Genomic DNA, 72,089 nt, shown 5'->3' with positions numbered 1-72,089 from the left:
GTTTCACCCTTAAGGCCCCAACTCCAGGGCCTGTGGACCATCAGCTCACAATTCTCCCCTTGTGCACATCATTGTGTAGACACATCTCTCACATCTTCAGACCCCACAGTTGCACTTCCCCAGCTTTGCCACCTTCCTGCTCCACACAACAGACATCTCCCTGGACTCACCCATGTACTTGGCAAACGGCATCCAGAAGAGTGCTTGAAAATTACTAACATGATTTAGTACAACCCCAATCCTCTGATGCATCCCACAGCCAGGTAAATTCTCAATGCTGCTTTGATGATTGATGTTGCCTGTGATCTTTGTTTCAAAATTAACCACCCAGAGCCACATGTGAATTTCAGATATCCATGACCCTCTTCCACTTCCATGCTGCACTTGCTGTCCATTCAGCCACCACAACCTTCTGCTCTCCACCCAAACTTCATTAAAAGCCCAGTCCCACATGCCCGGCACAGTGACTCTCCCAAGCCCATATTCGCCCCAGACCTTATTCACTAGCAAGAATGAAACATCCTACAACCCATTAAAGCTCACCACCAAATCCTGGTGAATTCATACAGTACTGAATTAGCAGGAGCCCTGCCTCAGTGTCATCTTGTCTCAATTACTCCTATGCCTCCTGGACATAGGAGCAGCTATCTCCAGTCCATTCATCCCATGGAAGCCTTGGCTACTTGCTAGATCAACCCACACCATTTCCACTATCACCCCTCTCCCTAATCTTTTTGTGAGGTCCAGCAACCCCAATAGTGTCAAGGAAGAAAACTACTCCTTAGTATGCAACCTAGTCCTTCTGACTCTCCAATAGCGTTGTCACTAAAACCTGCATTCCCTTCCTAAACAACATCCACAACCCCACCCTGGTCTACATAATAGCCACCACTTTTGGAAGTCTCCCTCCTGAAAGCCTTCTCCAGATTTCCAGACCTGTGTGTCCAACTGCCCACTCCACTAACTGTTCTCTGAAACTTTTCAGAGTCTTAACAAGACCAAAAAAAACTTCTGATGTTCCCAAGGAAAATTAACCTACCACCAACTTTTCCATCCCAGTTTGTTGGAGCTTCCATCCTTTCAGCTGATAGGATGAAAAACTCTAGGGTCATCTCTGGCTCCTCGTTTTTCTCCCTCACCTACACCATCCAAAGTCTACTCAGCTCTTTCATTAAAAATGGACCTGGAATCTAACCTTTTCTCCCACCTCCATGGTCATAACTCTGGTCCATCAACACTCATCTGGATTATAGCAGTAACCTCCTCCTGAATTCCCTGCCACCTGCCTTAACCCCATAATCTCTTCTCCACCGTGTAGCCAGGTGGAGCCTTTTAAACCTAAATAAGACCAACTCCTTTCTCTTATACAAATCTCCCATTATCTCCGTAATAGATGCCAAGATTCTCAGGCAGCCACATTACAGGCCTGATTCGTGATTCCCTGCTCTTTGTTCTTAACAGAAAGAATGGAGACCTACTGTACCCTGTTCCCAACTCAGTCACACTGAGCATTTGCTCATGCTGCTATATGTTCCTGAGATAACTCCCACACCATATGTTTACACTGGTTGCCAGAAATAGGAACACCACTATGTTACTGATTGGCCTGCATTGGGGTACTGCCAGGGTCCCCACAGGCAAGAGACAGGAAATCAGCACGGGAAGTGCCTCAAGACACCAAATTTCAGACACTATACCGCTGATGTCAGGACTGGTGAGGGCCTGGGACATGCTCTCTTTCCTTGTGTAAATTCCCTAAGTTCTTTTTTAACCTCCAGAATATGTGAGAAGAGGAAGGAACCATGGCTGGGTTCCATGTGCACAGGACTCCCCCGTATCCCCACCCAGCCCTGGAACCAGGTGACTTCGGATTAATTTACTAACCTCTGTGTTTCAGTCTTCAGAGCTGCCTATTACCAGATCTCTGACCCTGGACAAGGACTCTACTTATCTGTGCCTCACTATTCTCATCACGCACATTCCCGACTGTTCCCTCTCTGAGCAGCTTTTTGGTAAACTTTTAAAACCCTAATATAGGGGCTTCCCTGGCAGTCCCGTGGTTAAGATTCTGTGCTTCCACTGCAGGGGACTTGGTTTCTATCCCTGGTTGGGGAACTAAGATACCACATGCCGAGTGGTGCGGTCAAAAAATAAATAAATACATAAAACCCTAATACAGACTGTGTCCCTCTTCCATTCACAACTCTCCATGGCTCCCAGGTCCCTCTGTTTGCCAATCCAGGCGTGACTCTCCCTCACACTCATTGTCCCCTAAAAACAAAGGCTGGACCCCAAGTTTTCAGAAGCCTCCCGGCTCAGTCTTACCTCAAAGCCTTTACACATGCCGGTACCTCCGCCTGTAACCCTCTCCCACGCGCCATCACACTGTCTGTGAGAAATAGGGACCCCCATCTTCCTGGACACCGCGGCCTGGGCTGCGGGCACGTGAGCAGGCGCCCCGCACTCGGGTCTTCCTTGTCTGGTGGGGTGAGGGCGGTGAGGGCCCGCAGGACGAGCGTTTACCTGAGGCGGGTCCCTCAGCGCCGCTGCCGCCATCGGACTCTGTGGGCAGAGCGGGGCCGGGAGCAGCAGTCCCTACCTCTACTCAGAGATCTACAGCCTCTGACACGGTAAACAAGTCCGAGGGAAACAAAAGTGGCCTCAACCAGGAAGTAGCCGGTAGTCCAGCCCTGACACGCTTCCTAAGACCGGAAATGCCCCTGTCCTGGTCTTTCATTGGAGCAACACTGCTCTACTTCTGGTGCAGTGTGTTCTGGGCAATGTAGTTCCCATAACTCCACAGGCCTGCGGGAAGGGGCACTCCTCATCCGCCCCGGCGGACCAAAGCCCTAGGCACCTCGAGGGACGCTGGGAAAAGGCGTCCAGGCTTCAAGAGTGAAGGGAGGGGCTTCCTTTCCTCTTAAAGGGGCCGAAGGCGGACTGCAGGGGAGTGTTGTCTGCAGTTCTTCAGCACTGTAAAGTATTTAGAGATGTAGGTGGGGAAACTTTCCTCTACCCAGTTTTTACCTTTTCAGCTCAAGCTCTGTAACAAAAGGCAATAACAAGAGAAAAACAAACAGGAGTTTATTGACATGTTTATACATACATGAGAGAGACAGGGTTGAGTAACTCAAATAATTGAGTTAGACACAGGGAGATGTGAGGGCTGACATCTGCAGGCAGAAAGAACCGCGGCCTTAGAAAGGGCCGCAAGTTTGGAGAAGGTGCTCCACTGTTACCGCTAATATAAGTAATGTTTGTAAAACTCTTACCTAATAAATAATTTAGGACATTAAAAAAAGAAAAAGAAGTGGCTTAGAATTCAATCTTATATAACACCTTCGACAAAGAACAATACATTTGAGGTGTAACAAAGAAAGGAAAAAGTACTTGAGTCGCTAGGGATGCCAAATAATGTGGGAAAGTAACGTTGGGTAAGAGCTAATCTTAAAAAAAAGAGACAACAGGCCCCAAATGGAGTCACTTGTGCTAAACGCATGTCAGCATAGCAAGACTTAATATCGAACCTAACTGCAGTTTTAGCTTCTCCTAAGAATGTAATCTTAACCAGTCAGTCTGAATTTCCTGGCCAGCAGTAGTGAGGTAATCTGCCGGCTAGACGCTTTTTATCTCCCAAAGGAGAGTGTCCTTCGTGAAATAATCTGTTGACCTTAAAAATAAAACAGTTAGGGGCTTCCCTCGTGGTGCAATGGTTAAGAATCTGCCTGCCAGTGCAGGGGACACGGGTTCAAGCCTTGCTCTGGGAAGACCCCACATGCCACGGAGCAACTAAGCCTGTGCACCACAACTACTGAGCCTGCTCTCTAGAGCCCGTGAGCCACAACTACTGAGCCAACGTGCCACAGCTACTGAAGCCCAGGTGCCTAGAGTCCGTGCTCTGCAACAAGAGAAGCCACCACAATGAGAAGTCCGTGCACCACAGTGAAGAGTAGCCCCTGCTCACCGCAACTAGAGAAAGCCAGCACACAGCAGCAAAGACCCAACGCAGCCAAAAATAAATTAATTAATTTTAAAAAAAATAATAAAATAAAAGTTATTTTACCAGCAGAAATGGGTTTATTCAGATAGCAGAGAATTATAAATCGGAACAAGCAAGCAATGGCAAAAACCATAGGTAAGTCCAACAAAGGAGAGGGATGTTATTTTACAGAAAAAGGGAGGAAATCAGGAGGCATTATTTTGAAAGAAAGTCTATTGGAGAAAAGAGAGTTTAGGGTAATGAGTGTTTCTCATTAGTGGATTTGCTGGGGTACTAGGTTTCTTGTAGTAGATGCGATGTACATCTTTTCCTGTTGGGGCCTGTAACTGATGATTCTTTCCTGTTGATGATTCTTCTGTTGGAGTTTATAATTGACAATTCTTCCTGTAGTTGATGTTCAGTGGTACTTCTTGAGAGCTCCCCTTCTGGCCGCTTGACCACATATTAGTGAGGTTTCCCTTTATCAATATTCACAAATTCGTTCTTTATGACCTCCTTGTCTCACCCCCCTCTCTGCCCTTAAAAACCTTTCCTTTTCTGTAGCCCTTTGGAACTCCTTTCTAATCGCTAGATGGGATGGTCCCTGATACATGAATCATTCAACAGAGCCAATTAGATCTTCAAATTTAATCAGATGAATTTTGTTTTTTGCCACTAGTTAGCAAAGTTTGTTATGTAAATTCCTCTTGTGTTGTCTCCAGGCTAATAAGGGTCTAAAGTTGTCTCTCGTGATTAATTTTTGTCCTTTGTAAATTTATGTCCTGCTCTTAGGCAAATAGGAGGAGAACACAGTGCCTTTCTTGCATTAACTGCTTCTTAATTTCCTTTAGTTCAAAATAAATATGCCAAAAAGGCATATTTTTGGGTAAAATGAAAAGGAGGTCATGTTTCAGGGATGGAGTCATATTTTCACAAAGAAACTAAATAAATGATCAATAGGAATGGGCAAAAGACCTAAATAGACATTTCTCCAAAGGGGGGAAAAAATTAGGCTGGCCAAAAAATTCGTTCGGTATTTTCTGTAAGATGGCTCTGATTGTGCTTAGTTGTCTTTAACTTCATTCGAAACAATTTTGTTAGATTGTATAATGAGAGCTGTCGTATCAGAGTGCATTTAAAGAAAAAAACATCAAAATTGGTGAATTGTTTTGCAGCCATTTTAATATTGAAGATGGAAGAAAAAAGCAACATTTTCGGCATATTATGTTTTATTATTTCAAGAAAGGTAAAAATGCAAATGAAACACAAAAAGGAAAGATGTGTGCAGTGTATGGAGAAAGTACTGTGACTGATCAAATGTGTCAAAAGTGGTTTGCAAAGTTTCGTGCTGGAGATTTCTCGCTGGATGATGTTCCATGATCAGGTAGAACACTTAAACGTGATAGCGATTAAACTGAGATATCAAGAACAATCAACATTATACCATGCAGGAGATAGCTGACATACTCGAAATATCCAAATCAAGTGCTGAAAGTCATTTGCACCAGCTTGGTTATGTTAATCGCTTTGATGTTTGGGTTCCACATAAATTAAGTGAAAAAAACCTTCTTGACCATATTTCCTCACATGATTCTGTACTGAAATGTAATGAAAACATTCTGTTTTTAAAACAAATTGTGATGGTCAATGAAAAGTGGATACTGTATAATAATGTGGAATGGAAGAGATCATGGGGCAAGCAAAATGAACCACCACCAACCAAAGAAGGTGACGTGTATATGGTGGGATTGGAAGGCAGTTCTCTATTATGAGCACTTTTCAGAAAACCAAATGATTATTTCCAACAAGTACTGCTCTCAATTAGACCAACTGAAAGCAGCACTCGACGAAAGCGTACGGAATTAGTCAACAGAAAACACATAATCTTCCATCAGGATAACACAAGACCACATGTTTCTTTGATGACCAGGCAGAAACTGTTATAGCCTGGCTGGGAAGTTCTGATTCATCTGCCATATTCAACAGACATTGAATCTTTGGATTTCCATTTATTTCAGGCTTTACAAAATTCTATTAATGGAAAAAAATTCAGTTCCCTGAAGACTGTAGAAGGCACCTGGAACAGTTCTTTGCTCAGAAAGATAAAAAGTTTTGAGAAGGTGGAATTATGAAGTTGCCTGAAAAATGGCAGAAGGTAGTGGAACAAAAGGGTGAATACACTGTTCAATAAAGTTCTTGGTGAACATGAAAAAGTCCTTTATTTTTACTTAAAAACCAAAGGAATTCTTGGCCAACCCAATACACATGGCCAATAGACAAATGAAAAGATGCACAACATCCTTAGCTATGAGAGAAATACAAATCAAAACTACAATAAGGTACCACCTCACACCAGTCAGAATGACCATCATTAAAATGTCTACAAATAATAAATGCTGGAAAGGGTGTAGAGAAATGGGAACCCTCCTACACTGTTGGTGGGAATGTAAGTTGGTGCAGCCACAATGGAAAACAGTATGGTGATTCCTCAAAAGACTAAATATAGAACTACTATATGATCCTGCAATCCCACTCCTGGGGCATACATCCGGAGAAAACTATAGTTCAAAAAGATACATGCACCCCTGGGCTTCCCTGGTGACACAGTGATTGAGAGTCTGCCTGCCAATGCAGGGGACACAGGTTCATGCCCCGGTCCAGGAAGATCCCACGTGCTGAGGAGCAGCTAGGCCTGTGAGCCATGGCTGCTGAGCTTGCGCCTCCGGAGCCTGTGCTCTGCAACAGGAGAGGCCACAACAGTGAGAGGCCCGCGTACCACAAAAAAAAAAAAAAAAGATACATGCACCCCTATGTTCACAGAAGCATTATTCACAATAGTCAAGACATGGAAACAATCTAAATGTCCATCAACAGATGAATGGATAAAGAAGATGTGGCATGTATATACAATGGAATACTACTCAGCCATAAAAAAGAATGAAATAATGCCATTTGCAGCAACATGGATGGACCCAGAGATTATCATACTAAGTAAATCAGAAAAAGAAAGGCAAATACCATATGTTGTCACTTATATGTGGAATCTAAAATATGACACAACTGGACTTCCCTGGTGGTGCAGTGGTTGAGAGTCCACCTGCTGATGCAGGGGACACAGGTTCATGCCCCGGTCCGGGAGGATCCCACATGCCGCAGAGCGGCTTGGTCTGTGAGCCATGGCCACTGAGCCTGCGCATCCGGATCCTGTGCTCCGCAACGGGAGAGACCACAACAGTGAGAGGCCCGCATACAGCAAAAAAATAAAAAATAAAAAATAAAAATAAAATAAAATAAAATGTGACACAACTGAACCTATCTACGAAAGAGAAAAAGACTACCAGACATAGAGAACAGACTTGTAACTGCCAAGGGAGAGGGGGGATGGGGGAAGGAAGGAGTGTGAGTGCGGGATTATCAGATGCAAAAAATTATATATAGAGTGGATAAATCACAAGGTCCTACTGTATAGCACAGGGAACTATATCCAATATCCTGTAATAAACCATAATGGAAAAGAATATGAAAAAGAATGTATATATATGTATAACTGAATCACTGTCTTGAATAGCAGAAATTAACACAACACTGTAAATCAACTATACTTCAATTTAAAATAAATAAATAAATGGACTTTCCTTGTGGTGCAGTAGTTAAGACTCCGTGCTCTCAATGCAGAAGGAAAGGGGTTCGATCCCTGGTCAAGGAACTAAGATCCCACATCAATCAATCAATCAATCAATCAAGAAAATGTAAAATGGTCCTAAGGATTCTGAAGTAAAGCAAAAATAAAACAGAGGAGACTAGAGAGTTTGGGGCAATTCCCCCTCCCCTGCCCCCACACCTCACGGCTTGCAGGATCTTAGTTCCCCGACTAGGGGTTGAACCTGGGCCCTTGGCAGTGAGAGTACGGAGCCTTAACCACTGGACCACCAGGGAATTCCCTGGGGCAACTTTAGAAGAGGCAGCCTGGGAAGGCCTCTCAGAGGAGGGAATACAGAATGAGTCTAGAGTGAAGTGAGGAAGGAAGCCATGTGGATGACAAATGAATAAAATATTCAAGTCCTGACAGTGATATGGCTACAATGAGAGAAACACAGGGCTTCCTGGGCATTTACATCCAAAGGGACATTTCTACATACTATCATCACTGAACAATTTAATTGATTCACTTTCCAAATATAAGTAATTGTCTTAAACAGGAAAATAGATTATTACAATCCAGTTCCTCTTGCTGTTAAACACATGGCAACTACAAAGGTAAATCTAGTGATGTTCTCAGTTCCCGGCCTGTCCTGCAACCTTCTCTGATCTAGCAGAGCAGTGGTCATTCTCAAAATTCTTATCTTGCCCATCTTTGCCCACAACCTCAACCCTTCCTCTGCCCAGACCCTTAGCTGTGTAGAGGTTAGGTGTCCCACCCACCAGCAGACGGCAGCCTCCAAACAAGTCAGGGCCTGACAACCAACTAGTCTATGGGCCAGTCATGCCCATAAGACTGCCCACAATATTCTATTTCTTTTTTTAAAAAATATTTCTTTATTTATTTGGCTGCATAGGGTCTTAGTTGTGGCACGCAGGATCTTCGTTGCAGCGTGCGGGATATTTAGTTGAGTCGTGCGAACACTTAGTTGCGTCATGCATGCGGGATCTAGTTCCCTGACCAGGGATCCTGGGCTCCCTGCACTGGGAGCTCGGAGTCTTAACCACTGAACCACCAGGGAAATCCCTCTATTTCTTTCTTAAACTGACTACCAGTATTTCATCGACATTATCTAATTGCTTTTTACATGCCAGTAGAATGCCTGTTACATGCCTGTAGCAAAAAATATAATGCAAGGGACTTCCCTGGTGGAACTATGGTTAAGAATCTGCCTGCCAATGCAGGGGACACGGGTTTGAGCCGTGGTCCAGGAAGATCCCACACGCAGCGGAGCAACTAAGCCCTTGTGCCACAACTACTGAGCCTGCGCTACTGAAGCCCATGCGTTACAACTGCTGAAGGCCCCATGTCCAGAGCCTGTGCATCACAACGAGAAGCCATCACGATGAGAAGCCTGCACACTGCAACGACGAATAGTCCCTGCTTGCCGCAGCTAGAGAAAGCCCACTTGCAGCAACAAAGACCCAATGCAGCCAAAAATAAATTAATTAATAAATTTAAAATATATATATATATACATACAATGCAAGAGGCTTCAAATTTTAAAAAGAGTTTATTTGGAGTCTTAAGACTTGCAATTCAGGAGACACAGATACAAGTAACCCCTAAAGAGTGTTCAGGGAAGAAAAAGAGTCAGGGGCTTATAAAGCAGAAAGCCCTGAGGTTTTTAAAGTTGCCTGGTTGAGAATTGTAATTGACTCTCACTCAGAAAATATTTGTCCTTAAGGAATCCCGAGTTATTTTAGAGTTAGAGTCAGATAAATAGCTTGAGTTTCTGACAGGTGTTCTCTATGACTTCATCAGGTCAAAAGGTCAGAGTCCATCCAGGTGAGACATGCATAACTCACACTCCCTAAACATACTACCCCCAAATGCAGCACTTTGACATATTAAATATCTTAATAAGAAACAGACATATATGTATAATTGAGACAGGAAGACAAGAGCATGGCCATCTTGGAAAATGACTGGGGGATGGCCTTGAGCAAACAGGCCCAACACCTGAAGACTTCGGGTTTTTTTGTTTATTTTGCGGGGTGGGGGGGGGTGCTTCACCACGCCGCCTTCGGAACCTGGGCCCCCTGAAGTGGAAGTGTGGAGTCTTAACCACTGGACTGCCAAGGAATTCCCCAAGGCTCTGGTCTTTGAGTCAATAACCAGAGACCCATAGGACTAAAAGAGTAGCTCTATCTCTGTTCCACTGATGTATGTACATAGTTTCCAAAGGACAAAAGCGGGGCTGTAAATCCGCCACGTAAGATATAAAGGCCTGACACACATTCCTAAGTTGTTTTTGCAGGAAGCAGACCCGCCCCCGCCCCCCACTCAGGCACTCAGGATACTGGCCCTGGGTAGTTAAGGTGCAGATTAAGGGAATGATTTCAGTGGGCCCAGACTCCTGCTTATTCCCATATATAGAAAAGCACTAAATTCCTTAACTTGAGATATCTGCTTTTCTTTATCTTTTAAATTTATTTTTGGCTGTGTTGGGTCTTCACTGCTGCATGAGGACTTTCTCTAGTTGTGCCAAGCGGAGGCTGCTCTATCTTTGCAGATGCACGGGTTCCTCGTGGTGGCTTCTCTTGTGGTGAAGTACGGATTCTAGGTGCACAGGCTTCAGTAGTTGCGGCACGCGGGCTCTAGAGCACAGGCTCAGTAGTTGGGGCGCACGGGCTTAGTTGCTCCGCGGCAAGTGAGATCTTCCCGGACCAAGGCTCGAACCCAAGTCCCCTGCATTGGCAGGAGGATTCTTAATCACTGCGCCACCAGGGAGGTCCTGCTTTTCTTTAATTAACAATAATCTTTTGATGTTCCGACTACATGGTCTTTGTTGCAAAAACTCCTCTAGATCCTGGCTTCTCCCTGACCTTTTCAATTATCTGAAAGGCTGCCTTCCGGGCTTGAAGTCCTCAGAAAACCCGCCAAATAAAACAGAATTCTCAACTTTTAGGTTGTGCATTTTTTTTCAGTCAACATGCGTGTGAAGAGCTCTCTGCTTTTCATTTAGTTCTCTTTCAGACCAGTTTCTTGGTCAGCCGACTGTGTGCTGGGCTCAAGGTGGAGGCTGACGCAGCCTTTGGACATAATGAAATTGTGGCTGAGAGAAACGCCTCCCATGGGAGAGGCCCGAGGAGCTGACAGACGATGACGTCCCCTTGAGGACTGTGCAGGCAGACAGTGAGTGCTCTGGGATTCAGAAGAATGAGGGAAAACGGTCATGATTAGAATTCAAACAACGCAAAAAGCAGCAGCAGCAGCAGCAGCAGCAGCTGGGCGTCCCTGGGTCCTTGCTGTCTGCCACCAGCCCTGGTGGGGCGTGAAGCACTTCACGTGCCTGATAAAATGTTTAAACCGAGCTCTGGGGTCAGTCTTGGGAGTTTGTATTCAGCCTCTAGACCCCAAAACTTTCCTGCTGTGTGACCTTGGGGAAGTGTTGGGCTGCATCCAGCAGTCCTGCAAGCCCTGTACTTGCCCAGCCTCAAGACTGAGGAATGCCTGAGGTCAGCAGCAGAGACATGTCTAATATGTGGGGGGATCTCACCCACCTGAAGCATAAAGTTCTTGGTGCCACACCCCACTGTGTGCAGCAGATGGCGGGCAGGACAGGGCAGCTGTCTTCGCTACCAGGTGTCGACTAAAAAAATACATACAACCTAAAAGTTGAGAGTTATGTTTTATGCAGTGGAAATTTTTCGAACTTGAAGCCCGGGTGGCAGCGTCTCAAGTAACCTTGAGAGAACTGCTCCAAGGAGGCGAGGGGGGAGCTAGGATACAGGAGTTTTGCAACAAAGGGCAGGTGGTAGGAAAAAAAGATTACTGTTAAGAAAACTAGGGACTTCCCTGGTGGCACAGTGGTTAAGAATTCGCCTGCCAATGCAGGGGACACGGGTTCGAGCCCTGGTCCGGGAAGATCCCACATGCCACGGAGCAACAAAGACCGTGCGCCATAACTACTGAGCCCACATGCCGCAACTACTGAAGCCTTTGCGCCTAGAGCCCGTGCTCTGCAACAAGAGAAGCCACCGCAATGAGAAGCCCATGCATCTCAAGGAAGAGTAGCCCCCGCTCGCCGCAACTAGAGAAAGTCCGCGCCAGCGACGAAGACCCGATGCAGCCATAAATAAATATATTTTAAAATAAAAATTAAAAAAAGAAAAGAAAATTAGAAGTCTCAAGCTAAGGAATTTAGCTCTTTTCTGTGTATGGGACGATGCAAGAGTCTGGGCTCATTGCAATCATTCCTTTGATGTGCACCTTAGCTACCCAAGGCCAGTGTCCTGTGTTTCCTCACCCTGAGTTCCCTCGGCTCACCGTGGGGAATGGCTGCAGTCTGATGGCTGTTAGATGGCAGGTATTCTCTGTTTCCTTCCTGAGTTCCCTCGGGACTCGCCAGCTCACAATAGGCTGTGGCTGCAATCACTGGTGACTGTGACATCCTTTATTGACATGGCAGGAAATATTCCATTTCTCACTGGGAAGAGGGAGGTTGCCTGTTCCAGGAAGAACTGACATCAGGTTGGTTCACAGGTTGCCAGGAAAACTGGCAGAGGAGCACTCCCCTCAGAGTCCCTTTGATAAACTGTCACAGTGGAGATAGTCCTAATCTAAAGATTAGAACAGGGACTTCCCTCTGGTCCAGTGGTTAAGACTCCGCGCTTTCACTATCGTGGCCCTGGTCGGGGAACTAAGATCCTGCGAGCTGAGGTGATGAGGTGTGGGGTGGGGGGAGTATGTAGGCATTTACTGATTAAGCTTTATGATTAAGAGGGAGGTCAGTCAGGTGAGTGGGGTGTAGGTGAGGCAGGGACTGATCGGGCAGGGGATGTACAGAGAGCAAGAGAGCAGCCATCCGGCTGGGCCTGATCATACAGGAAAACACTTCACTTTTCTGACCCTGCATTTCCCCCAGAAATCTGATTCTCCAAGTAGGTTGCTGTGAGAAATGCTAATAATGAAACCGAGCAGGACCCTGCAGGGCCCTCTGAGGTACAAAACCCCTCCTTATGTTTGTTGGATTCTCTGGTGGTCCAGTGGTTAAGACTCCATGCTTCCACTGGAGGAGGCACGGCTTCTATCCCTGGTCGGGGCAACTAGAATCCTACATGCCTAGTGGCTAAAAAAAAAAAAAGCTTCAGCCTCCTAGACCTTTTCTGAGTTCCAAACGGCATATCCATAGTTACTAATTAGGGAAGGGAGGGAATGCAGAAACAAAGGAGGAGGGGTCAAGAAAACAATAGTGCAGGGATAAAGCAGGGTCCTGGTTCCACCTCAAGGGATATACATAACAATATATTTTTGAGTTCTTCTGCAGGATCTGAGGCCTCCACCCATGTGGAGGATTGTAGCTTCTGGCTGAACACAAGCACATGGACCCCAGACTGGCTGGAACCAGAAGGCTGATGACTGAGATTCCTGAAAGACCACCCTGTTATCTCATCACCAACCAATCAGAGGAGGGTTACACACCCTGCAGCCCACCCTCAGATTTTGCCTATAAAAATTCTTCCCAGAAAACCATTGAGGAATTTGGGCTTTTTAAGTAAGTGTTTCTGCAAACTTTATTGATCCTTCTGATCTCTGGTGGCCATGGCCTGCAGCGGCTTGAAGCAGGATTTCCCTTCCCTGGCCAGAGAATGAATTCAGTTAGGCTTCAGCGGCAAGACTACTGAATCTTAGTCACTAGCCCAGTTGCCAGTGACAAGACCCTCAGCAGGAAGACCCTTTTCTTGTCATTTTAGCAAAGTTATATTGTAACAAACTTTTAAACCAGGCACACCCATGCTCTACTAATCTCCGGCCCAAGCACACCTTTCAAGTCTTTTAATCACAGAATACCTTGCCTAACTTGTCATTTCTTTCTGTAGATCAAAGAAGCAGAAATGAAAAATAAGTAATTAATAGATGACCAGATCTCTTCCCTAGATTCCCCTTCAATGGTCTCACAAACAAACTGTGTGACCAAGATAACATCTAGGGGAAGATCACAAGAAGTCCACAATCCTGCATGCAATGGAGGATGGCAAAGACTCTGATCCGCCATCTTGAAACCATGCACCTCAGATTGGGACTTGAACCCCCGTGCTGGGACTCAAACCTGGCCAGGACCCTGATTGGGATTTGAACCCATGCGGCTGGGACTCAAACCTGGCCAAAACGCAGATTGGGACTTGAACCCAAGTGCTGGGACTTGAACCTGGCCAAAACCCACAGCCTTCCAACTGAGATCGCACACCTGGCTTCAAGACTTAATGAAGCTCAGGTTCTTGATGTCTAATCGCAGAAAGAATTCAGTGATAGACAAAGTGATAGGTAAGAAGTGGATTTATTTAGAGAGAAACACACTCCACCAGACAGACCGTGGGCCATCTCAAAAGGTGAGAAAGGCATGAGGGTATGGGGTTGTCAGTTTTTATAGTGGTGGGTAATTTCTTATAGGATAATAAGTGGGAGGAGTATTCCAGCTATTTTGGGAATAGGCAGTAATTTCCAGGAATTGGGCCACGGCCCAATTTTTGATCCTTATTGTCGCCTTAGAACTGACATGGCACCTGTGGGTGTGTCATTTAGCTCACTGATGTGTTACAATGAGCATATAATGAAGCTCATGGTCTAGGGGAAGTCAACTTGTCCACCATCTTGGACCCATTTGGTTCTAATCCGTTTATGTCATGTCCTTGGGCTATGTCATCCTTTCAAACGTTGTGCCCTGCCCCCTTCCCTCCTGTTGCAATCTCAATGATTAACTGAGATGACGTCCCTCCTTTCCTTTAAAACTTTCATGGCCGAGCAGAATCTCTAGAGGTGGTTTCTGGGGGACGCTGAGTCCACCATCTCCCCAGATTGTCAGCATTCTGATTAAAGGCACTTTTCTTTTCTATGGACATTTGTGAGTATTTAATTGATTTTGTAAGCTGTGAGCAGCAAGACCTCCATTGGATAACAGCAGGTGGAGGCTCCAGGTCCCCAAGCCCAGCCAGGCCTCCGTATAGGTGCAGCCCAGAGAAGGCACAGAGACTCTGGGATGAGGCACGGTGCCCCTCATCCCTCATGCCCCCCAAGTTGAGGAGGTCTGGCAGCGATTAGAGCAGAGCGATGGAAAGCGCTCTTGGAGTGGTGGGCCTGAGGAGCATTTCCCGGGACAGACCTGAGCTGTAGATGCCCAGGGTGCTCCCCCTAGTCATTCCCTGTCCCCCACGGACACCACCGGCAAGCTAGCACTAGGGCGGCCATGCCCCCACAGTAACTGCGTCGTCGGGGCATGTTGGGGGTGTGGGTGTGGCCAGTGCATCCTCTCCTTACCTGCTCTGGAAGCCCTGTGATCAGGCCCCCCCATCCTCTCCATTTTGCACAGGAAGAAACCGAGGCCCAGAGAGGGGGTTTCTCTTGCCTGTGCTAAGTAAATGCCTAAGACAAAGTCAGATGACCAGTGTCCTCAGGACAACAAAGTAGACTGAGAAGATCTTAGAGTCTGGGGTGACTTCCCAGGGGGCAATCAGAGGACTGTCAGGAAAGGACACAAGTCAGTCTGGGATGAAGTGAGGGAGCCACGTGGATTACAAATTAATAAAAAGAAAATTCTGGGAGTTCCCTGGCAGTCCAGTGGTTAGGACTTGGAGCTTTTACTGCCTTGGGCCTGGGTTCAATCCCTGGTCTGAAAATTAATATCCTGCACCCCATGCGGTACGGCCAAAAAAAACCAAAAACAAACAAACAAATCTTACAGTGATCAGGGCTGTGGTGAGGGTAAACAGGATCACAGCTAGAGAGTAGTCCTAAGCCTTATTTGGGTTTCCATAGGAAGGGATACAATGTTCCTACACATGATCACTATTAGATATTTTAATGAATTCATTTTTCAATTATAAATAAATATCTTAAAGAAGAAACTGGATTCACAGCTGTAAGAGGTAAGCCAGCTCCACTTGGAATAAACAGAGGGAAACCCACCTGCAGAGAAAAATCCAGTGAACTTCTTGGTTCCATTCTGCACAGGAGCCCTCTGTTTATGAAACTGTGGGCTTCAGATTGGGACTTGAACCCACGTTCTTTTAACTGAGATCACACACCTAGTCTCAGGACTTAACAAAGCTCAGGTTCTTGTCACAGAAACAATTCAGTGAGAGACAAAGTGATGGGTAAGAAGTTGATTTATTGGGGGGGGGCTTCCTTGGTGGTACAGTGGTTAAGAATCCACCTGCCAATGCAGGCGACACGGGTTCAAGCCCTGGTCCGGGAGGATCCCGCATGCCGTGGAGCAACAAAGCCCGTGAGCCACAACTACTAAGCCCACGTGCCACAACTACTGAAGCCTGTGCACCGAGAGCCCATGCTCCACAACAAGAGAAGCCACTGCAATGAGAGAACCGTGCACCGCAATGAAGAGTGGCTCTTACTCGCCGCAACTAGAGGAAGCCCACGCGTAGCAACGAAGACCCAACACAACCAAAAATAAATTAATTAATTTAAAAAATATATATATATTTTAAAAGGAGAAGTGGATTTATTTAGAGAGAAACACATTCCACAGACAGAGTGTGGACCATATCAGAAGGCAAGAGCGGCACCAGGGTATGGGGTTGTCAGTTTTTATAGGGGTGGGTAATTTCATAGGCTAATGAGTGGGAGGAGTATTCCAGCTATTTTGGGGAAGGGGTAGGGGTTTCTAGGAATTAGGCCACCACCCACTTTTTGGCCATTTATGGTTGGTCTCGGATCTGTCGTGGTGACTGTGGGTGTGTCACTTAGTGTGCTGATGTGTTACAATGAGGATATACTGAGGCTCAAGGTCTGGTGGAAGTCAACTCATCCGCCATCTTGGACTTATTTTGTTCTAATCAGTTTGGGTCGTGTCCGCAAGCTATGTCATTCTTTTAAAGATTGTGCCCTGCCACCTTCTCTCCCGTTTCATTTAGAAGCAGAAATTCCCCAAACGTGTTAGTCTGGACTCGTAGCTGACTCTCCACCTCAGTCGAATGCACAGGAGGTTACCAGTGGGAATCCACCTTTGTATTGTTGAACTCTGCATATAATCACCGGGCTTGGAGCTAGGTGGAGGCCAGGCACTCATTCTATTTATGATTTCGGTACCTGTGTGATGTGTGTGATGCCAAGTAGAGTCAGACAAGCAGCTGGTGTGTCAGGGAGACGTGTCAACTGTGCATTTAACCTGCAAACCAAGCATATTGGTTAAGCAGAGGGTGTGAAAGAGCTGCTTTTTTTTTTAACTTATTTATCTTACTTGCTGATTCCAATAAACTGTACCCGAGGGGTCCAGGTATTAAAGTCAGACTAGTCACAAAACCAAGCATTTCAGAAGACATGGACATTCAAGATCTTTTGTATTTCTAATGGTGCTACAATGGGTAAAAACCACTTTGAAAAAGTTTGCCGCTGGATATTGGAAAAATACTTGTTTCTCCTTTACTCTCACTCTACTGCCATACTCAACACTATTTTTTTTCATTGAAGTGTAGTTGATTTACCATATTGTATTAGTTTCAGGTATGATTCAATACAATAGTAATTCAATATTTTTATAGATTATACTCCATTTAAAGTTATTACAAAATAATGGCTATATTTCCCTGTGCTGTACAATAGATCCTTGTTGCTTATTTCTTTTATACATAGTAGTTTGTAGCTATTAATCTCCTTCACATATTGTGTCCCTCTCCCCTTCCTTCTCCCCACGGGTAACCACTAGTTTGTTCTCTATATCTGTGAGTCTGTTTCTATTTTATCATATACATTCACTTATTTCTTTCTTTTAGATTCCACATATAAGTGATAACATAGAGTATGTATCTTTGTCTGATTTATTTCACTAAGCATAATACTCTCTAGTTGCATCCATATTGTTGTGAATGTCAGAATTTCCATCTTTTTATGGCTGAGTAATATTCCATTGTGTGTATGTACCACATCACCTTTATCCATTCATCTGTTGATGACACTTAGGTTGCTTCCCTAACTTGGCTATTGTAAGTAGTGCTGCTATTAACATCGGGGTGCATGTGTCTTTTTGAAGTAACCACACTCAACACTTCTGACACCAGAAGTGTGGCTGTTTTATCACACCAACCAATTGTGGCACCAACTGGGTGTCCTACAGTTCAGTGAATTCTGACACTAATTCGGGTTAGTGAAAATCCCTCAGGTTAAGGGCTCAGTCCCATATGATTTGTCCCCACTTCAGAGGCCAATTGCAAATAGTGGGTACCCATGTTACCCAAAACTTCTGTCTGATTTAGCTGCAAATCAGAGGTTCCCCTAACTGCCCTCCTCAAATTGGATTATTCACTAGAACCGTTCACAGAATTCAGGGAAATACTCACTTACTTAAATAGTTTATTATATTTTAAAGGGTATGATAAAGGATACAGATGAACAGCCAGACAGAGTTACAGAGGGAGATCAGGAAGGGTCCTGAGCATAGGAGCTTCTGTCCCTGTAAAGTAGGGGCATGCCACCCTCCTGGCACATGGATGTATTCGGCAACCTGGAAGATCTCCAAGTCCTGAACTTAAGAATACATGATCCATTATTAACTCAATCTCCAGTTCCTATCCACTTCCAGGGATGCAGGGATGAGGTGGGGCTGAAAGTTCCAAGCTTCTAATCATAGTTTGGTCTTTCTGGTGATCAGTCCCCATCCTGAAGCCATCCAGGAGCCTACCAAGCACCACCTCATTTAAAGCCAAAGACACTCCTTTCATCCAGGAAATTTAAAAGGATTTAGGTGCTCTGTGTCAGAAGCCAGGGTCCAAGATCAAATTTTAGAACAAAAGATGCTCCCAGGGGAATTCCCTGGAGATCCAGTGGTTAAGGCTCCACTCCTTCACTGTTGTGGGCGCGGGTTTGAGCCTTGGTCAGGAAACTACGATCCGACAAGCTCCGCGTCGCAGCCAAAAACAAACAAACAAAAAACTCCTAGTGCTCTTATCTCTTAGGAAAATACAAGGGTTTGGGGGGCGCTGGGGAACCTGGCAGAGCCATATCTATATCTATCTATCTATCTATATATATATCTTTGCTGTTATTTCACAACCCATCTCCCAGAGGTCTTTCCAAAGAAAAGCCTTCTTTCATACCAAGATTTGCAAGAATATTCACCATAGTAAAATATCTGGAGACAGCCCAGGAAAGAGGATGGATGAATGGGTTTCTCCACATAGTGGAGCATTATCCCAGCCCGATAGCAAGGGAATCAGAGAAGTGTCACAATTTACCCCGCAGAATGCCCCTGTTCCAGTATTCAGGCCATTTCTACAGGGCACCTTCTAGCTTCTCAATGAGACTGAACCCTAATTTCCTATTGGAAGCCAGATCACAAATGTGTTCACAATAACTAGCATGTGAGCTTTTGCCTCGACTGTACACAGAATCTGTTTTCTCCAAACTGCTCTTTCAAATTGGTTTTGCAAATAAGCCTTCCCTACCCCCACACGTTCCATCTACTGGAAGAAATGCATGGAAAACATTGGACTTTTCTGGTATTTGTTAATAAAATTGCATTCTGCAACTTTCAGTCACCATTCTTCTTTAGGTCCAGTTTAGCTATTAAATTGCCAGTAAATCAAATGATTATACATTATTTAAATACAAAGGTCCCTTTCTTCAGTTAAGGCCTCTTTCTAAGTTTCCATCTCTGCTCCCCACCTTTTTAGGTGCCTGTGGCTGCACTAGAGATAAAGAGTGTGGACAGAGGACAGGGCAGCAGGCAGGGAAAGACTCGTTGGACCACTGAGCTTGGAACTCACTGTCTTATTGTAACCGAAAGTGGGGTCCGGCTGCTCGCCACTCAAAAGCCAATAAAGAGGTCAGGTTTGTGGAAAGGAAAGTGCTTTATTTTGGATGCCGGCAACCGGGGGATGGAGAGGGTGGACGCCTGTCCTAAGGCTGACTCCACCCCCACCCCCACGCCCCCGCAACAATCAGCGGGCAAGAGCTTTTATAGACGGAGGGAGGGGACCACATACAGAAACAGCACAGTCAGCTCTAACAGTCATCTTGAAATTGGTCATCTGTGCTCTGATCAGCGTCATCTTGATTGTTTTAAGCACAATTAGTCTTCAGGTTCAGGGTCTGTTCTTTCACATTTCTTTGAGGCCAATTCTCAAAATTGTGGCAGCTATGTCATGGCTACAACCTGGTCATCATGCTGTTAACTTCTTCCACCTGGTGGGGGTTTCTGTATCTACAAGAGAGCTCACAGGATATGGCTCAGAATATTATCTATAGTCCTTAAGGAGGAACTAAAGATCCTTGATTTTTGCTTAATGACTAAACAATTATTATTTGGTCTCCTTTGACTGTTTTCCTTTGTTCCTGCATTTTCTCACTTCTCTGATTAAACTTATTCTTTTGCTAAAGTTTTTCCACAGACAAAAGCAGGCTGAGGACATGGTGTGTGTGGAGGGGCAAGGACCATAGGGTCCTGCTCCGTTTCATTCTCACGTGGGACACACGCCAAAATTTTAAAGAATAAACACCAACATAACACATCCATTCATTTATTCAACAGATATTTATTGGTTATTTGAAATGTACCAGATGTTTTCTACACACCTGAGATACTTTAGTGAACAAAACTGAGAAATTCCCTGCTCTTCATAAACTTATTTTTTTGGGGGGGAGGGGTGAAACAATAAATGGAAAATACAATCAGGAAATTACATTTTTTTTAACTGTCTTTTAAAATTTATTTTCTTTCCTTTTTAAATTTTTAATCTTATTTAATTATTATTACTTTTGGCCGTGCTGCAAGACATGTGGGATCTTAGTTCACGGACCAGGGATGGAACTTGTGCCCCCTGCAGTGGAAGTGCGGAGTCTTAACCACTGGACCGCCAGGGAAGTTGCCACATTTTTTCTTTTTTAAATTATTTTTATAAAGTATATTCTATAGAGCAGTACTATGGAAATAAACATACGCACATACATAATTTATATACATCACATTGGGGCCACAGCCAAGGGAGATTTTAGTGTGGAGGGAACACTTTTGAGGGCAATTTTCTGGTGAAACCTAAGGTGGCGGTGGTAGGTGGAGGACTGGCGGAAGCGTCTCTGGCAAAGGGAACATACATAGGGCTTCTCTCCCGTGTGGATTCTCTCGTGAGCCCGAAGGTTGGTTTTGTGGTTGAAGGCCATTTCACACATGCTGCACATGAAAGGCTTCTCTCCTGCATGAATCCTCTGATGCACATGTAGGTCTGATGCCTGGAAGAAGCCTTTGCCACACTCAGCACAAATATATGTCCTCTCATTATTGTGTCTTTTCTGGTGAACTTTTAACCGAGAGGAATACCTAAAGATCTTGGGACACATCTCACATTTGTATACTTTTGGGGCTCCGTGGAATCTTTCTTGGTGTTCCCCACGTGCAGAATTCCCCTCAGTGCTCTGGTGCGTAGAAACAGGCTCAAGGGTGACCTGGTCTGGCTTGAAGAGAAACTCTGGTTCCACCTCCACAAGGACATCTTGATAGGAGGGTCCTTTCAGGGATCCTTCCTGGGACCTGGAGGGGTCTGGACCTGATCTTCTGGAGCTGAGTGGATTCTCCAAACAAACACCTCTTTCTTCAGGCCTTGGACTGTTCTCTTCTTGGATAATGAGTAGGAAAGGTATTTGATTGCTTGGACTAGTAATACGGTCATTTACTTGACAAGTTTTCAAAGAAATGTTGCCACCATTTTCTTTACCTTCACATTCTGTAGCGGGGGAAAAAGGGACTCGGTGAAGTTATGCCCAAGAAAGAGTCCACACAGATCATCCCTCTGGTATCTGGGCTTTCCCCACTCACTTTGTCTTGTTTCCAGGGAAGTATCTTGAGGCATCCAGAAAGGTGTCCCCATTTTCTCTCTTGCTGGAGTTCCTGTCGACAACTGTTTTGTGAAGTGAACAATGACTTCTCTTAAGGGTGTATTCTCACTAAAGAGGGCTTCCTGTCCCTGCATGTGGACGTGGACCTGTGAACAAAGCCTGATTACTATCTATAATAACTTCTTTCTCTACTTCCAGGCAACTCCAACAGACTACTTATTCCTTACACCCCCTTTCCCCTCACCCTGGGGGTCAGAACCCTCTACTTACTAAGCCAGGTGGCTTCATGCCATCATCGGTCAGACTTTCCATGAATTTCTCCAGGTTTCTGCCGCTTGCATTCCATTTCTCTTGTAAAGTGGACCTGTCACCGCAGCGGCCATTGATCATAAACTGTTCCAGGACCAAACGAGAAATTATTTCATCTTTGCTGTGTTTTTCTGGCTGCAGCCATGAATGAAATAATTTATAGAGTCTTTGCAGCTCCTGCCTTGCACATGAGTTATTATTGTTTTGAAATAAGCTGAGCTGAGTGCTCTGGAACTCAGAGATCCCCTCTCTCTCCTGGATGGCAGATCCTTGGCTGGGTTTAAGCTCTAGATTATCTGACCCAGGATCCTTCCTTGATGGTTCATCTTGAAAGGAGATTCTGAGGTCTAAAGCCATTCTTAACAAGAATTCTCAGAGAGCCGCAACTTCAGGGATTCAATCTCTGCTGACTTGTTTCTTGGGGGATCTCTTTCAACAACTGGTGGATGTTTAAGAACTGCAAGCTAGAAATAGAAGAGATATGTAATAAATTACAACACTGGTATAATTGAAAAGAAACAAACAAAATTCAGGTTCAGTTGAGTTCACAGATGAATTCTACTAGACATTTGGTGAATACACAAATGGAGAAAAGCGCAACCTCATCAGTCATCCCAGAAATGCAAAATAAAACTACAACAACATGCTACAAAATAACTACCAGAATCACTAAAATAAAATAGAGTTAGCATTGGCATGGATTGGAACCCCTGGCACTCTCAGTCACTGCTAGTGAGTACTCAGGTTGGAAATGCTTTGACTAGTATGTGCTAAATCTGTATTTATGCATTCCCTGTGACTCATCAGTTTTAATCCTCGGCATGTACTCAACGGAAGAATATACTCATGTGCATCAAAGGCATATACAATAATGTTTCTATCAACATAATTCATAATATTCCCATGCTGTAAATAATCTAAATGTCCAACATTCAATGGGACAGATTACAATTAATTGATGTAGAGGCATATTTGATAGCAATAAGAAGAAATTCTTCATGCAACAACATAGAATAACCACAAAACAGAATGTCAAATGAAATAATCCAGGCACCAAACAATACATTTTGTTTCTTCTTGTTTATGTTCATTGAAAAGCATATAAATACTATCAATATTATTTAGGATGTTGGTTAAAATTTTGGAAACAATAGTAGATCCTGGGATAGGTACATATGGAGGGCTCCATAGGACGACCACATCCCAGTTTGCCTGGGACTGAAGAGAGAGTTCGTGTGATGCTGTACTTCCAATTTTAGCTGGCGATAGTCTACCTCTTGATCTTGGAGATCAAACACATGAGTGTTTCTCTGTAAAAATCCACCAAGCTATATATTTTCACTTTTCCTTTTTTCTGTATGTGCATTACATTTCAATTTTAAAAGTTCAATTTTAAAGAGTAAATAGCGTCTTAAGTTGTAATTGGACATGATTTAACTGAATGAAGGCGATCTAGTACAAAGATGTTCTTTCAGTCATTATAAGAAAACAAAATATGACAAACAATTGACAAGAAAGTGAATGAAATAGGACAGGCTGGAATCCATATACATGATTTCATCTTGTGTTAGAAACTCGTACATCAGACACAAACATCTGCAAAGCCACCTCAGCTACACCCCGTGTCAGCCCAATGATACATTCCTCAGGAAATTTTCCTTTTACTTTCACCTCTTTCTTTTCTCCAATTACTCTTCCTTATGAAAAACATTTGTCTTTGCTTCACTGATCTTATCAAAGTTATAATTTTATATTGATCTGTTTCTTTCTTTTTAAAAGTAAATTTATTTATTTATTTTTGGCTGCGTTGTGTCTTTTTTGCTGCACATGGGCTTTCTCTACTTGCGGCGAGCGGGGGCTACTCTCCGTTGCGGTGCGCAGGTTTCTCACTGCGGTGGCTTCTCTTGTTGCGGAGCACCGGCTATGGGTACGCGGGCTTCAGAGCACAAGCTCAGTAGTTGTGGTGCACGGGCTTTGTAGCTCCACGGCATGTGGGATCTTCCCGGACCAGGGCTCTAACCCATGTTCTCTGCATTGGCAGGAGGGTTCTTAACCACTGCACCACCAGGGAAGTCCCTATTGAGCTGTTTGTATTGCCTATCCTTTTCTACTGGAGTGTAGGATTCAGAGGAGAAACTGAGTTTGTATTATTCAATATTGATTTGTAACTGCAAATCAATGATCTGGGCAACCACAAGCATACCCCTTGGGATGTCAAACAGATAAAAGATTTAATCCTCTTTCTATATCATTGCTCTATTTTTGTGTGTGTGGTTTTTTTTATATATAGTCAACATTTCAAAGACTTGTATTATTATTATTATTATTTTTGTCCACACCAAGCAGCTTGCAGGATCCTAGTTCCCCCAACCAGGGATCGAACCTGCACCCTTGGAAGTGAAAGCACGGAGTCTGGACCACCAGGGAATTCCCAGAGTTTTTTTCTTTTGGCTGCGCCACGCAGCATGTGGGATCTTAGTTCCCCGACCAGGGATGGAACCCGCGCCCCCTGCATTGGAAGTTGGAGCTTTAACCACTGGACTGCCAGGAAAGTCCCTGGATTTGTTGGGTTTTTTTTTTTTAAAGCAAACATTGTGCCACAAAATCAGAAAATGTGGGTGTTTGTTGGGATATGTGGGCTCCCAAATACCTAATTAATTTCTGTTAACTGATGTCATGTTTTATGTCAACTCACCTGCTGATCTGATCAAACTAGCCACGCCTCATCTCATCAATGAATGAGGCAAAGATGATTCTAGGCAAAACCCTATAGGAGAAAGTTGAACACATCCTTGCCTTCTCCTAATCCACTTATCACACCTATTTAGTCAAACTTTTTTTTTTTTTTGCGGTAAGCGGGCCTCTCACTGTCGTGGCCTCTCTGGTTGCGGAGCACAGGCTCCGGACGCGCAGGCTCAGCGGCCATGGCTCACGGGCCCAGCCGCTCTGCTGCATGTGGGATCTTCCTGGACCGGGGCACGAACCTGTGTCCCCTGCATCGGCAGGGGGCTCTCAACCACTGCGCCACCAGGGAAGCCCTTAGTCAACCTTTTTAAAATGTTAATCTGCTCAGCTCATGCTCCACTTAATTCCCTCCATGGCTCCCTCTTGCTCTCAGGGAAAAGCACTAAGTCCTTCGTGGTTCCACCAGGCTTTGCCTGGGCTTGTCCTCACCCTTCCCACCCCACCTTAGGTACTGTGGCTGGTTATCTACATCCGGGTATACTGGTCTCTATTGCTTTTCTTTTTTATGTATAATCCATACCTCCTCCTTCACCTGGGACTCCCCACGAGTTCTCTCTCTCTTTCTCTCTCTCTATATATATATATATTATTTTTTTGCCACACCACATAGTATGTGGGAGTTTAGCTCCCCAACAAGGGATCGAATCTGTGCCCCCTGCACTGGAAGTGTGGAGTCTTAACCACTGGATGGCCAGGGAAGTTCCATGGGTTCTCTTTCTGGACTACCCCAGGCACACACAGATCACATGGTCACATTTGCAGACATGCACTCAATTTCACACAAACAAGGCCACGGAGCACTATTATGGCTAGGACCTTGGAATTCGAAATTGCCATATTTCGAATTTTCATCACAAGAAAAAGGAATGTAATGATGAATGCTGACGGATGTTAACTAGACTTACTGTGATCATTTCCCAATACATGCAAATATTGTATCATATGCAGTACATCTGAAATTAATACAATGTTATATGTCAATCATATCTCAATAAAAAACAAAACACAACAAAAACTCCCCAGACTGCCAATGTTCTCAACCTGGAGCCTGGCATTTACAAGCTGTGTGGCCCCAGACACGTTACACATCAGGCCTCCATCCTTGTCATGGGGGCTCTGATCTCTAATGACACCCCGCTCAGAATTTCCATGGGAGCTAAAAGAATTGATACATGTGAAGCACGTGGAGCATTCACTGGTAACTGACACACACCCTTTCATTTTCAGCCCCACCATCATCTCAATCGGCCGTGAACCTCCACTGCCACAAGATGCAATAAAAATGAATTACTAGAACATAAAATTAACAAAAAGCAATGCCAGACTAACAGACATTCCTAGGAGAAGTCTACTTCAGTCAGGCCAGATTTTGCACAGCCAGAGCAGCTTTCACAATCGACGATCCCCCATGCCTGAGAGACATCCATATCTTTGTACCTAGGAATTTTCTCCCCACAGCTATGCATAAATATACACGCATACACAATTGCACACACACACGAAATGGGAAACTTACCTCCTCCAGAAGACTGAACTTCAGACTGGGTAATCTTGAACTGAAGGCTGAGGACTTGCTGTGTGACTCACTTTCTGAACTGGGTTCATCTGACGTGCCTTCCCAAGGCTCCTCCCTTTTATAGGATCAGGGACAATAATGCATTTAAAGACGTGATTGGATAAAGTGTAACTGTTGATGGAATCTCTGTTGGAATCTTCATCAGCTGCAGCTCCAGCTTTTCAGTATGGTATTATATAACAGCCCTGGGCCTGGGGCAATAGGCCACAATCAAACACACATATTCCTGCAGTGAAATATAACAACATTCGCACTTAAGTGGGGATATAATATTTAATCTCACGTCAAATTTTGTCCTATGTGAGTCTTATACAAAGTTAACACTTTCCAATTTTCCAACACTTGTGGATTGCAAGTGCAGAAAACAAGGCTAAGATTCTCTCCTGGGAATTTCCTGACGGTCCAGTGGTTAGGACTCTGCACTTTCACTGCTGAGGGCACAGGGAATTAAGATTCCTCAAGCCCTGTGGCACAATGCGGGGGTGGGGGTGGGGGGGATTCTCTCCTCCTGTGCATCGGGTCTGGTGAGTCAGAGGGTGCCCCAGTACCCCAAAGGAGGGGTTCCTAATCCAACAAAGAAATTTTAGAGGCTGAAACTAAGGTCATTTAGTGGGAAGGAAAAGAGCAGTTCTTATTTTATATAAAGGAAGCACATGATGTTTGATGGACTTTTGGGGACTGAGTTAGAGCAAGGGGTTAAAATGGGGAGAGGCTTCTGGTTTGAAAATGTGGTGGGAGGGGTGGGGTCTTACACTCACTAGGGAGAAAGCAGGAGGAAGAGATTTTAGGAAAACTCAGCACTTCTGTTTCCTGACTTCTGTGGAGTGAGTGACCACCTGGAAGATCAGAGAAGAGATAGGGAAGCAGATGGAATGTTTTTTGGAGAGAACGGACTTTTGCAGCAGTCCTAACATTATCTGCTTTCAAGTTATATCCAGAATCAAATCACGTTTTACCCTGCACTGCCCAGGCCCCATCATCCTTCCCTTGGATTAATGAGGTCAGCTCCTAACTGGCTTCCCCTCCTCCCAGTAGTCTTCCTTCCTTTCTTTTCTTTTCTTTTCTTTTTTTTTGGCTGAGCCACAAAGCTTGCAGGATCTTAGTTCCTGACCAGGGATTGAAGCCGGGCCCATGGCATTGAAAGCACGGAGTCCTAACCACTGGACTGCCAGGGAATTCCCACACAAGTCTTTCTATTCCCAAAGCAGCCATCATAGGGACCCTGTTATAATTGAGCCTGGACACGTGCCTCCTCTGTGGAAGCTCCCCAGTGGCTTCGAGTTACTTACAGCAGGGTTCAGACTGCCTCTGGTAAAAAAACTTCGCTGCTCCCTGTGGCCTCACAGTTTCACAAAGTTCAATAAAGCCAAATTATCAGGGACTTCTTAATGGTGCAGTGGTTAAGAATTCGCCTGACAGTGCAGGGGACACGGGTTCAAACCCTGGTCCAGCAAGATCCCACATGCCGTGGAGCAACTAAGCCTGTATGCCACAACTACCGAGCCTGCGCTCTAGAGCCCATAAGCCACAACTACTGAGCTCACGCACCACAACTACTGAAGCCCGCATGCCTAGAGCCCATGCTTCGCAACAAGAGGAGCCACCACCATGAGAAGACTGCTCACTGCAACGAAGAGCAGCCCCCACTCGATGCAACTAAAGAAAGCCTGTGTGCAGTAACGAAGACCCAACGCAGTCAAAAATAAATAAATAAATACATAAATGAATAAATAAATTTATTAAAAGGAAAAAGAAAAGCGGTTTCATACTCGCTTCGGCAGCACATGTAATAAAATCGGAACGATACAGAGAAGATTAGCATGGCCCCTGAACAAGGATGACACACAAATTAGGGAAGTGTTCCATATTTTGTGCACTTCCCTACCATCCTGAAACCCGTTGCCAATTCACACACACACACACACACACACACACACACACACACACACACACACACACACAGAAAAGCGGTTTCAGTTACCACCTACATGGCCTCAGTTCAGTCATTACGAGCTGTACCAGCTTCAGACTGTGGTGCTGGAACAGACCGTGATATCTGGCAAGAGGGGTCTGAGGAGAGGTCAGGCAGATCAGCCGCCCCTGGGCTGTCAGGCCATCCCCTCTCATCCCGCAGACTTTTGGGATGACAGCTCAGGAGACGCCTCCACCCTGGCTAAGTTAAGATGAAAACAGATGATCCTGGTTGCCTAGTGTGGTGAAAACTGGGCTCCCTTCCCTGGCCCATCTCCTCATTTCATACTCTTGCATCTGCCAGGGCATCTGGCCTGGCCTTGGCCATTCCTCCATACACACACAGAGCAACTCATACATCCAGGAAAAAGTAACTAGATACGGAAGAAGAATCGCAACATCACAAAAATCATAGTAAGCAACATATATTATATAGTATAAAGAATTGGAAGTACAAAGAAATTAAAATAAGAGGATAAAATAATCCAGGACATGAGGAAAGAAAAAAGCCACAGGAGCAAGAAGATATGCTTCAAAAAATTGGGAAAATGTTGGTTATGGAAAACATTGATAAAGAAAGGACTGAGTAGAATACATAGGAGGATGGGGATATTTAAAGAATGAATCAGTGAGTCCGATGATCAGATTGAAGATGACATCTAAATGGCCAAGGGTAGGAGAATGAAATAGAAAGCATAAAAGAACAAAAGTTGTGATCAACCTGTGGGAAGGGATTTTCTCTGCTTTATGCCTCTGAAACAGTGGCTAACACCTATTGCTATTAAATACTAGTTGTGGGATACATAAAGAAAATGGAACTAGAAACACCAAGATCTGGATCCAAGTTGTCTCCAAAAGAGGGGGAAAATATGTGATGCCCGGGCAGGAGACATGGGGTGGTGGTGGGGAAGGATGGGGTTCAGCGGTCTAAAGTCAGGTGCAGACATGAGATCCTTTTTTTTTTCTCCTAAATTATCCTTTTTTACTTTTTAAAAAATATCTTTGGGCTTCCCTGGTGGCGAAGTGGTTGAGAGTCCGCCTGCCGATGCAGGGGACACGGGTTCGTGCCCCGGTCCGGGAGGATCCCACATGCTGCGGAGCTGCTGTGCCCGTGAGCCATGGCCGCTGAGCCTGCGCGTCCGGAGCCTGTTGCTCCGCAACGGGAGAGGCCACAACAGTGAGAGGCCCGCGTACCGCAAAAAAACCCCAAAAAAACCCAAAACTTTATTGGAGTATAATTGCTTTACAATGTTATGTTAGTTTCTGCTATATAACAAAGTGAATCAGCTATATGTATACAAATATCCCCATATCCCCTCCGTCTTGCGTCTCCCTCCCACCCTCCCTATCCCACCCCTCTAGGTCGTCACAAAGCACCGAGCTGATCTCCCTGTGCTATACAGCTGTTTCCCACTAGCTGTCTATTTTACATTTGGTAGTGTATATATGTCAGTGCTACTCTCTCACTTTGTCCCAGCTTACCTTTCCCCCTCCCCATGTCCTCAAGTTCATCTCTATGTCTGCGTCTTTATTCCCAGACACGAGATCCTTGAGTTGCTGGGCTCTGAAGGGCATGGTTGGAAGTGGCCAAAGTTTAGTGATGAGGCAGGACGACCCATGTGGGTGAGTCAGGGGACGAGAAGACAGAGGCACAGGTGACCGCTGTTGGGGGCACCATGAAGATGTTACCTGAGGGCATATGTATAGAGGCTGGCAGGAGTGGTAAAGAGGCCAGAATGCAAGAAGGCAAGGGTCCTGGGAATTCCCTGGAGGTCCAGTGGTTAGGACTCTGCGCTCTCACTTCTGAGGGCGTGGATTCGATCCCTGGTCGGGGAACTAATATCACACACACACACACGCACACACACGCACACAAAAATCCAAAAAAAAAAAAAAGGCAAGATTCCTAATCAGGAAATGGCGCAGCTCATTTAACTTGAGGGGGTGCAGCAGGGTCTCTCCCATCTCCCAGTGGCCCTTAATCTTGAGCCATTTAGAATAGCTCAGAGACAGTTACCGACTTGGGTTCTTGGAATTTTGCCTTTTTTTTTTTTTTTTGGCTGCGTTGGTATTCATTGCTGCGTGTGGACTTTTAGTTGCGGTGCGTGGGTTTATTGTGGTGGTTTCTCTTGCTGTGGAGCATGGGCTCTAGGCGCGTAGGCTTCAGTAGTTGTGGCTTGTGGGCTCTAGAGCACAGGCTCAGTAGTTGTGACGGACTTAGTTGCTCCACCGCATGTAGGATCTTCCCGGACCAGGGTTGGAACCAATGTCCCCTGCATTGGCAGGTGGATTCTTAGCCACTGCGCCGTCAGGGAAATCCCTCTTGGACTTCTTTAATCAATAGAAATTGGTTAAGAGGCCAGGGACTTCCCTGATGGTCCAGTGGTTAAGACTCTGAGCTCCCAATGCAGGTGGCCCGGGTTCGATCCCTTGTCAGGGAACTAGATCCCACATGCATACTGCAACTAAGAGTTCACATGCTGCAATAAGACCAGGGGAAACCAAATAAATAAGTAAATAATTTAAAAAATAAAAAGAAATTGATAAGAGGACAGATGAGAAATTTAGGCAAGGCTTTATTGGGACTTGTGCTGCATCAGGAGGGAGCAAAAACAAATAATAGATGCACTTGCTCTCTCCTCACGAAGAGGCAAGCTGGTCTCTTAAATGGGGGGAAGAACAGGAGCGGATTAGTGGGTCTGCCTGCCCCCTTGGTGGTGTTCTGTGCAGGTATCATGCATAGTACACTGCTTTTGCTCCTGGCAGGCAGTCACCTCAAAGGTGGCAGCTGGGTTTTGGCCTTTTCATATCTTATTGTTTATAATTTGCCCCAACTTCTCATGCATATATTTTTAGTCCCTTAGAGTTTCTTTGTATTCTGCTGTTCAAGAAGACGTTTGTCCAGGGGCAAGTACTGCAGTAAAGGGTCTCATGTCTCAGGTCCCAGCCTGTCTCAAGGTGAGGAGCCAATCTTTCATTATTTCACCTGCGGTGGCCTATCAGAACTGGGCAGCTGAGGGCCAGATCACAGTCTTTCTTTTGTTTTCCTGTTGGATGTTAACGTCCAATCTCAGTAGAAAGGCTTTTGGTCTCTCTAAGGCTGTTGTTGATATAGATGATGCACACATCCATACTTACTATAACGCTTTGAAATTGATGGGGGGTTTTCCCCCTGTATCAGTAGTTTATTCCTTAATATTGATGGGGAGTATTCCATTTATAAATATAACAATTTCTTAACCATTCATCTGTGGATGGATGTTTGTTTTTGTTATCTAGTTGTTGGGTTTGAAGAATAAAGTTCCTGGAAAGTGCCAATACGTACAAATAGTTCAGTGGACACAGGTTTCCATTTCTCTTATAGTTATACTTAGGAAGAAGTGGATGATTAACTTCATTAACTGCCAGTGTTTTTACTATTTTGCATTCCTACCAGCAATGTGTGAGAGTTCCACTTTTCTTCACATCTTCAACACCTAGATATTTTCAGTCTTTTAATGTTACCATTAAAATGAGTGTGCAGTGGGACCTCACTGTGGTTTTCATTCATATTTCCTTAAATAATAATACTGAATATTTTCATGTGCTTACTTATGATTCATATATCATATTTAGTGAAATGTGTTCAGATGTTTTGCCTATTCTTTTAGTAGTGTTGTTTACCTTATTACATGTTCTGTATACCTGCCTTTTGTCAGATATAGGTTTTTAAAATATTTTTTCTTAGGCCATAGATAGATTTTTTTCCATTTCCTTATCAGTACCTTTTGAACTGTAAGAAATTTAAATTTTATTAAAGTCTAGTTTATCATATTTTTCTTTTATGGTTTGTGTTTTTTTCCTGTGTAAGAAATTTTGGCCTAAAGCAAGAACAAAGAACATTCTTCCTGTTATATTTAAGATGGTATATATTTCTATCTCTTATATTAAGGTTTATGGCCCATTTTGAGTTCACTTGTGAATATTTTGAGGGAAGGGTTGAGGTTCTTTACTTTTATGCGTGAGGATATCACAGTTTTTCAGAATAATTTGTTGAAAATATTATCCTTTCATTTTTAATTTGGCAACTTTGTTGAAAATAAATTAATTATATGCATGTGGCTCTATTTCTGGACTCTTCCATTGCTCCATTGTCTATCCTTTCACCAATACCACATGGTCTCATTACTATAGCTTCATAGTGTTTTTTTTTTTTTATAGTAAGTTTTGAAATCAGGTCTTTAAAGTCCAAATTTGTTCTATTTAAGAAAATAGAAAGTGCTTTGACTATTATAAGCCTTTTGCATTTCCATATATATTTTGTTATTTTTTTAAAGAGAACATATTATTGTCTTCATAATAAAAAAAATGAAGCTTGGAACTGGATTGCTTGGCCTTGTATATTCTTTTCTCAATTCTCATGTGAAGCAAGGAGTGTGGGCTAGTAACTAAGTGCTTGGACTCTAGAGACACACTGTTTTTCTAATTCGTCTGAGCTGTGCCATTTACCAACTGGCTGACCTTGGTCATGTCCATTCTCCTCAGTACTCAGGATTCACATCTGTAAATGTGGGAAAATGGGACATTGAACTGTACAGCTACGCAGTGCAATGAAGACCCCAACCAGGTGTGAAAGTGAAGAAAAATTCCCTGCAAAGAGAAAAGCATGTATTAACACCCCAAGGTTAGTGAGAGCTTGGCTTGTTGGTATAGAGAGTGAAAGACTGCAGGGCTGGAGCGGGAGACTGGTAGGTAGTGAGATGAGCGGGGTAAGGGCTGCTGCATGTATTTTGGAGTCTATGATGAGAAATTTGGGTTGTATTCTTACTACTCTGGGAAGTTGTGGTGATTTAGCAAGACAAGACACATGATCTGTTGTTTTGTTTTTTTCAATGTCTTATTCCGAAATAACTGTATATTCACAGGAAGTTGCAGATATAGTACAGAGTATCTTTCACTTAGTTTCCTCTGTGGTAGCAACTTATGTAACCTTAATATCAAAACAAGGAATTTGACATTGGTTAAATCCTCGTATCTTTTTCACAGTTCACCGTTTTTACGTGTGTGTGTGTATGTGTGTAGTTCTATGCAGTTTTTTTGTTTTGTTTTATTTGTTTGTTTGTTTGTTTTGCGCTACGCGGGCCTCCCGCTGTTGTGGCCTCTCCCGTTGCAGAGCAGAGGCTGCGGATGCGCCAACTCAGTGGCCATGGCTCACGGGTCCAGCCGCTCCGCGGCATGTGGGATCTTCCTGGACCAGGGCATGAACCCACGTCCCCTGCATCGGCAGGTGGACTCTCAATCACTGCACCACCAGGGAAGCCCCTATGCAGTTTTATCATATGTAGAATCATGTAGGCACAACCACAATCAAGATACAGAATTTTTTTGGCAGGAGGCCAAAAGGTTATATGTGGCCCCCAAATGCAGATACTACAAGTCACATAAAGAGAGGGAAGTCTGATATGGAGGAGGATATGCCTGCAGAAGTGAGAAGTATTTAGGGAAATAAAACCAATAGACCTTGAGGGCTAAAATCTTGAAAACAGCATTTGACATGAGCAACCAAGAATTAATATATTGCCAACAGGAATTTTGGTCAGGACCTTATAGTGACCATCCTGAATGGCTGGAGTATTTTTTTTTTAATTAAAAAACCACTGGACTGCCAGGGAAGTCCCTAGAGTTGGTATTTTAAAGGGAAGGCCAGGGAAAGTTGCCCTTTAACTACATAAGCAAGAGTAGCCCTTAGGCACACTGGATGAAGATAAGAAATCCAGTGGGGTGGCATGAAGCTGAAATGTGTGGGGCAGTAGCCCATCTGTTCTCTGTAAGCACAACAATGAATGTATGCCTTGCACAATTGTCTAGCAAATCCCCTCACGAGGGGATGTCATCAATGTAGCGCCATACTTGGGTGTGTGGGGGCCGCTGGATCCAATTAATTTCTTGTGAGTTGAGGTTGTATGTGATGGCTGAACCGTTGCGGTATCCCATGGGCAACTAAGTAAAGGTGTATAGTACTGAGTTCCTATGTAGGCAAAGGAGAGGCTGTTAAAATAGGCAGTGGCTAGAATACATGTAAGAGCAAAGTATTGGCCTGTGAAGATTGAATGGCACATTCATTTGAATTATGTGAGGTATAGGGGCCTCAATGGATGGGATCAATGTAGCTGTAATCCACCATGAGATGCCATTCCTCCTAGGACAATTAACATCTATGGTGGTGTCTCAGATCTAAACAAAATTAGTTACTTCTCACTTTAAGTTAATGAACCTGATCTGTATGTCAAAGATATTCTTTTGATATGTCTTCAACATGATTTCTGGTCATTTTATTTTCTCATTTAATGTGTTATTTTTGTCTATTAATTCCTTTTTTTATTTCGTGTTTAAATTTACTTGGAAAAGTTCGTGTAAATACACGAGGATAAATTTAACACACACACTTTCCTCCCCACCTGTATATGTATGAAACGAATCAATTATGGTTAGGATCCTTTCCGTAACATTTGGATTTGCTTACATACAGTAGCATCTGTTCTCACTCTCCCGATATGACCTCCTGACTGTTTGATTCATTCCCATAGTGCTCTTTTAGCCCCTGCCAGATGCCTGTATACAGCTGCACGATTGTAGCTCGTGAGATATGCCCTTCAAGATCCTGCCCCAGAACTGTGGACAATAGGCAACTATTTTCTTCCCAAAACATTAGTGCTAATTATATTTATTATTACAGTATGCACCAAATATGGACAATTGGTATGTGACAAAGACAAAAAGATAGACAGAGAGAAAGAGTCTTCAACAAATCCTAGTTTATATGCACTGGATAACTTTAGAAATTAGGACCTAAAATCTGCTCCTCTGTTAAATATGGGTGATAATATTGAGAATGTCTAGAGCTAATAGCACTTTAAATTATAACTGTGCTTCCTCTGATTGTTCTAAAATGTACTGAAATTCCCCAATCACTTTACAGAACCCCAATTATTATGAATTATGTTGGATTACTTATGGCTTTTCTGTCAACAAGAACAAAGACACAAAATACTAGAGGATTCATACTGAAAACAGTATGGTTTTGACTCCAAAATAAAATGCTGGAAAACTGCATCTCAACTTTTAATTTATACTTTTTTTTTTTTTTTTGGCCATACTGAGTAGCATGCGGGATCTTAGTTCACAGACCAGGGATAGAACCCACACCCCCTGAAGCGGAAGTGTGGAGCCCTAACCACTGGACCACCAGAGAATTCCCTAATATGCATTTCTTCTGATCCTTTGTGAGAAAAACATTTTCAAAGTTTGGGGTTTTTTTTCCCTCAAGAACTGCCTGTACTTGAAATATCTTGCCTGCTCTACTTTTGTTTCTTGCATAATTGAAGTAGTGAATTGAATAATTTAACTGAATAAGTGCCATTATTATATCAATAGACTGTCTTTTGTTTCCAATGAAAATTTTGGTTTCAGGGTGTAAGAATGTATCAAAACATCAAAATGTACACCTTAAATACATGCAGTTTATATGTTCCGTCAATTATACCTTCATGAAACAAATATTCAAAACCTGTCACTTCCTAATAATTTTATTATGTTTTATTATCATCTGTGTCCTACAGGTTATTGTAGCTACTGGAATAGTATGGCGGAGTTAGAATGATGGACCTCTGACAACTTTTCCCAACTCCATGTTCAGTGACATCATGTTGACAGTTTGAAATTGGCCATGGTGGGAGTATTTATATCAGGGAAATTGGAAAACACTACAAACCAGGACTTAACTGTATTATTGAAAGCTTAGACTTAAGAATATAGGAACAATGCAGATTAAAATTGTACGTATATGGTGTATGTGGTAATTACATTGTACAGAATGCACAAAAATTGAGGAACAAAAATGAGCGTATTACTTGTTAATGAAAAGGGAAATAGTCACAACATTAAAAAGTAAAATAAGCATAAGATATAAACAGATATTTTACCAAGAAGGTAAACAGATGGCAAATAAACACATGAAAAAAATGCTCAACACCATGAATCCTTGGGGAGATGTAACTAAAACTACTGCTTCCTTACTAAAAGTGTAAATTCAAAAGACTGACCATACCAAGAATTGGCAAGAATGTGGTAGCATTTTACATAAACCTGGTGGGTATACAAAAGCAAACTATAATTTTAGGTCACCATTTGGCAGTTTTGTAAGTTAAACACTCACCTATTTTATGACTCAGGCATTATACTTTGAGTTACTAACACAAGACAAGTGAAAATGCGTACATACACATAGAATTACACACAAATGTTCTGGCACCTTTACTCACAATAGCCAAAACTGGAAGTAACCCAAATTCTGTTAACCAGACAAATGAATAAACAAATGGTATAAGTATAGAAAAGATACTACTCAGCAATAAAAAGAATGAACTACTATGGATCATTGAAGAATCTGAAAATAATTATGAACCATGAACGAAACCAGAAAAAAAAAAAGTAAACATTTTATGAATAAAACCATATAAAATTCTAGAAAATACAAAATAATCTATTATAAATAAAGGTAAATAAATGATGGCTTGGGGGTCTGGGGAGAAGAGCCTGAGTTAAACTGGGGGTGAGAGACATGTTCATTATTGTGATTATGATGAGGTTTCATGGGTTTATATGTATGTAAAATTTAAATTGTATACTTCAAATAGATACAGTATATTGCATGTTGACTATACCTGAATAAAAATTTACAAAATTGTTCAAAAGAAAAATATAGATATCCCACTCTTTTCAGAAAATCAAGCCTGGCAATCCTATATTGCCTCTCTTTCTAATGACCTTGGAGGAGCAGCCTTGCCTTAGTGGTAGCAAATACTGATGAGTAATAGATTCCTTCCCACCTGAGTTAACAGGAATGTTGGCTGGTCACAGAGCCACACTGTGGACTAAGGCAGCAGTCCCCAACCATTTTGGCACCAGGGCCAGGTTTTGTGGAAGACAATTTTTCAGCAGACAGGGGAGGGGATTTGGGCAGTGAGGTGGGGTGTGTGATGGTTCAGGAGGTAACGTGAGCAATGGGGAGCAGCAGATGAAGCTTCACTCACTCGCCCACCACTCAGCTCCTGCTGTGCAGCCCGCTTCCTAGTAGGCCGAGGATCGGTGCCGGTCCGAGGCCAGTGGGTTGGGGACCCTGGACCAAGGGATCTCCTTTCGCTCTATGCTTGTTTCTTTGTGTAGCAATGGCCTTTAGCTGAACATCTAAGAGAGGCTATAGGAATCCAGAAAACCAATAGCTTATTTTCTTTCACAATGACCTCAGCTAAAAAAGATACACTTGCCTGGAGGTTCTGAGAATTTCTGGGCATCTGTGCCCACTGATATTGCACAGTCACAGTCAATTTGTTGATGCAATTTTAGAAGGGGCACACTCCATCTACTCCACTGCACTCTCCTCCGCTCCAGGGTTTCTTTACCAAGATGGTTCCCCCTGGCCCTAGTCTCACAGTGGCATTATCTAGTGAACTCTGGGGATCATGGCATGTGGTTCTTTTGCAGGATAACTGCTGAGCATTATGTGATATTTACTGTGAATAAGAAAAACAATTTGTGTTGTTATCAGAAGCACTGGAGGCTGTCATAACTTCCTGGCTCCTCAGGGTGTTTTCTGAGCCCACAAAAAAACCCTGATACCCAGTCCACAAATTAGGACTCTGAAACCCTGCAGTCTTTCCTAGGAGACCCTGGGTAACAATGTACATTAGGCCAAAACCAGAAAGAGAGCTATATTCTTTATTTTTTTTGCAGTACGCGGGCCTCTCACTGCTGCGGCCTCTCCCGTTGCAGAGCACAGGCTCTAGATGCGCAGGCTCAGCAGCCAAGGCTCACAGGCCCAGCCGCTCCGCGGCATGTGGGATCCCCCCGGACCGGGGCACGAACCCACGTCCCCTGCATTGGCAAGCGAACTCCCAACCACTGAGTCACCAGGGAAGCCCGAGAGCTATATTCTTAATCATACTGACATGTGAGGCACACAAAGCATGGGACCTCCATGAGAGCTGTGCAGTCCTTAATGCTGGTAGAGCCCAGTTGTTTTCAGATCACCTCACACAGTGAATAGAACCCCAAGACCAAAGGTGGCTTAAACATTAATGCCTTTATTATTAAAAAATGCAGAGCAATAGGAGGCATGCAGTTCCCAGCTTTGTGACTCGGAGGCTGGGAAAATCCAAGAGAAGTGTCACCAGAAACTAACGTGTCCCTGAATATGCAGTGCTCCCTGACAAGTCACCAATAGAACTCAGACAGGGTCCACTGGGCCCAGACTAGGTCGGGTCCAGGCCCTACTTTGGAAATGAGAAGGGAATGAGGACCCCATAAGAGCTAAGACTACTCATTGCTTCCCCCGCAAATGGGGATGGGACAGAGGTCAGCTTCCCTGAGTATGTTGGGAGGTAACTTTTGCACACTGTGGACCTCCCAGGTGATAGAGATGAAATGAATTCTCCCATAGATGGCACTGACATAAAGCTGGCAAGGGTCCTGGGCAGGCAAGAAATTATAACACAGTTCCTTAAAGATTATCACATACCTGGGACTTTAGGGAAATCTTCCCACTGCAGACTTTCAGATATATGGGCTTTAATTCAGGCAGATGGCTCCCTCCCAACTTCTCTCCTCCAGTGTAATTATACTAGAACTGTACATCCCAGCATATCTACGGCTTTTCACTAGTCTGAAGGCTCTGGTATTGAATGAGATCAGATTAGCAGCTAACAGATTACCTGCATTCACTGCACTCGTAAGACACCTTCCACTGTGAACTCTCTAATGTTGAATGAGGCTGGAACTTTGGCTAAAGGATTTTCCAGTCTCCACACTCACAAGGCCTTTCTCCAGTGTGAATTCTCAGATAAATGGCAGTTGGGGCATGTTCAACAGCCATTTATGGCATGTTCAACGAAGTTAGATTTGCAGCTAAAAGATTTTCCACATTCTTTTCACTGATGAGGTCGTTCTCCAGTGTGAACTCTCTGGTGGTAAATGAGACTAAACTTTCGGCTAAAAGATTTCCCACATTCATGGCATTCATAAGGCCTTTCTCCAGTATGAATTCTCTGATGTTGAATGAGGATGGATCTTTGACTAAAGGATTTTCCACACTCTCCACAATCATAAGGCCTTTCTCCAGTGTGAACTCTCAGGTGGTTAATGAGGTTAGATTTGCAGCTAAAGGATTTTCCACATTCCTGACACTCATAAGGCTTTTCTCCAGTGTGAACTCTCAGGTGGATAATGAGGTTAGATTTGCAGCTAAATGATTTTCCACACTCCTGACACTCATAAGGCCTTTCTCCTGTGTGGACTTTCCGATGTGAACTGAGGCTGGAGCTTTGCTTAAAGGATTTCCCACACTTACTGCACTCATAAGGTCTTTCTCCAGTATGAAGTCTCCTGTGGTGAATGAGAGTGGAGCTTCGGCTAAAGGATTTTCCACATTCATCACACTGATGAAGCCGTTCTCCAGGGTGACCTCTCTGATGCTGAATGAGGTTGGATCTTTGACTAAAAGATTTTCCATATTCCCTGTATTCATAAAGTTTTTCTCCAGTGTGAGCTTTCCTATGGCTATTGAGGCTGTAGTTTTGGGTAAAGGACTTCCCACATTCATGGCATTTATAAGGCCTTTCTCCAGTGTGAACTTTCTGGTGCTCAATGAGGTTCCATCTTCGGGTACAGGCTTTTCCACATTTGCTGCAATTATAAAGCCCTTCTCTAGTGTGGACTCCTTGGCCCTCAACAAGTGTGTCTATGCAGCTAAAGGCTTTCCTGCCTTCTCCCCAGTTGTGATGCATTTTTCCACTGTGAAAGACAGCCTCACACTCATTATTGTTGTTTGGGTTCTCTTCAGTGTGAGTGACTGGTTGATGGAAAAGTCTCGTGCTGGCTAAGAAGTCTTTCCCTATCTCCCTACAGGAAAAGGATTTCCCTGACACATAGGTTGTGTGGCTCTTTATAAACAAGGCCCTGTCCACAGAACTTCTGATGTGTATCTCTCCAATGTGCTGCCCTTGATACTGTTGAAGGTTGGCAGAGAAATAGAATCGATTCCCACAAGTGTATGGTTTCTGCCCAAGATGTGTTCCCTGGTGATCAGGCAAGTGCAAAGTATCTCCCAAGATTGGGCCACACATCTCAAAGGGCTGGGCCTTCTGGGGAGATGAACCTGCCTTGAGAGTCCTGATCTGTGACACTCCATCTACAGAAATGCTCTGTTGAGAAGGTGCTTCCTTATCTTCTACTCCATGCCAACAGCCTGAAAGTAAAGAAGTGATGATGAAGTACATGTTAACCTTATTGAGAGGGGGCAAAATCATCACAAATGTAAATTGACACATCAAAGAATCAGTCCATGAAACTGTTTTCAGGAAAAGGAAGTTGGGGTCAGCTTGAGGAAACAACTGCTGTGCCCTACTGGGTCCCTAAGGTCACAGGATGGTGCAGGCCTCACTAGGCATAGGACAAGAGTAAAGGGTGTGGCCCAGGAGAAAGGCATGTTCTACAGCTTATTCTTCTGTCAACAGCTTTTCTTTTTTTGGCCGTGCCATGCGGCATGCAGGATGTTAGTTCCCCAACCAGGATCGAACCCGTGATCACTACAGTGGAAGCGTGGAGTCTTAGCCACTGCACTGCCAGGGAAGTCCTGTCAATGGCTTTTAGCAGGATTATATCTGCTGATGACATGTGATGCTGTTCAGAAGTCTTGTTCAGGCCCAAAAATATCTGACTGAAAAAAGGTAACAGGTGTTAAAGGATTATTAGACACGTGCACTCTTTAAGACACTACATAATGGTAAAGCACTGAGGAGGGAAGAGTGTGAGGAATCAGTGAGGTAAACAGTCCAGAGAGGTGGGGAATAGTCTCAGCTGGAGTCAGAATACAAATGACTAGTATTAGACATGACAAGTCAGCAAAGTGTTAAGAATGGAGAAGGAAAGTTGGAGGTGAAGTGTGGCCACTGGTGATGGCATCACCAAAACAAAATTAAAACAGGACAGGTTCTTGATATGATTGATATGAACCAAGCCCTGAAGTCATGTCCTCCCCCAACTGCCATTTATCGGGGTCAGGCGCCATCTGGGCCCATCTTGTGGAGAATGGGATCATATCCATCCTGGGAAGCACAGAGGACTCTTCCTCTAACCCCAGCTGAGCTACTGCATGAGAGATGGATGATACAAATCCTAAGGGAAGGACAGGAGAAGTCAGTAGCCAATACTGTCCCAGACAACTCAGACACAACAGATCACAGGAAAGATATTTCAAATATTACAAGAAGTACCCATGGGCACAGCTAAAGGGAAGGTGGCAGAGTAGTAAAACCAGGTATTTTCCCACCTGGACAGAAACTACAATGGTAGAATCAATCTGATGTAAATACTTTGCAATGCAAAATTGCTTTAATTTAGGTCAACTGCAGCTGTTACTATTACCCTGATATAAAAAAAAACAGGCAAAGACACTAAAAGAAACCTACAGGGCAATATATTTGATGATTATTGGTGCAAAATTAATCAACAAAATACTAGCAAACTGTATTCAGCAGCATAGTAAAAAGATTATACACCATAAACACCTGGGATTTATTTCTAGAATGCCAGGATGGTTCAACATACAAAATTAATCAGGGTAATATGTCATTTTAACAGTAAGAAAAAAACTTATTATCACCTCAATCAATGTACAAAAACCATCTGACAAAATTTATCACCCTTTTATGACGAAAATACTCAACAAATTATATATAGAAGGAAACTAGCTTAACATAATGGAAGCAAAAAAATTGAAACCCACAGCAAACATTAAACTCAATGGTAAAAGACTGAAAACGATCCCTCCAAGATCACTAACAAGAAAAGAATGCCAGCTTTCACCACTACAATTCAACACAGTATTAGAAATTCTAGACAGAGCAATTAGGCAAGAAAGACAAATAGGCATCCAAAAGAGAAAGGAAGAAGTAAAACTCACTACAGCTCATGACATCTTGAAGATTCCACCATAAAACTGTTAGAATAATTGAAGTTTGCAAAGGAAGAAGATATAAATACAAAATGAAAAAAATCAGTTATATTTCGATACATTAACAATGAACAATCTGTACGGGGAACTAAGAAAACAATTCCACATATAAAAGTACCTGTCAAGGGACTTCCCTGGTGGTGCAGTGGTTAAGAATTCACCTCCCAATGCAGGGGATGTGGGTTGAATCCCTGGTCAGAGAACTAGATCCCATGTGCATGCTGCAACTAAGAGTTCGCACGCCACATCTAAGGAGCCCACCAGCCGCAACTAAGATTTGGCACAACCAAAAAAAAAAAAAAAGTACGTGTCAAAAGTATAAAATAATTAGAAATAAACTTAACCAAGGAAGTAAGATTTGTACAGTAAAAAGTACAAAACACAGCTAAAAAAAATTACAGACAATAAATGGAAAGATTTCTATACTCATAGGCTGGAAGACTTAACACTGTGAAGATGTCAATACTCTCCAAGCCATCTACATATTCAATGCAATTCCTATCAAAATTCCCATGATGTTTTCTGCAGTAATAGAAAAATTCATCCTAAAATTCATATGGAATCTCAAGGGACACCAAATTGCCAAAACAATATTGAAAAAGAACAACAAAGGTGGAAGAGTCACAATTCTAAATTTCAAATATTACTGAAAACCTACAGTAATCAAAACAGTGTGATACTGGAATCAAGGCAGACATATAGACCAATGGGATAGAATAAAGAGCTCAGAAATAAACTCTCACATATGCAGTCAAATGATTTTCAACAAGGAGGCCAAGAACATTCAATGGGGAAGGACAGACATTTTAACACATGATGCTGGGAAAACTGAATATACACATGCATAAGAAGGAGGTTGGATGGATACCGAGTACATAAATTAACTAAAAATGCATCAAAGATCTTAAGAGCTACAACTATAAAACTCTTTAAGAAAACATAGTGGAAAAGCTTCATGACACCACATTTGGCAATGATTCCTTGGATACGACAAATTCACAAGGAACGAAAGAAATACAAACTGGATTTCATCAAAATGAAAACCTTTAGTACATCAAAGGATAGTATGAACATAATAAATGGCAACTCATAGAATAGGAGAAAATATCTGCAAATCACCTGTCAGATGAAGGGTTAACATTCAGAATATATAGAGAATTCCTAAAACTCAAGAACAAAAAATCCAAGCAACTTGATTCAAAAATTGGCAAAAGACTTGAACAGACATTTCTCCAAAGAAGACATACAAATGGGCAATAAGTGCATGAAAAGATGCTCAACATCACTAGGCTGTCAGGGAAATGCAAATCAAAATACAATGAGATACCACTTCACATTACTTAGGATGGTTATTACTCAAAAAAAACAGAAAAGAAGTGTAGGCAAGCATGGGAGAAATTGGAACCTTTGTGAAGCTGCTATGGAAAACAGTATGGTGATTCTTCAAAAAATTTAAAAAAGAATTATCATAAAATGCAGCAATTCTGATTCTGGGTATATACTCAAAAATAACTGAAGCAGGGACACTAAAAGATATCTGCACACCCATGTTCATAACATCATAATTCACAAGAGCCAAAGGCAAAATCACCCAACTGTCTACCGATAGAATAATGGGTAAACAAAACGTGGTATATACAATGTTATTCAGTCATAAAAAGGAAGCAAACATACTACAACATAGATGAACCTTTAAGATACTATGCTAAGTAAAGTAGGCCGGACATCAAAGGAGAACTACTGTCTGATTCCACACACATGGGATACTCATAATAGGAAAATTCATATTTACAGAAAGTAGAATGGTGGTTATCAGTAGATGAGGGAAGTTACTGATTAAGGGGAACAGAGTTTGTCTGAAGATGAAAAAGTTCTGTGGATGCATGACTGATGGTTGCACAATGAGAGTGTACTAAATGCCACTTAGAAATGTAAATATTTTGTTTTGTATATTTTGCCACAACTAAAATAAAGTAAAGAGACTTCCCTGGTGGTCCAGTGGTAAAGAATCCGCCTTACAATGCAGGGGACATGGGTTGGATCCCCGGTTGGGGAACTAAGATCCCACATGCTGCGGGGCAACTAAGCCCGTGCATCTCAACTACAGAGCCCACACGTTCTGGAGTCCACCCGCCACAACTGCCGAGCCCACGTGCTCTGGAGCCCGGTTGCCACAACTAGAGAGAGAAAATCTGCAAGCCACAACTAGAGAGAAGCCCACGTGCCACAACGAAGAGCCCGTGCACTGCAATGAAGATCCCGCATGACACAACAAAGACCAGGTGTAGCCAAAGAAAATACAAGATAAATTAATTAATTAATTAAATATTTTAAAAAAGAGAAAGAAATATAAACCTTTAAAAAATAAAGTAAAACGAACTTAAGGAAAGGACCTCTCAAGATCATCTGTGTAAGCAGTGACTATATAAGTGACTACACTTTCAGGCACAGTCAGGAACAAATAAATGTGAGGTACAGGAAGGGAGCAATACTAGGGTGCCATGGAACTAGACAGTCACCCAGCGAGAGAGAGGGCATGACAGGTGGGATCCATTAGGCTGACCTAAAGAACAGCGATACCTAATCCTTCCCTGTGAAGCTTCGGGGCAGGAGGTGCTGGAGTGATAAGGATGAGAAGTAGACATGCACTCAGCTCAACCCTTGAACCACAGCACATACCCAGGCAACTGGGAAAGGAAGCAGTACCCATGGTTTAGATGGAGACATACTTGACCCTGGAGAAAAGAGGAAGGCCAAGCCTTGCCCAGGGCATAGGGGCAGGTGTAAGAGCTTACCCAATGAAGATGTAAGTGCAAAATTCTCCAGCATCACATCGTGGTACAGGCATCTCTGAGCCTCATCAAGGAGAGCCCATTCCTCCCAGGAGAAATACAGGGCCACATCCTCAAAGGTCACACTTCCCTGCTAGGACAGAGACAGATGAAATCATCAACAGCCTCACTCCTGAAGACCCACAATCTATCTCCTCACACATCTACCCCATGTCCATCCTCCTCCTAAGATCTCAGAGGAGATCCCAGATCCTGGTGCCATTGGTGTCTGCTGTCTTCTCATACTCCCAGCACTGTGTTCACTCTGCTGTCCACTCTGCAACCACATGGGGCCTGTTAAGACCTAGATGCGTACACCTCCCTCATCTGATCCAGACCTCCCACTGCCTGCAGAACAGATGCCTAACCTCACAGGCAGTCATTCCAAGTCTGACTCTTACTCCCCACACCCAGTTTGTTCTCACCAGAAAGGAAGGAGACCTGCAATTCCCTAAACCAGCTTAGCCTCACCTCCAAGCACTTCCCGTTTTAGTGATAAGCTTCTACATCTCTTTCCATTGGTGGCCTGAAATGGGAACCCCTCCATCAAACCCCTGGACTCAACTCAGGACCCTGAGCTAGTATTCTCTAAGGTCCGCACACACAAAGGTTGGGAAAATGGCACGTGACAAGTCTCATGACACCACAAATTTGGAGAAAATAGGGGTTGGGACCAGTGAGGGAGGACGAAACCGCCACTTACCTGATTAGGTTCCAAAAGCACTTCCGCAGCCATGGAAACCTGTGGGAAGAGGCAGGTCTTAGAGGGATGTGAGCATGCATCCTACCAGGGGCTCAGGCCTTCCCTGCACCCCTGGGAGTCACCAGAGCCAGGTAATCTCGGACCGACCATCTAACCTCTGTATTGACTCTCAGCAGTTTTGTGTCCTTGGGGAAAAAACCCCAAACACCCTCTGCCGCAATGTCCTCAGCAGCCCTACAATTTGTGCTTCCACTGAACAGACTCTGGGGATTTTTTCAAACTTAACTTAGATCATGTCCCTTTTACGCAAAAATTTCCATGGCTCCAAGAGCCCTAAGAAGGAAGGTACAACTCCTCAGCCTGTCACTGCAGGTGCGACTCTACCCACACTTTGTTCCCTGCAGAAGCAACACGGACCCCAGTTTTCCCCAATCCTCCCGGCTCAATCCGACCTCCCAGCCTTTGCACCTGCCGGTGCCTCCACCTGTGACCCTCTGCCACGCGCCATCACACCGTCTGTCAGAAACAGGGCCCCACACACGGCCACCTCACCGTCCTGGACACCGGGGCCTGGGCTGCGGGCACGAGAGCAGGCGCCCCGCACTCGGGGCTTTAGTGTCTGGTGGGGCGAGGGCGGTGAGGACCCGCAGAACGAGCGTTTACCTGAGGCGGGTCCCTCGGCGCCGCCGCCGCCACCTGAGCCACAAGCCGGGGCAGAGAGGGGACAGCCGAGCGTCCCGAACGGACCGGGCACCAACGTCTCCAGACCGGCCCCGCAAGCGGCGATGTGCCCGACTATAGAACCGCCTCTAGTCACTGGGGACAAAGCCTCTTCCCGCGCCTCCTCTGTCTGTCTCCCCAATACAGACTCTGCGCTCTGACCCCAAGGACTGCCAAAATGACCGCCACAAAATACAGGAAGTCTCGCCTTCGCCCAGTGCGCCCTCCCGGAAATGCCGAAAGTCTGGATGTTCATTGGGTGTTCTTCGCTGCCGCTCAGCGCATAGCTTTCTGGGTAATGGAGTTCCCGCCGGCACACAGGCCCGCAGGAGCGGCGCCTTTGCTGGAATCTCCCAGGGAAAGGGTCAAGCAATGCCACGGGGCTGCTCAGAGCTGAAGGCCTTGTTCTTCTAGGTCGGAGAGAAGCTTCGCTTCCTTTCAATGGGGCGAAGGCCAATTTCTGGGGAGCCCGAAGTGCATTTACAAATCCTTCAATGCTATTGATCTCTGAAGTGTTTAGAAATTCGGATTCCATGCGAACATTGTCTGGTAGATGTGAACATTGTCTGGTAGATGCAAGTGATTATACATTATCCTATTGTCCTGTAAATGCGCGCAGACTGAGGCATTAAAGTCATTTTTGTGAGCTTTAGTACGTTTTGTCTGGGAATTTAAAGAAAAGGAAAAAATCACCTGGGCCACAGTAGACAAGATAGAGGAGGCATATTGGACGGCTCTGACGAAGCCGGATGTGGTGGGATCCGGGCCTCTCCTTCCTGGTAGTCAATGATTAATGATTATGCCCAACTCAGTGAGAAACACCGTCTTATCCATAAAACATTAAATCATTTTATCTAAAAAACATAAATCTGTTTAACACATGCACATTCCTTTTTGTACTACACAGCTGACAGTTTCTCTTGTATGAAATATAACATTGGCTATTGTTTATTAAGGAGTACTACTCTCTGTACATTTATAAAATAGAAAGTTGTTGATAAACAAAATTTAACTGACTACATGTTAAAGATCTAAATGTGTGTATTGAATGATTTATGAATTTGGCAGCATCATATGTAGCAAGTAGAGAGGAGCTTCAAAGCTCTACGGAAAGAGAAAGATTTTTAAAGGCAACACAGGGAAGTCATAAACACAAAAAAGGATTATTTCACATAAGGTCATCTCCCTTTGGAGAAAAAAGTTCTTTTGAGGTGGGTTACCTCATCTTCCTTTGAGAAATGGAGATGGCCCATGTGACAGATGGTCCAATTGGTACCGACCTCACAATTCCACACTTACTGCTTCTGATTACATTTCTGGGGAAGGTTATAACTGCAGCTATGTTAGGTATTAAGTCTTGGTGTTAGCAGGAGTGACTCCACTTAGAGGCTGTTGTTTCTGGTTTAGCAAAGTGAAAAGTCTGATAATTCTATCTTGTGGAGAAAAGCAATGTTTATGCCATGGTAACTTTTATGAATTCTGTCTGCACATGAATGCATCTCTCTGTGTTTGCCTGTGTATTCATATATATATATATATATTCCATTTTTTTGTTTGTTTAGTAAAAGGGAATTCAAATTTTGTGTATAGATCTGTTGTTTACTTATTTAGCAAGGGTTGTTCTTATTTACTATTATATCCCCAATTCTAGCAGAATAATTTGGACCAACAATCATGTAATTTAAAAAATTAAAAATACAAATTAATATTGATCCAACTGGAGAAATCAGAAGACTTATAGCTATTTGAGCTAGATTAGGAAACTTTTTTTCCTGGTTCAGAAATCACGGAAGAACTTAGAGACATGGGTGTCACTGCTGATGAACACAAAGGAAAGCAGGTAAAGTGATGCTATTAGCACAGACGTGTCCATTAGCTACTGTTTTGGATTCACAATAAGAGTAATGCAAAGACTCAAAATGGAAGAGAGACAATAAAAGTAGACAAAGGAGCTCACTAGAATCAGGGTGGTGTGCGTGTCTGTAGCCTCATGGGAAGGTCTGGGGGAGAGTCTGTTGCTGTGAATGTGTTGGACTTGTTCCTTGTGCCTGTGCAGGAAAAGGACCATGTACCCACTAGTCCAGATCATGAAGCCCAAACATATAACATCCGTGTAAGATAATATAATTACACGTAATAAGCTGATAAATTTATCAGGCATGAGTGGGGAACAGTATCCATAATTTGTTTTTACACTTATATTTTTGCTACTTCTTGGGCCAATTACTCTAATAGGAATACAGACATTTACCAAGAGTTGTAGGATCCAGAAAAGAAAACTACAGAAACCAATACACTTTGTGGATCGAATTCTGAAGTCCACCCATAAAGAGGTTCTGGGGCAAAACTTAATGGCCTGGAACCCACTCAGAAGACTGGTAGTGCTGAGAGAAACCCCTCTGGCCAGTTTGTGTAAATAGAAGACAAGTTTACATCCAGCATCATCCAGGAAATATTTCAATCCAAAAGCTGCCATTGTCTGTGGGATCCCTATGGAGAAGAGAGACAAGTTGTTGGCTAAGGCCAGTGGTTGATAATCTGATCTGTGGATCTCAACTTCTATCCAGTCAACAAAGTGAAGTTTAAAAGACAAAAGAGGGAGGAGTTTCCCAGGATCACAACTCCAGTCTGAGTGAGGAAGATGATTTCCATTTCCAGGTTGACATGCCTTTAACTTTCTTCTTCTTTATTTTTTTTTAATTTTTGTTTGGCTGCGTTGGGTCTTCGGTGGGCTTTCTCTAGTTGTAGTGAGCGGGAGCTACTCTGCTGTGGCGTGCGGGCTTCTCATTGCAGAGCCTTCTCTTGTTGCAGAGCATGGGCTGTAGGCGTGCGGACTTCAGTAGTTGTGGTACGCAGGCTCAGTAGTGTGGCACACGGTCTTAGTTGCTCCACGGCATGTGGGATCTTCCCGGACCAGGGCTCAAACTTGTGTCCCCTGCATTGGCAGGTGGATTCTTAACTACTGCACCACCAGGGAAGTCCAACCCTTCACTTTCATATCTAGGAGATATTGATTTTAATTTGAGATAGAAATAAATGAATAAATGCTAGAAAGATAAATGAACATAAATGTGTCACCTTCTTCTGCTCAGCTGTATCTACTGCTAAACATAGCACATGATTTCCTCTCTTTTGGTAACACGTTTTCTTAATTTAACTGGATTATAGGCGTACATACTTATGGGTGCAGTGGTTATTAATAAAGGTCTTGAGATGGAATTCATACAAGTGTTCATATGAAGGGGTATTTGAATAAAGGATGCACCATTCACAGAACATATTTTCCTACAGCCATGAACTGAATGAAGATCATTTTCCTCCATGTATGAAATTATCTTCAGGATATATTCTTAAGTGAGAAAAGGCAAGTGGGTTAAAAGATGTTTAGTATTCTACAATTATTCTTATGATTGTGAAGGAATAAGAATATAAATAATGTAGATAAATACACATTTTCTCTCTACCTATCTATCTATACAATTACATTAAAAACAATTAAAGAATGAACTATAACCTTCAATAAGTAATGATATAGACGGGCAGAGATCAAACAATGTGGAGGGACGAATAGAAACTAGATATATCTGAATTAATTTACCTCAATTATAATTTTGACTTTGGGGTAAATATAAATATTTTACTTATTTATTAAACTATATTATATCAAAATAAAATTAAAACAATCAATCAAATTTAATGACAAAAGTAAAACAAATATATAAATCTCTTTGTGTAATAAAGTTGTAGTCTATCCATACAAAATAGTAATACTTAAAGTACTTTTTTTATTTTTGGCCTCACTGCACTGCTTTCAGGATCTTAGTTCCCCGACCAGGCATCCAACCTGGGCCCCTGGCAGTGGAAGCACAGAGTCCTGACCACAGGACCGCCAGGGAATTCCCCAAGTACATTTTTAAAAACAGTTTTGACTGTACATTTGTACTGAAACACATCTGTGGAAAATCCTTACGGAGATTTAAAAAATTTACTCATGTTTATATTTCAAGAAAATATTTATATTTAAAATTAATAAGTACATTATACAAGAGATTCGTCACAGTTTGATCAAAAGTTAGAAAAATTGAAAGGAAACAATTTAAGGAAAAATTATATCATTTTAAACTTGTTTGGAAGAATGAACTTAAACTTGATCTGTATTTGTTTAAACCATGTTTAAACCATATATGTATATTGTATCTCCTCTCATTAAAGGGATCTACAGATTATAGCCCTGTTCTGAGTAATTACCATCCAAATTACTCAGGCTGTGTTCTCCAAATGCACTTTCTCATGAAAGAAAATAGCATCTTTAAAAAATTTGCCAATTCCAGATCTAGTGCAGGAAATGTTCAAGATGGAACATCTATTCAATCCAGGACACAAGGACAGTCTACCACACAACTGGGGTCACGTGAGAATGAGGATGCCACAGGATTCAACTTGAAAAGCATCCCCCTCCACAGTTATGGTACAAATTAAATCTCAAAGAAAATTACCTGGACAAGTTTTAAATGCATCAAGTACTTTAAGTAACCACATGCTCGTAATGCTACAAAGCCAGAGTCAGAAACCTTTCAGAAAGTTAAGGAATTGACTATTTATTCTGGAAACATAAAAATAAAGGGAAATATGAATGATTTCTACTGTCTTTCCAGTACAGACTACTTCAAGGTAATCAAATAGAGGATGCAGAAAAGTTTTTTTAGAAGGATTCTAAGTGAAAATACAAAAATTGTAATAGAATATTAACATTCTGCTTCCTCTAGTATAGTAGTGGATCTACAGAATGATCATCAGTGACAGCTGCAACCAACCGATGACAGGCTGTGATATTGGGGCACATGGTTGTGCTGATCAATCCTCATGTCACAGAAAGGGTTAAATACAGCCTGTCATAATGGCTCTCCATTGTAGGCAATGAGAAGGACATTGTACCACCTGGGAACTATCCTTGACAAAAATATGAACAAACATTAGATCACCCTTTGGAGCAAATTATGCATTTATTGGCTATTTGGAAGAAGGTGTTAGACAATATAAAACAGCTGCAATTAGATAGTAGAATGATGGAAATGATCTTGTACAAATGATCCATTTTCTTCTCCACGAAAAAAAAGTTTTGAAGGAGAGAGAAATATTAATTACAACTGGTCTAAAAGACAAAATGACTGGATCGTGATTCAAATGATCTAAAAAGGAAATTTTTGGGGGGGAGGAAATTTGTTATGCGTAAACTCTGACCATGTGTTTGATGTCACTGTTATTTTTGTAGGTGTGAAATGCACATACATGCTCTGCTCATGAATGAATTTCATGTTTAAGAGATACATTCATGATTATATACTTTTAATTTTTTTGAAAACTATTTTCTTTCTTTTTAAAAATTAATTAGTTTATTTATTTTTGGCTGCGTTGGGTCCTGGTTCCTGCACGCTGGCCTTCTCCAGTTGCCGGGAGCAGAGGCTACTCTTTGTTGCAGTGTGCGGGTTTCACATTGCGGTGGCTTCTCTTGTTGCCGAGCACAGGCTCTAGGTGTGCGGGCTTCAGTAGTTGTGGCTCATGGACTCTAGAGCACAGGCTCAGTAGTTGTGGTGCAGGGACTTAGTTGCTCCACGGCATGTGGGATCGTCCCGGACCAGGGCTCGAACCCGTGTCCCCTGAATTGGCAGGCAGATTCTTAACCACTGCACCAACAGGGAAGCCCCCATTTAGATCTTTAACATGTAGTCAGTTAAATTTTGTTTATCAACAACTTTCTATTTTATAAATGTACAGAGAGTAGTACTCCTTAATAAACAATAGCCAATGTTATATTTCATACAAGAGAAACTGTCAGCTGTGTAGTACAAAAAGGAATGTGCATGTGTTAAACAGATTTATGTTTTTTAGATAAAATGATTTAATGTTTTATGGATAAGACGGTGTTTCTCACTGAGTTGGGCATAATCATTAATCATTGACTACCAGGAAGGAGAGGCCCGGATCCCACCACATCCGGCTTCGTCAGAGCCGTCCAATATGCCTCCTCTATCTTGTCTACTGTGGCCCAGGTGATTTTTTCCTTTTCTTTAAATTCCCAGACAAAACGTACTAAAGCTCACAAAAATGACTTTAATGCCTCAGTCTGCGCGCATTTACAGGACAATAGGATAATGTATAATCACTTGCATCTACCAGACAATGTTCACATCTACCAGACAATGTTCGCATGGAATCCGAATTTCTAAACACTTCAGAGATCAATAGCATTGAAGGATTTGTAAATGCACTTCGGGCTCCCCAGAAATTGGCCTTCGCCCCATTGAAAGGAAGCGAAGCTTCTCTCCGACCTAGAAGAACAAGGCCTTCAGCTCTGAGCAGCCCCGTGGCATTGCTTGACCCTTTCCCTGGGAGATTCCAGCAAAGGCGCCGCTCCTGCGGGCCTGTGTGCCGGCGGGAACTCCATTACCCAGAAAGCTATGCGCTGAGCGGCAGCGAAGAACACCCAATGAACATCCAGACTTTCGGCATTTCCGGGAGGGCGCACTGGGCGAAGGCGAGACTTCCTGTATTTTGTGGCGGTCATTTTGGCAGTCCTTGGGGTCAGAGCGCAGAGTCTGTATTGGGGAGACAGACAGAGGAGGCGCGGGAAGAGGCTTTGTCCCCAGTGACTAGAGGCGGTTCTATAGTCGGGCACATCGCCGCTTGCGGGGCCGGTCTGGAGACGTTGGTGCCCGGTCCGTTCGGGACGCTCGGCTGTCCCCTCTCTGCCCCGGCTTGTGGCTCAGGTGGCGGCGGCGGCGCCGAGGGACCCGCCTCAGGTAAACGCTCGTTCTGCGGGTCCTCACCGCCCTCGCCCCACCAGACACTAAAGCCCCGAGTGCGGGGCGCCTGCTCTCGTGCCCGCAGCCCAGGCCCCGGTGTCCAGGACGGTGAGGTGGCCGTGTGTGGGGCCCTGTTTCTGACAGACGGTGTGATGGCGCGTGGCAGAGGGTCACAGGTGGAGGCACCGGCAGGTGCAAAGGCTGGGAGGTCGGATTGAGCCGGGAGGATTGGGGAAAACTGGGGTCCGTGTTGCTTCTGCAGGGAACAAAGTGTGGGTAGAGTCGCACCTGCAGTGACAGGCTGAGGAGTTGTACCTTCCTTCTTAGGGCTCTTGGAGCCATGGAAATTTTTGCGTAAAAGGGACATGATCTAAGTTAAGTTTGAAAAAATCCCCAGAGTCTGTTCAGTGGAAGCACAAATTGTAGGGCTGCTGAGGACATTGCGGCAGAGGGTGTTTGGGGTTTTTTCCCCAAGGACACAAAACTGCTGAGAGTCAATACAGAGGTTAGATGGTCGGTCCGAGATTACCTGGCTCTGGTGACTCCCAGGGGTGCAGGGAAGGCCTGAGCCCCTGGTAGGATGCATGCTCACATCCCTCTAAGACCTGCCTCTTCCCACAGGTTTCCATGGCTGCGGAAGTGCTTTTGGAACCTAATCAGGTAAGTGGCGGTTTCGTCCTCCCTCACTGGTCCCAACCCCTATTTTCTCCAAATTTGTGGTGTCATGAGACTTGTCACGTGCCATTTTCCCAACCTTTGTGTGTGCGGACCTTAGAGAATACTAGCTCAGGGTCCTGAGTTGAGTCCAGGGGTTTGATGGAGGGGTTCCCATTTCAGGCCACCAATGGAAAGAGATGTAGAAGCTTATCACTAAAACGGGAAGTGCTTGGAGGTGAGGCTAAGCTGGTTTAGGGAATTGCAGGTCTCCTTCCTTTCTGGTGAGAACAAACTGGGTGTGGGGAGTAAGAGTCAGACTTGGAATGACTGCCTGTGAGGTTAGGCATCTGTTCTGCAGGCAGTGGGAGGTCTGGATCAGATGAGGGAGGTGTACGCATCTAGGTCTTAACAGGCCCCATGTGGTTGCAGAGTGGACAGCAGAGTGAACACAGTGCTGGGAGTATGAGAAGACAGCAGACACCAATGGCACCAGGATCTGGGATCTCCTCTGAGATCTTAGGAGGAGGATGGACATGGGGTAGATGTGTGAGGAGATAGATTGTGGGTCTTCAGGAGTGAGGCTGTTGATGATTTCATCTGTCTCTGTCCTAGCAGGGAAGTGTGACCTTTGAGGATGTGGCCCTGTATTTCTCCTGGGAGGAATGGGCTCTCCTTGATGAGGCTCAGAGATGCCTGTACCACGATGTGATGCTGGAGAATTTTGCACTTACATCTTCATTGGGTAAGCTCTTACACCTGCCCCTATGCCCTGGGCAAGGCTTGGCCTTCCTCTTTTCTCCAGGGTCAAGTATGTCTCCATCTAAACCATGGGTACTGCTTCCTTTCCCAGTTGCCTGGGTATGTGCTGTGGTTCAAGGGTTGAGCTGAGTGCATGTCTACTTCTCATCCTTATCACTCCAGCACCTCCTGCCCCGAAGCTTCACAGGGAAGGATTAGGTATCGCTGTTCTTTAGGTCAGCCTAATGGATCCCACCTGTCATGCCCTCTCTCTCGCTGGGTGACTGTCTAGTTCCATGGCACCCTAGTATTGCTCCCTTCCTGTACCTCACATTTATTTGTTCCTGACTGTGCCTGAAAGTGTAGTCACTTATATAGTCACTGCTTACACAAATTTTCTTGAGAGGTCTTTTGCTAAGATTCTTTTTTCTTTATTTTAGTTGTGGCAATTTTGCAAAACAAAATATTTACCACTTCTAAGTGGCATTTAGTAATTCTCATTGTACAACCATCACAATCATGCATCCACAGAAGTTTTTCATCTTGTAAACCTCAACTCTGTACCCATTAAACAGTAACTTCCCCCATCCCCTCACAACCACCATTCTACTTTCTCTATCTGAGTTTGACTATTCTGAGTGTCACATATTGGCAGAATCATCAGCAGTTTTTTTTTTTGGTCTGGCTTTTTTGACTTAGCATAATATCTTAAAGGTTCATCTGTGTTGTAGTATGTGTCAGAATTTCCTTTCTTTTTAAGGCTGAATAATATTCTATTTTATGAATGTAGCACATTGTGTTTACTATTAATCTATAGGGGGACACTTGAGTGCTTCTACATTTTGGCTCTTGTGTATAATGCTGTTATGAACATGGGTGTGCAGATATTTAGTGTCCCTGCTTCAATTTTTTTGGGTATATACGGAAAATTGGAATTGCTTCATCTTATGTTAAATCTGTCTTTAATAGAATTAAAATTACAGCTGCACAAAGGTTCCAATTTCTCCCATCCTTGCCAACACTTTTGTTTTTTTGGGTGATAACCATCCTAATTGGTATGAAGTGGTAGCATAGTTGGGTTTTTTTGTTTGTTTTGTTTTTGTTTTTTTTAAACAGGTATGTTCTTTTATTTATTTATTTATTTATGGCTGCATTTTGTCTTCGTTGCTGGGCGCGGGCTTTCTGTAGTTGTGGCGAGTGGGGGCTACTCTTCGTTGTGGGCAGGCTTCTCATTGTAGTGGCTTCTCTTGTTGCAGAGCATGGGCTCTAGGTGCACGGGCTTCAGTAGTTGTGGCATGTGGGCTCAGTAGTTGTGGCTCGCGGGCTCTAGAGCCCAAGCTCAAGAGTTGTGGTGCACAGGCTTAGTTGCTTCGCAGCCTGTGGGATCTTGCTGGATCAGGGATCACATCCGTGTCCCCTGCATTGACAGGCAAATTCTTAACCACTGCACCACCAGGGAAGTCCCAGTATCATAATGTTTCAATTTGCATTTCCCTAACAACTGGTGATCTTGAGCATCTTTTTGTGTGCTTATTACCCTTTTGTATATCTTTGTTGGAGTAATGTCTGTTGAAGTCTTTTCCCAATTTTTTTTTTTTTGCGGTACGCGGGCCTCTCACTGTTGTGGCCTCTCCCGTTGCGGAGCACAGGCTCCGGACGCACAGGCTCAGCGGCCATGGCTCACGGGCACAGCCGCTCTGCGGCATGTGGGTTTTTCCCAGACCAGGGCACGAACCCGTGTCCCCTGCATCGGCAGGTGGACTCTCAACCACTGGCCCACGAGGGAAGCCCTTTTCCCAACTTTTGAATCAAGTTGCTTGATGTTTTTGTTTTTGAATTTTAGGAATTCTCTATATATTCTGGATATTAATTTTTTATCAGATATTTGACTTGTAAATATTATCTCCCATTATGTAAGTTGCCTTTTTACTATTTTCTTAGCATCGTTTGATGTACCAAAGTTTTTCATTTCTATGAAGTCCAGTTTGTTTTCCTTTTGTTCCTTGTGCCTTTGATGTCATTTCCAAGGAATCACTGCCAAATGCAATGTCATGGAGTTTTCCTCTGTTTTCTTTGAAGCATTTTATATTTGTAGCTCTTAAGTTTATATCTTTGATCCATTTTGAGTTAATTTATGTACCTGGTGTCCATCTAATTTCATTCTTATGCATGTGGTATTCAGTTTTCCCAGCATCATGTGTTGAAAAGCCTGTCCTTCCCTGTCGAATGGTCTTGGCCTCGTTTTTGAAAACCATTTAACCATATATGTGAGAGTTTATTTCTGAGCTCTTTATTCTGTGCCATTTGTCTGTATGTCTGCCTTGATTCCAGTATCACACTGTTTTGATTACTGTAGCTTCATACTGATAACTTGAAATTTAGAATTGTGACTCCTCCAACTTTGTTCTTCTTTTTCAAGATTGTTTTGGCTGTTTGTTGTCATTTGAGATTGCATATGAATTTTAGGATGAATTTTTATATTACTGCAGAAAACATCATTAGAATTTTGATAGGGATTGCATTGAGTCTGTAGATGGCTTGGGGGTCATATCGACATCTTCACAATATTAAGTTTTCCAATTTATGAGCATAGAAGTCTTTCCATTTACTGTCTTTAATTTTTTTTTAGCAGTGTTTTATACTTTTTAGTGTACAAGTCTTACTTCCTTAGTTAAGTTTATTTCTAAGTATTTTATTCTTTTGATAGATAGTTTTATAAGTGGAGTTTTTTCTTAGTTTCCTGTTCAGATTGTTCATTGTTAGTGTGTAGAAGTACAACTGTGGAAAACTGCCGCCATGTCCTGCCTGCCGTCTGCCGCACATGGTGGGTAGTTGATCCAGGACCTTGCTTCATACGTGTGGAGGGAAGCCCTTCCCCTGAAGTTAGTTATGACTTACAGCAATTGGGTAAACTACACCTGTGTGTAGAATTGAAACATTTTTCTTTTCTCCCTGCCTGGTGCCTCCAGAAATTGGGGACTCTTGGGTTCTGAACAGCCTTATCAGGGGAATGGAAAAGGCTGACTCCTGGCATGTGCAGGAATCTCAATATTTTGGGAACTTCTAGAAGAGAAAAATCCACCAAGGCATAATCTGGTGGCATGCCTTTGGCATGGCTTTCCTGGCCTTGAGAGGCCTTTTGGGAATTCATTCTGACACTCCTTCTGAGGAATTCCACCACAACTAGTTTGGAGGAGCTTAAGTGGTCAATTGACCACACTTGTTTTACAAACAGATTAGTTTCGATTTGGCTGTTTGGTGGAGATGAGGGTAATTTCAAGGAGAAAAAAGGCTATGTTTTAGTGGATATTAAATTCTAGTTCTGTTAATTGAGGTTTGTATTTATGAAAGTTATTATGTTAGCCATATTTTTGCCCTGATGTTCTGGATGGAAAGAAACTTATCTAGTGAAATTGCCACAGAGTGTGTGACAGTGTGACTGTGTCACATTAAGTGTGACATTGCTTGCTTTAAGTCTGCTACTAAAAGCACATGTACAATGCTTGTGTGACAATTGGGTATAAGAAATATATGGTCTAGGGCTTCCCTGGTGGCACAGTGGTTAAGAATCCACCTGCCAGTGCAGCGGACATGGGTTCGAGCCCTGGACCAGGAAGATCCCCATGCCACGCAACAACTAAACACGTGCACCACAACTACTGAAGCCCACGTGCCTAGAGCCCGTGCTCTGTAACAAGAGAAGCCACCAAATGAGAAGCCCACGCACCACAATGAAGAGTAGCCCCTGCTCACTGCAACTAGAGAAAGCCCATGTGCAGCAACAAAGACCCAATGTAGCCAAAAATAAATAAATCAATTTATTTTAAAAAAAGAAAGAAAGAAGTATATGGGGGCTTCCCTGGTGGTGCAGTGGTGGAGAATCTGCCTGCCAATGCAGGAGACACGGGTTCGAGCCATGGTCTGGGAAGATCCCACATGCCGCGGAGCAACTAAGCCCGTGCGCCACAGCTACTGAGCCTGCACGACTGGAGCCTGTGCTCCGCAACAAGAGAAGGCCACAACAGTGAGAGGCCCGTGCACCGCGATGAAGAGTGGCCCCCGCTCGCCACAAGTAGAGAAAGCCCTCGCACAGAAACGAAGACCCAACACAGCCAAAAATAAATAAATAAATAAATTTAAAAAAAAAGAAGTATATGGCCTATAAAGTGTTTGCCCATTAACATTCCTCTGAGCCTGTTCATGAGATCTGATTGGTTTTTCCCCACCTTGTATAACTAGGCAAATATAAAGGAGGCCTAGCACTGAGGGACATGATCTGAACCTGGGGTAGGAGCCAGCACCCCAGCCTAGAGGGACGGATATTTTAGTCATCAATGTTTTCTACTGAGAGATTTGCAATCAGAAGGGGAAATGATGGGAAAAATCTCCATGTGTTGAGGTATTGGGGAGTCATTCTGGCTTAACTTAAATTTTACTGATCAGAGCAGCCTATTTGTGATCTTTCAGACATGCGTTGTACGTCTGCTTTGGCCATTGAGGAAGGGAATGTGTTTGAAAGTCAAAATGGAGTAACTTGTTCAGACATCCAAGGTGAAACTAAGGGGCCATCGTATACATGATTTTAGTCACGTTCTTGTGTTATTGAAAGTTGAGTTTTTGAACTGTTTTACAGACTAGGAGAAAAACCACAGGCAGGTGTGTTATCTCAGAATGTGGTTACTGCTTGTGTTTTGCTTAATTGTCATAATCTCCCCTGTGTTGTGCCTGTTAGATGTCTTAAATTTCATCTCTAGCCTGAAGGAGGAAATCTATTCCACGACTGAGCAGCAACACTGGCCTCACTGTGAAGTGAGTCTAATTGCTGGGTCTCCAGCGAGATGCGATTGTCAACCTTCTCTGGACTTCCATGAAAAATTGACCTGGCTACTATGACTATTTGGGGACTACTGACAATGGGGGAGAAAGACTCTCACCATATTTTTGTCCCGCATGCCAGTACATCAGAAGGAGCCCTGTTGAACTAAGATCTCGCATGCTTCATGGCACAGCCAAAAATTAAAAAAAAGAAAAAAAAAAGAAATAAAAAAGAAGGACCCCGTTGGTAAACGTTACTATACAGCTGACTGCCCATGAGCCTCCCTTGGCTATACTGTGTGGAATGGAATAGGCTGGCTTCTGGACACATAAGTCCAACTAGTGGGATTAACTCTTTTGTGTTTGGAAGGATCTAATGGGTCCAACCTTAATGGCACTCAACCTAGCATGGGGAGACAGATCTGTAGTGCGACTGCTGACCATTGGCCAGGTCACCAGAATGTTTCTTTAAAATCCGGACCTCCCCATGGGGGTAGCTCTGGGTTTGTGAAAACCCGGGGTGGCCTTACCTTCCTTATAACTGGACAGGGCACTCTTACTATTGACTCTCTTTCCATTGACCTTGTAAGATCTTGGCTCCAAAATTTGCCCACATCCTGGCAAATGACTCTTCTGAGCATAGTAGGTATCTTGATACTCTGAGGCTGCTGCTGTCTGTATTGTATTTGTGGTATCTGGTTGCAGTGCCCCCTACATACTTGACCCCAGGGATATCGCAGAAGAGGGTAGACCAAGATTGTAAGGGTCGTGCAGTGTGTGTAGGGGTAGAGTGTATGGTCAGGCCACTCAAGATGGCTGTTCTCTTGCTCTCTGTACATCCCCTGCCCGACCATTGCCTGCTTCATCTATACCCTATGCACATGACTGACCTTCCTACTCACTTGCCCCAGGCCCCAGCTAGTGATCATTCTTATCAAAGGGGTGGTGAGGGGTTTGCCTCTCTACTGGTTTCCCTGGTAACTAATGAGCCCACCTGATGCCAGTTCCCCTATAACTGGTAATCTTCTGTTCCCCCGGGAGCAAGGACTGTTGTCATGTCCTGCCCATTGTCTGCTGTACAGGGTGGGGTGTCACGTCAGGACCTTGCTTCAGATTTGTAAGCTCCCCCATCCATTAAACCATTGATGTCTCTGTTGCTGGGAGGAAAAAAAAAAAAAACACAACTGTTTAATTCTTTTTTTTTTTTTTTTTTTTTTTTGCCACACTGCCTGGCTTGGAGGATCTTAGTTCCGGACCAGGGAGTGAACCCAGACCTTGGCAGTGAAAGCTCTGAGTCCTAACTACTGGACCACTAGGGAATTCCCACAACTGTTTAATTTGTATGCTCTTCCTTTGCTGAATTCATTTATTCTAACAGTTTTGTGGTGGAATCTTTAAAATTTCATGAGCTATGGATGCCTTTTGTCTTTCCTGCCTAATGCTCTGTCTAGAATTTCCAGCACTATGTTGAATAGTAGTGGTGGAAGCTGGTGTCCTTTTCTTGTTTTTGATATTGTAGGAATACTTTTCAGTCTTTTACCGTTGAGTACAATATTTGTCATGGATTTTAAATCCTTTGCTTTTATTATGTTAAGCTAGTTTCCTTCTATTGATAGTTTGTTGAGTATTTTATCATGAAAGGGTATTAAATTTTGTCATGTGGTTTTTGTGCATTGATTGAGGTGGTATGATTTTTTCCTCATTCTGTTAATGTGATATATTACACTGAATTTTGTATCTGTTTTAAAAATATTTATTTATTTATTTATTGGCTGCATCAGATCTTAGTTGCAGCACGCAGGATCTTCCTTGCAGCATATGTGATCTTTCACTGTGGTGCATGCTTCGTTGTGGCGTGCAGGTTCAGTAGTTGTGGCTTAAGGGCTTTAGTTGCCCCGCGACATGTAGGATCTTAGTTCCCTGACCAGGGATCGAAACCATGTCCCCTGCATTGGAAGGTGGATTCTTAACCACTGGAACACCAGGGAAACCCCTGAATTTTTTATGTTGAACCATCCTGGCAAGTTGTGTCTTGTAGAAAGCATATAGTTGGATTATGTTCTTTTATCCATTCTGCCAGTTTCTCTTTTGCTTAGAAATTTTATTCCATTGACATTTAGAATAATTACTAATGAGGGGGGAATTACTTCTGTCATTTTGCTATTTGTTTTCTACATGTCTTTTGGTCTCTTTTGTCCCTTGTTTCCTCATTACTGTTTTTTGTGTTCCACTTGTGTTTTGGTAGTAAAATGTTTACATTTTTTGTCATTTCCTTTGTGTACTTTCTATAGCTATTTTTTTCTTTGTAGTTACCATGGAAATTACATTTACCATGCTAAAATTATAACACATTATTTGAATTTATACCCTTTTAGCTTCAACGATATTTTAACAAGGGTGAAAGGGGGTGGAGGGATAAACTGTTGGTTTGTATGTCCCATGATTTTTTTTTGTTGTTGAAAAATGGGTGTTTGTATCTTACATTGTGGTAACTTGAGATTCAGTTCTCCCTCTTCCTAGGGTTTGCTGGGATCTGTTTGTTTGTCTTTCTGTTTGTTTGTTTAATGGCTATAGGGTGTCTCCAACCTGGAGATCAGTCTGAGGTATAAAGTTAAGGTCTACTCAGATTTTTTTCTTACCCAGATATGCATGGTGACTTTGTAAATTCCCCTGCATATATGATTGATTTTGAGTGCCTTAGTCCTTGAATTTCTGCCTATCAAAATGGGACTAAGAGAAAAATGATGTGAGGGGGGTGGACGGAATAGACGCCTGCCCTTTAAATCCCCTGTGAAATTGCTTCAGCTAGTGAGGGGAGGGCCTTTGCAACATTGGTAGTGTGGTTTCCAACAATGGCTGCCCAACTCTGTAGCACTACCATCATTAGAAGCAGCAAAAAGAGCACAGATTTCTGATATTTGGAGGACAGATGCCTTATTGCCCAACCTGGCTCCTAGAAGCTTCTCCAGGAACACGTACATGGTGCCTGCCCCAGGGCTCAGAGTTAGGGGAGTTGGAGAATGAAAACCATTACCATGCTAAGAGCTGAAAGTGATCAAAATTAAAGCAGTTTAGCATTGCAGAGGGGTTACATCAGATTGATTCTACCAGTATAGTTGTCCAGAAGGGAAGACACATTGCTGGTTCTTACTTTTCTGCTCTCTTACCTCTGTCTGTCCTTAGGAACTTTTTTGTAGTATTTAAATAGCTTTCTGGTGGTCTATTGTGTGCTGAGTTGTCTGGGACAGTATTGGCTACTGACTTGTCCTGTCATTCCCTTAGGAATTGGGTACTCTTGGTCTCATGCAGATCCTCAGATGAAGCTACAGAAAATGTCCTCTGCTTCACAGGATGGACATGACTCCATTCTCAACAAGATGGGCTCAGAGCAGGCCTGACACAGATGAATGGCATTTGAGAGAGGACATCACTTCAGGGCTTTGTCAAAATCATACAAAGAACCTGTCCTGTTTAATTGTGTTTTTGTGCCATTGCTAGTGGCCACACCTCACTTCTACCTTCCCTTCTCCATTCTTAACACTTTGCTGACTTGTCATTTCTACTAGTCATTTTTATTCTGACTCCAGCTGAGAGCTACTCCCCACCTCTCTGGACTGCTTACCTCACTTATTCCTCACACTGTTCCCTCCTTAGTGCATTCCCACTTTGTAGTGTCCTAAAGTGTGTAAGTGTCTAATTATCCTTAAGCATTTTTTACCTTTGTTCCAGTCAGATTTTTCTGGGACTGGACTGGACTTCTGCACAGCATCCCATTGTCAGCAGATATAATCCTGCTAAAAGCCATTAGCAGAAGAATGAGCTGTAGGACATGCCTTTCTCCCTGGGCCACACCCTTTACTCATGTCCTGTGCCTGGGGAGGCCCACACCATCCTGTGAACTTAGGGAACCAGTGGGGCACAGCAGCTGCTTCCTCAAGCTGACCCCAACTTTCTTTTCCTGAAAACAGTTTCATGGACTGATTCTTTGATGCATCAATTTACATTTGTGATTGTTTTGTCCCCTCTCAATATAGTTAACGTGTACTTCACCATCACTTTTTCAGGCTGTTGGCATGAAGTGGAAGATAAGGAAACATCTCCTGAACAGAGCATTTCTGTAGAAGGAGTGTCACAGATCAGAACTCTTAAAGCAATTTCATCTCCCCAGAAGGCCCAGCCCTTTGAGATGTGGGGCCCAATCTTGAGAGATATTTTGCACTTGCCTGAGCACCAGGGAATGCATCTTGGGCAGAAACCATACATGTATGGGAAACAATTTTATTTCACTGCCAACCTTCAGCAGTACCAGGGGCAGCACATTGGAAAGATACCCATCAGAAGTTCTGCAGACCAAGGCTTGTATGTAAAGAGTTGCACAACCCACTTGTCAGGGAAATCCATTATCTGTATGGAGATTGCGAAGGACTTCTTAGCCAGCATGGGATTTTTCCATCAACAGGTCATTCACACTGAGGAGAAGCCAAACAACAGTAATGAGTGTGAGGCTGTCTTTCACAGTGGAAAAAAGCATCAGAACTGGGGAGAAGGCAAAAAAGCCCTCAACTGCACAGACACACTTGTTGAGGACCAAGGAGTCCTCACTAGAGAAGGGCTTTACGAGTGCAGCAAATGTGGAAAAGCCTGTACCCGAAGATGTAACCTCATTCAGCACCAGAAAGTCCACACTGGAGAAAGGCCTTACGAATGCCATGAATGTGGAAAATTCTTTACCTACCTTTCCAGCTTCATTATACATCAGAGAGTTCACACTGGAGAAAGGCCTTATGAGTGCAGTGAATGTGGGAAATCCTTTAGCCAGAGCTATAGCCTCAATAGCCATAGGAAAGTTCACACAGGAGAAAAACCTTATGAGTGCAGGGAATGTGGGAAGTCTTTTAGTCAAAGATCTAACCTCATTCAACATCAGAGAGTTCACACTGGAGAAAGGCCTTATGAGTGCAGTGAATGTGGGAAATCCTTTAGCCAAAACTTTAGCCTCATTTACCACCGGAGAGTTCACACTGGAGAACGGCCTCATCAGTGCGGTGAATGTGGGAAATCCTTTAGCCGAAGCTCCAGCCTCATTCACCACAGGAGACTTCATACTGGAGAAAGGCCTTATGAGTGCAGTAAATGTGGGAAATCCTTTAAGCAAAGCTCCAGCTTTAGTTCACATCGGAAAGTCCACACAGGAGAAAGGCCCTATGAGTGTGGGGACTGTGGAAAATCATTTAGCCATAGTTCCAACCTCAAGAACCACTGGAGAGTTCACACTGGAGAAAGGCCTATTGAGTGCAATGAATGTGGGAAATCGTTTAGCTGCAAATCTAACCTCGTTAAACACCTGAGAGTCCACACAGGAGAAAGGCCGTATGAGTGTGGGGACTGTGGAAAATCCTTTAGCCAAAGTTCCAGCCTCATCCAGCACCAGAGAGTTCACACTGGAAAAAGGTCCTGAGTGCAGTGAATGTTGGAAAAAATTTTCAGCTGCAAATATAACCTCATTCAACACGAGAAACTTCACACTAGTGAAGGGCCATAGATAGCTGGGATGTGCAGTTTCCTTCTAGTGTAATTACAGAGAAGGATAGAAGTTGTGAGGGAGCCATTTACCTGAATTAAAGCCCATACATCCAAAAATCTGCAGTGGGGAGTGTTATGTAGGAATCCTTAAGGAGCTGTGTTATACTTTATTTCCTGCCAGGCTCTTTCTAGCTTTATGTCACTGCCAGTATGACAGAATTCATTTCACCTGTGTTACCCAGCAGGTTCACACAATGTGCAAAAGTTATCTCCCAACATGTTCAGGGAAGTTGACTTCTGTCCCATTCCTGTTTGCGGGGTAAGTAATGAGTAGTCTTACCTCTTGTGGGATCCTCATTCCCTTCCCATTTCCAAAGTAGGGCCTGGACCCAATCCAGTTTGGGTCCAGTGGACCCAGTCTGAGTTCTATTTGTGACTTGCCAGGAAGGACTGCATTTTCAGGGACATGTTTGTTTATGGTGACATTTCTTTTGGATTTTCCCAGCCTCTGAGTCACAAAGCTGGGAATTGCAAGCCTCCTATTGCTCTGCATTTTGCAATAATAAAGGCATTAATGTTTAAGCTACCTTTGGTGTTGGAGTTCCATTCACTGTGTGAGGTGATCTGAAAACAACTGGGCTCTACCAGCATTAAGGACTACACAGCTCTCATGGTGGGAGGGGGGTCCCATGCTTTGTGTGCCTCACATGTCAGTATGATTAAGAATATAGCTCTTGGGCTTCCCTGGTGGTGCAGTGGTTGACAGTCCGCCTGCCGATGCAGGTGACTCGGGCTCGTGCCCTTGTCTGGGAGGATCCCACATGCCACGGAGCAGCTAGGCCCATGAGCCATGGCCGCTGAGCCTGCGCATCTGGAGACTGTGCTCCACAATGGGAGAGGCCACAGTGGTGAGAGGCCCGTGTACCACACACACACACACACACACACACACACACACACACACACACTATATATATATATATATATATATATATATATATATATATATATCTTTCTGGTTTTGGTCTAAGGTAAATATATTGTTGCCCAGGTTCTCCTAGAAAAGACTGCAGGGTTTTAGGGTCCTAATTTGTGGACTGGGTATCAGGATTTTTTGTGGGCTCAGAAAACACCCTGAGGAGCCAGGAAGTTATGACAGCCTTCAGTGCTTCTGATAACGACACAAATTTTTTTTCTTATTCACAGTAAATATCACATAATGCTCAGCAGTTATCCTGCAAAAGAACCACATGCCGTGATCCCCAGAGTTCACTAGATAATGCCACTGTAAGACTAGGGCCAGGGGGAACCATCTTGGTAAAGAAACCCTGGAGTGGAGGAGAGTGCAGTGGAGTAGATGGAGTGTGCCCCTTCTAAAATTGCATCAACAAATGCTCCATTGACTCTGACTGTGCAGTATCAGTGGGCACAGATGACCAGAAATTCTCACAACCTCCAGGCAAGTGTATATTTTGTAGCTGAGGTCCTTGTGAAAGAAAATAAGCTATTGTTTTTCTGGATTCCTATAGCCTCTCTGGGATGTTCACCTAAAGGCCATTGCTACAGAGGCAGAGAAACAGAGAAAGGAAATCCCTTAGTCCAGGGTTCCCTAACCCACTGGCCCTGGACCAGCAGGCACTGATTCGCGGCCTGTTAGGAAGCGGGTCGCACATCAGGAGCTGAGTGGCGGGCGAGCGAGTGAAGCTTCATCTGCTGCTCCCCATTTCTCACGTTACCTCCTGAACTATCACACCCCACACCCCACACCCCACACCCCCTCCCCTGTATGTTGAAAAATTGTCTTCCACGAAACCGGTCCCTGATGCCAAAAAGGTTGGGGACCACTGCCTTAGTCCACAGTGTGGCTCTGTGACCAGCCAGCATTCCTGTTAACTCAGGTGGGAAGGAATCTATTACTCATCAGTAGTTGCTACCACTAAAGCAAGGCTGTTCCTCCAAGGTCATCAGAAAAGTGAGGCAATATAGGATTGCTAGGCCTGATTTTTGTTTGTTTGTTAGTTTTTGTTTTTTGGCTGTGCCATGCAGCTTTTGGGATCTTAGTTCCCTGACCAGGGATTGAACCCAGGCCATGGCAGTGAACCACTGGACCTGCCAGGGAAATTCCCCAGACCTGAGTTTTTGAAAAAAGTGAGAGATCTAGATTTTTCTTTTGAACAATTTTGTGAATTTTTATTCAGGTATAGTTGACATGTGATATACTGTATCTATCTGAAGTGTATAAATTTTTACATATAGAACCACAAAGTCTCATCATAATCATGATAATGAACATGTCTATCATCTCCAGTTTACCTCATGGCATTTTATAATGTCCTTCCTCTCCCCCACCCACAGATCACCATTCATTTACTTTTATTTATAGTAGATTAGTTTGTATTTTCTAGAATTTTATATGATTTTATTAATGAAATGTTTACTTTTTTTTCCTGGTTTCATTCATGATTAATAAATATTTTGAGATTCTTCAGTGATCCGTATATAAGAAGTTCATTTTTTTTATTGCTGAGTAGTTTCTTTCCTATACTTATAGTATTTGTTTATCCATTTGTCTGGTTATGGTTATTTGGGTTATTTCCAGTTTTGGCTATTGTAAATAAAGGTGCTAGAACATTTGTGTGCAATTCTATATGTATGTATGTATTTTCACTTGCCTTGCGTTAGTAACTCAGGGTGTAATGCCTGACTCATCGAATAGGTGAATGGTTAACTTATGAAACTGCCAAACTGTGACCTGAAATTGTTGTTTGCTTTTACATACCCACCAGGAGCATGCAAAATGCTTCCACATTCTTGCCAATACTGGTATGGTCGGTCTTTTGAATTTCCTTAAATTTTGAATTTAAGCAACCAGTAGTTTTAATTGCATTATTTTCCATTTGTATATCTTCTTGGTAAAATGTCTGTTCATATCTTTTGACTATTTTTCTTTTCCTTAACAATTAAATAGCTTATTTTTATCCTCAATTTTTTGCATGCTACATACAATGTAATTACCACAAAAACCATGTATATACCTTAAATTTAATCTGCATTGTTCACATATTCTTTTTTTTTTTTTCTGCAGTATGCAGGCCTCTCACTGTTGTGGCCTCTCCCATTGTGGAGCACAGGCTCCGGATGCGCAGGCTCAGCGGCCATGGCTCATGGGCCCAGCCACTCTGTGGCATGTGGGATCTTTCCAGACTGGGGTATGAACCTGTGTCCCCTGCATCAGCAGATGGACTCCCAACCACTGCACCACCAGGGAAGCCCTATTCATATATTCTTAAATCTTGACTTTGAATAATATACTGAAGTCCTGGTTTGTAGTATTTTCCAGTTCGCCTGATACAAATACTGCCACCACGGACAATTTCAAACTAGGAAACCGACGAAACAATGATTGTTAATCAGCAAGAACTTGCCCACCCTTCTTTGGGACCCACACTTGACCAACCTAACTTAAAAGCTGAGTCTTAATGCAGGCAGACATCTCCAATGAAGACTGTAAAATGGCACTATGAAATCATTATGATTTTAATTGCATTTCTCTCAGGATACTTTTTCTTTTAAAATTAATTAATTAATTTTTTGGCTGCGTTGGTATTCCATTGCTGTGCCCAGGCTTTCTCTAGTTGCAGCGAGCAGGGTCTACTCTTTGTTGCAGTGTGCGGGCTTATTATTGTGGTGGCTTCTCTTGTTGCGGAGTGCAGGCTATAGGCATGTGGGCTTCAGTAGTTGTGGCACGCAGGCTGTAGAGTGCAGGCTCAGTAGTTGTGGTGCACAGGTTTAGTTGCTCTGCTGCATGTGGGATCTTCCCAGACCAGGGCTCGGACCCATGTCCCTGCATTGGCAGGCGGATTCTTAACCACTGCACCACCAGGGAAGCCCCATCCCTCAGGATTCTTGATGTTGAAGTTTCTTTTTTTTTCTCAAAAAATGCTCTTTATTCATTCACATATATTATTGCATTTAATGCTCACTTCATACCCATGAACAGAGGAAGCAGAAAGATAATTCCTTCACAGACGAAGAGTTTGAGATCCATAATAAAGTCCTTCTTCCCAATTAACAGCGAGTGAACAGAAGATCAAAAACCACCTCTGCTTTCAGCTCTCCAACTTCACCCTTCTTTCTTGAAGACAATGGAGTGTTCAGCCCTCATTTTCACATATGTTTATTGTTATTAAAAATATTTTTAGCAAACAAACTTGAAGTATAACCAAAAATCCATACTTCAAAATGTATAGAAATTATATTTACATATAATTTTTCACATTAACTCATTCAAAGTGTATCTATTATATTACAGGTGTTGGTTGAAACATCTAGGCATCTTAGCATTTTATCTTCATATCATGCAAACTAAGTCCTAACCAGGACTTAGTTGTGTCCTGTCTGGTTAAATTTCTATTCCTATTTTTTGCCTACTTTTATTTTGTGAGGTTTGCCTATTTTCCCTTTTTTTTTGACAAATAGGAGAGCAGGGAAACAACAAAGACATCTGTGAGATTTCACTCATTCACCAATAATGTGAGTGAATTTTTTCTGAATGTAATTGTAATTGGGAATAGTTTCTCATGTTTTCTTCAATTTTTTTTACTATGCATGACATAATGACCACATACATTATACATGTTTAAGATAAATCTGCATTAACATATGCTACCTCAGGCCTAAGTCGAAACATTCAATTACACAGTAAATTAAGCCCGGTTTTGTAGTGTTTGCCAATTTCACACCATAGCCAATGTCAAATTGCCAACATAATGTCACTGAACATGGAGTTGGGAAGCATTGCCAGTAGGCCACCATTGTATACTTTTTCCACCTTACAGGTTCAGCAGCAGCAAATAATTTTAAGATTGTAGTTACCATAGTAGAATGATTATAAAGTGACAGCTTTTGCATATTTGTTTTATGAATCATTTCATGGGTGTATAATTGACTTAGAATAAATTACAAGTATTTGAAATGTACATTTTGACATTTTGATACTTGTGCACACCCCTGAAATCAGTTTCCTCCTGCCATTTTTAATTCATCCTCAACATTAAAATTGCTGTTGCAAGGGACTTTCCTAGTGGTCCAATGTTTAAAAATCCGCCTTCCAATGCAGGGGACATGGGTTGGATCACTGGTCAGGGAACAAAGACTCCATATGCCGTGGGGCAACTAAGCCCACGTGCCACAACTACAGAGGAGCCCGGGTGCAGAAACGAAAAATCCTACATGCCACAACTAACACCCTATGCAGCCAAATAAATAAATATTTTTTAAAAATTACTGATGCAAGAATATATTCTACTTTTGTGATGACTATTTTCAAGTGTTTATATAAACGGAATGACTGTTGGATCCTACCCCTATGTTAGATCATTTATCATATCATGCACATTTTTATGCTTGTGTAACATCATGTATGTCGTGATTTTTAAATTTATAATTCCAGGTATCATGTCATTGAATACATAATTTCTTAGCATGTATTTCTAAAATAAAAGAGCCCTCACATAACTCTGGTAACTTTATTGCACATGAAAGTATTCTAAATATTACTGCATATCAGCACAACTGGGGACACAGTGTGTTAGATTTTGAATGCTAACACCCTTCAATGCAGCCTGGACGTACAAGCTCATGTACCACAGCACAAAAGATGTGTGACAGAAATGAAACCTCGGGAAAATAAAATGGGAGGTGCTGACCCAGCATGGCAGGGGTGGCCACACAAACACTCCAGGTAGATTGTGGGACAGGCGTGTTATAGGGATGCTCAACATTCTGGCGTGTGGGCCACACACAATCACACAGTTCTCGTGGATCCATGTGATGAGGTGGGTGCAGACTGGTTTAGAAAGTATAGCCTCTCCCACATCACTGCAAGTTTGATGATGCACTGATGGTGTTCAGTTCAGGGACTGGGTCATCACCTTGTTACAAGCGGGAGATTCACACCTGTGAGCAGCTTTATCAAGCAAAGGACTTGGGGTGGGGTTTTACATGGTTTATGTGAGGTGTCAGCCTGCATTCAGCCCTTGGCATTTGGATGAATGTTTGTCAAGGGTGAGTCCTGAGGAGTTGTGGGCACGTTCTTGCTGATTAGCAATCATTCGGTGATTTATGTTTTTCTGGTGGGTAGGAGGAGCTGTAAGGAGATGGGTGAGGGGGTTAGGAGGAAGAGCCTTGTTTACAGGGAGAGTGCTGCAGTGGACATTCTTTGTCCTTCAGGGACCCTCACAGGGTTCGAAATACTTAACAGGACAATTTGTACCCAGGCACATTGTGAAGTGGGTTCATGAAGAACATGGACACGACCTTGGAAACAAATCACTGCATATGTCTTATGGTGGAGGTACGTGTCATATTTGGGGCGATGCTGAAGACCCTGTGTGGTTTGTTGTGTTCATGCTGCTGTCCCTGTGAACAATTTCACAAAAGGAAAGGTGTTTGCAGGGAGATGTACACTGGGGGAGGTGGAGCTGGAGGCCCTGCTGTGGATGCAGACGTGAGCTGTGGGTAGTTCATGGTCGGGACACAGCTGATGTATTCTGTGCCGGGAGGTGCAGAAGAGAAGCCAGTGCACCTGTTAAATGTAGAGGATGCACTCTCATCAAAGGGATGGCAGCTGAATGCCATTCTGGAAGTCCCTCAAACTTTCTGAACTGCAGACCCCTCCTTTCACAAATAGGAAAAATAATAATACATTCCGAGCACTGGGCAGGTTGGGTAGATAAGTGGGGTCATTCACAGGAAAGCCATCAATGTTTGTTCCCAGTGAAAAGATAGTCCTGTCCATTAGCATGGGGTAGAGGGAATGAGAGGGGCTCTTGGGGAGAAGGGTACAGAGGGTGTCAGGTTGGGCAAGGTGTTCTTTGAGTCCCCAAACCTACTTGGGGAGTGAAAGAGGACTACAGTGACCAGACTGCTTGTGACCTGAACCAGGTGACCTAACATTGAATCCCAATTCCTAGTCCATTGCTGGGGGTTCACAAGCAGAGCAGAAGATACCCTGTATGTGGGCCACACTTTCCTCTCAAGAAATGGTCCATTTGCTGCAGGATAAATGCCCCTACATCCTCCCACCCTGTTACCATCTAAACTACAACCCCAGTGCCCTCTGTGACCTTTCTGATTCCTGCTCCATCTGAACTCCCTGGGTCCTCTCCCACAGTTCCTTGGGTAGG

The 72,089-nt window shown here is 43.4% G+C and overlaps 3 protein-coding genes and 1 long non-coding RNA gene across 4 annotated transcripts; 1 reads left to right on the top strand and 3 right to left on the bottom strand.

The window, feature by feature from the left end:
- Positions 1-20,178: 20,178 nt before the first annotated feature.
- ZSCAN4 (zinc finger and SCAN domain containing 4) lies at positions 20,179-22,130 on the bottom strand (the record flags this gene model as incomplete). Its single annotated transcript, XM_082863082.1, has 3 exons — positions 20,179-21,352; positions 21,445-21,610; positions 21,735-22,130. The coding sequence occupies 3 exons, from the start codon at positions 22,128-22,130 to the stop codon at positions 20,595-20,597; spliced, it is 1,320 nt and encodes a 439-aa protein (XP_082719208.1). The 3' UTR covers positions 20,179-20,594.
- Positions 22,131-38,157: 16,027 nt separating this feature from the next.
- On the bottom strand, positions 38,158-46,499 carry LOC309977145 (uncharacterized protein). The gene is made up of 4 exons (XM_082863080.1): positions 46,310-46,499; positions 45,647-45,685; positions 44,908-45,034; positions 38,158-40,345 (listed from the first exon to the last, which is right to left on the bottom strand). The coding sequence occupies exons 2-4, from the start codon at positions 45,677-45,679 to the stop codon at positions 39,030-39,032; spliced, it is 1,476 nt and encodes a 491-aa protein (XP_082719206.1). The 5' UTR covers positions 45,680-45,685; positions 46,310-46,499; the 3' UTR covers positions 38,158-39,029.
- A 1,743-nt stretch (positions 46,500-48,242) lies between these two features.
- Positions 48,243-49,216, bottom strand: LOC309976401 (vomeronasal type-1 receptor 1-like; the record flags this gene model as incomplete). Its single annotated transcript, XM_082861966.1, is given in 3 exon segments — positions 48,243-48,895; positions 48,898-48,925; positions 48,929-49,216. Coding segments are annotated over 3 exon segments (771 nt in total). The 5' UTR covers positions 49,019-49,216.
- A 3,760-nt stretch (positions 49,217-52,976) lies between these two features.
- On the top strand, positions 52,977-54,562 carry LOC309977150. The gene is made up of 3 exons (XR_014327028.1): positions 52,977-53,166; positions 53,791-53,829; positions 54,442-54,562. It is a non-coding gene; the product is annotated as an uncharacterized lncRNA (long non-coding RNA).
- Positions 54,563-72,089: the final 17,527 nt, after the last annotated feature.

Source organism: Leucopleurus acutus (assembly GCF_964270905.1).
Source record: "Leucopleurus acutus genome assembly, chromosome: 20".
Lineage (NCBI taxonomy): Eukaryota > Metazoa > Chordata > Mammalia > Artiodactyla > Delphinidae > Leucopleurus > Leucopleurus acutus.
This window is presented reverse-complemented; position numbering and strand designations above follow the sequence as displayed.

Bases quoted from the DNA above. Each gene is read 5' to 3' on its own strand.
- LOC309977145 (XM_082863080.1), bottom strand. From the start codon at position 45,679: ATGGCTGCGGAAGTGCTTTTGGAACCTAATCAG. The intron at 45,035-45,646 runs GTAAGTGGCGGT...CTGTCCTAGCAG, and splicing joins TGCTTTTGGAACCTAATCAG to GGAAGTGTGACCTTTGAGGA. The intron at 40,346-44,907 runs GTAAGCTCTTAC...CTTTACTTTCAG, and splicing joins TGCACTTACATCTTCATTGG to GCTGTTGGCATGGAGTAGAA.